Genomic DNA, 69,795 nt, shown 5'->3' with positions numbered 1-69,795 from the left:
TTCGATCGCTAAGGAAACATGCTGTTCATTGTCGACTTCATTTTTCAAAAATTGCATCAAACTTTTGTGTCGATTTTCTATGGTGGAAATACCGGCACTATTAATAGACGTTTGTGACCCAACATCTTCCGGAAATCTTTGCCATATCCTTAGTAAATCCGCGGGTAGACACGATTCGACCAAAGGAAATAACATAGCCGCGTATTTATCCGATGTAATACCTATAGTGTCTCCAAAGCCCTTAACTGAGTCTCTAACCTATCATATAATAAAGAAATGTCTAATTTATTGCCAGACGAAGTATTATTTATTAACAATTTAAGCAATTCCCGAACATATACCTCGATCTGCAAATCGTCGCGGCCAAAACGCGAAATTAGACAGTCTATAATCTTAGTGTAATTATCTCCAGTCGCGGGAAAACTATCAACTAGTTGCCTTGCTCTACTGTCCGGTCCAGTTAGTAGCTTGAACTAAATACTCAACTTTATCGCTTAAGTCTATGTCTGAATCATGATGTATCTTTTGAAACTGTGACCAAAAGGGCAACTAGCTTTTAATATTCCCATCGTACTTCTTAAATTCTAGCATAGGTAATTTGAATTTAAGCTTACCTTGTAGGCTCCCTGTGCTCTTACCAGTTGTCCCAGAGGCTACCTCATCCTCCACAGACGCAGCTATCCTTGGTTGAACCCGTTCCTCGAACTGTATACTCAGGTCCGAAAACTTTCTGATGTAGCTGTCACTGTCTTCCATTTCCTTCAACAGGTCTTGTTCACTGGCATCCTCGTTTAACAGGAGATCATAAATTTCGTCGCCTATTCTCCTTAGATCTTTCATTTTCTGTCGTAATAGATCTAAGGATATTTTGATCTGTCGTACCTCACCTTCTTGGTCTTTTAATAGGTCTTCTATCTCTGTTGCTGCTTTGCTGAAAGTGGTACGAAGCACTTTGCGATGTTTTCCTTGTTATCCATTTTTCACTGCAAACTAAACACACACGTTTACCGAAAAAACTAGAAGCGAAACGTGATAAAGTCTGACCAGCCATCCTAGATACACTTTTTCGCCACACCTCGTATGCACACACGATTAACTTTCAACTTTAAATTAAAGCCGTCCTGTAACGGTCGCCACAAAATGTGAGGGCCTCTAAAAATCTACCCGATCTTAAGACAAACCCCCGAGATTCGAAATGAAATAAAAGCCTTTGTACTTTTATCTTCTATAATTAGCTTTAAATTAAAAATAGTTAACAGCTTGCAAAATTATTAAATGACGAAAAATTAACCGTATATCTCTAAAATGGATAGTTCTAACACACCGCGTATAATTAAAATGTTAGTAAATACCATAATCCGGAATGTCAAACGTGCATTACAGTATTTCTTATCGAACTTGTTATTACCACTCGCGGTATCTTAAAAAGTTACCTATTTACCGGCGGTGCAAAAAACCACGCACATCTAACCGATATCCGTGATATTCTCTTGAATACTTCTCGAATACTCAAATCTTTTACGACGCTCCGATTCTGAAAATCTCGTCACACATTTCAAGGGTAAAACTCCTTCCATCACATAAGCGAAGGTTTTTGTATATTCAACTGACGCAATTATTATCAAAACAGAACGTATTTGTCTGAGCAGAAGAATGTGTCCATTCAGCATTTTTGAAACTCCTAATATTATAACGATTTTTGAATACAGGGGGTGCTTTAAACCTGAGAACAACTAATCAAATATTTAAATGGCTCGAACATAAACCTTAAGGTTGCAATAAAACCGCTTTCAGCACAAAAGGGCCCACTCTGAAAGAGGCCAATAAAAAAAAATAAAAACCTTCTTAAAACTTTGTTTTCTTAAGCAACTGATTTTAAAGCTGCTGTGAAGGTGCTTTTAAAACCATGTTAAAAGACACTTTAAGTGCACGCAGTTTTATAGCAAACTTAAAAAGGTTTCTTAAATGGAGACTTTTAAAGACAATTTACCGTATTAAATGATTCTTAACATATACAGTCAAACCCGCTTATTAGAATACCTCTTAAAGGAATATCCCGCTTTAAGGAATAGAAATTTGAGATCCCGAAACGTTTCTACTAGCGACCAATGATCGTTTATTAGAATATCCCGGTTATAGGAATACTTTTGATTAGCACGAAGGCTATTCCAATAAGCGGGTTCGACTGTACTCCATATAGGCCAACAAATGTTTACATGTGTTAATAGGTAGACGTATTTGTAACCATAAAATAATAAAAAGTACTAGGTTATTCTGGACTGTCGAGGTAGAAAAACACTTGCGCGCCCAACTTTATTGATAATGTTAACAAAAATAGGTCTAAATAACTCACGCGTCCTAAAATTTCTGACTTTTGACGATTAAAAAATAAAAATAATAAAAAAATTTAAATCCGAAAAATATTAATTTAAAAGAAAAATAATTTTATCTACAATTTTAACGTTTTAATGTTAAAATAAATCGAATTTATGTTTCTAAGTCGCTTATTTATAATTTTTATGTAAGCCTTGATTGATTTTCATAAATATCTACAATTTTATTAATGCCAAAAGTATCTTCTGGTTCTGTTTCGTTGGTTGATGGTTGATATTTATTAATTAGATGATGGGTCGAGTTAGTTATATCTTTGTTTGCTAAAAGCGTTGAAATACAAACTGAAATGACGTGACCATATTTTTTACAACCTTTGCACCGAAGTCGTTCAGGATCGATTTTACAGTTTTTAACAAGATGTTGTTTACCACATCGTAGGCATCGTTTGTATATACCCAATTCTTGAAAATTGATTCTTGACCTAGATTGAGAACGCTTCCTAATATGAAACGTTGAATTTGATCTCTGTTTAGATTGACTGATTTGGTTGATATTTAAAGAATTGTTACTTGACGAAAATTCTTTAGTGTCGATAATTGAAGATTCTAAGATTAAAGCCTTTTCTCCAATTTTTCAAATGATTTTTCATTGGATTCCAGAAGACGTTCTCTAATTAAATTATCTTTGATGCCTCGAATAAACTGAGCTCGTAAAAAATGTTCAGAAATGTTTGCCTGACATTCGCATGTAGAGATAATTTCACATTCAAGAGTAGCTTGTTTTAGAGCAGTAGTATATTCGGAAATTGACTCATTTTCTTGTTGATATAAGGAAAGAAATTTATGCTGCAACACAAGAATATTTTTTTTGGATTCAGGCGATTATCAAGTTTCTTTACAATGGTGTTGTAATCAAAATCTCTAATTTTGTGAGGTGCAACTAAGGATGAAAGCATTGAAAAAGTTGCAGAGCCAATAGAATCCAATAGTAAGTCTAAAGCAAATTTCTTGTCATCGAAAACGTATTTGATTTTAAGGTATTTTTCGAAACGTTCTATGTAAATTTTGAAGTTTTCTTTTTGTTTATTAAAATTTTCGAATAGAGGTATAAAATGATTAGTATTATTTGAATTTGAAGTAGTTGCCAAACTTTTATGCACTTGATCTAAAATTTCCTGGTTTACCATCATAAATTGTTTAAATTGATCTGGATCCATGTTTGATATGTAATTTAAAAATCTGGTTATTCAATGATTTACCTCGTCGCCAATTTATTTTATATCTTCAGATTGAATAAGTAGAACATTTCGATAAATATATTTTGACAACTAATAAAAAATGAACTGACATAACTATATATAACATTACATAACAACTACTATAAATACAGGAGGATACTATACACGCCAAATTTATTCTCGGCCTGGTATGGCTATGTAGTCCATTCTTTCACGGTTTTTGCTCTAAATTTTAGAGAACCGCTTGGATTGACATGAAATTTGGTATGCGTATAGCTTACATGTCAAAGAAAAAAAGTGATATTGTGCCGATGTGTGCTTTTGCCTTGGGGGTGACTTTCACCCCCTTTTGGGGGTGAAAAAATATATGTCCAAAATAAGTCCGGAAATGGGTAAACTGACTAATTTTAAGTAACTTTTGTTCTATAGAGCTTTTTCGCCAAGTCAACACTTTTCGAGTTATTTGCGAGTGAATATGTTCATTTTTCAACAAAATAACCACATTTTTAGACGATTTTTCGCAAATAACTCAAAAAGTAAGTATTTTGTCGAAAAAAACGTTCTTAAAAAAATATAGCTTATAAAAAAGTAAAAAAATGGTGTACGCGTTAGGTCTCTGGATCTCGTAGAACCAGAGTTATAGCCAATGAAAAATAGATTCATATTCACCAAATTTCAAATAGAATATTTCGACGTGAAATATCCAAAAAATTAAGCACTTTTTGGGAAAAATATATTATAACTTTTTTAAATTGTTTAAAAAAAGGTTTATTTCTGTTTTTACAAAAAGTTTCTAGCATTAAATTTAAGCAAGTTACGCTCAAAATAAAGTTGGTCCCTTTTGTTTTTCCAAAAAAAAAAATCGGGAAGACCAACCCCTAATTAGCAACTTAAATGAAATTAATCGTTACCGCTCCACAAATTATTTTACTTATGTTGTGTTTATATGATCTGCAAGTTGCATCGATTCAAAGTGCTTATTTTTGAAAAAATTTGGTTTCAAAGTAAAATTTTTAAAAATTTAAATTTTGAAAAATATGCTTTTTTTTCAAAATAACTTAAAAATTGTTAGATACCAAAAATCTCGAAAAACAAAAAAGTCAGATTTGCTTTTCTAAATACCATGTATTTTTTTGTTTTTCTGTTAAACAAAAATTGATTAAGATTTGGTGGTTCTAAATTTGCATACATTCGTGATCAGTGACTCGTTCAACCCCTTTTAACTACAGCCCTTTCAATAATAAGGACTTTGAACCGATGAAACTTACAGATCATATAAACAATATATACACGAGTCAAGAAACTTGTGAAGTCGTAACGATTAAGTTCATTTAAGATACTAATTAGGGGGTGATTTTCCCGATTTTTTTACCAAAACCAAAAGGGACTAACTTTATTTTGAGCGTAACTTGTTTAATTTTGATGCTAGAAATTTTTTATAAAACAAAAATGAAGCTTTTTTTAAACACTTTAAACAATTTGTAATGAGTTTTCCCCGAAAATTGCTTCATTTTTGGTTATTTCACGTTAAAGTATTCCGTTTGGAATTTGACGAATATGAACCTATTTTTCATTAGCTATATCTCTGCTTCTACTAGGTGTAGAGACGTGATGTATACACCATTTTTTTTAAATTTTTTATAGGTTATATTTTTGCTAAGAATGTTTTTTCGACAAAATACTTAGTATTTGAGTTATTTGCGAAAAACCGTCTAAAAGCGTGGTTATTTTGTTGAAAAAATGAACATATTCACTGCCAAATAACTCGAAAAGTATTGACTTAGTGAAAAAACTCTATAGAACAAAAGTTACTTAAAATTAGCCAGTTTATCCATTTCCTGACTTTCTTTGGACGAATATTTTTTCACCCCCAAGAAGGCTTTTGCCCTTTTGCCGATATCACAGCTTTTGCCGAAGGCACAATATCACTTTTTTTCTTTGACGTGTTAGCTATGTGTATGCCAAATTTCATGTCAATCCAAGCGGTTCTTTAAAATTTAGAGGTTTTGCAATATTTTACCGTTAAAGAACGGACTAATGGATATTGAATCATATATAAGAGCATGTAAGAGTTGCGAAAAATTTGCTAGAAAAAACCCAAAACAAACCCTATTGTCATATCCACTACCTAAAAGGCCATGGGAAAGGGTAGGGTCCGATATTTTTACATATACAGGAAAAAGCTACGTAGTTTTATTTGACGCATATTCTAACTGGTTAGAGGTATTACCCATTAGACACAAAAGTGCTGAAGCAGTAATTGATGAAATTAAGACAGTTTTTGCACGATTTGGATCACCTGATTTTCTTGTAACTGACAACATACCTTATAATAGTGAAAAATTTAGAAAGTTTAGCAGAAATTGAAACTTTACCTTGATCTTTATCGTAGTCCTAACTACCCACGTTCAAATGGATTAGCAGAAAAAGCAGTCTCAATTGCAAAAAACATGTTAGGGAAAACTATATAGATGAAAGAAAGCATGCAGACCTTCAGTCAGCATTAATAAATTATAGAAATTATCCATTAAAAGTCATGGGATACTCCCCATCACAACTTCTTAGTAGTAGGAGATGTAAGACAAAGGTTCCAATTTCAGTTGAATTGTTACATCCATGTTTGCGTGAAAATGTTGAAATAAAAATGAAAGCTAAAAAAGAATTAAATGAGACAACTTTTAATAAAAATGCAACAATATTGAAGCCTTTGGACAGAGATATGGATGTAACAGTCCTTGATCACCGTAATAACACCTGGAAGTCTGCAAAAATCTTGAATCAACATGAATCACCTAGATCATACATCCTGGAAGATGACACTGGAAACTCTATCAGAAGGAACAGATGTCACATAAGATCATCAGCAAATAAACATGTTGTAGACCTTGGAGATGATCAAATAAAGAGTAACCACCATCATTTGGGTGGTGATGTTAGTGTGGGTCATGAATTGCCAGACAATGAGGGTATTGAAAGTAGGGACCCTCAATCAAGAGAAATATTAATCCCTGACAAGCATACACCTGAAATGTCAAATCCTACTACCCACATAACAATTTCATGTTCTTAGTAGATTCATAGAACATACTTTTCAGAAAAAGTATATACTGAGAATGTGCGTAATTACCATTGCGAATATGCAGAGCAGATACTGAGTATATACTACATTACAGTACTTAAACGTTCTATGTATATACTTAGAATGTACTACCGCACTTCTTTTCAGTATATACCAAGAATGTTCTTTTTAGAACATTCCAAGGACGTGCTATAAACCTTCTATTGTATACTTAGAACATACTACCGCACATCTTTTTAGTTTATACCAAGAAGGTACTTTTTAGAATATTCCAAGGAAGTGCTATAAACCTTCTATTTATATACTAAGAACGTACTACCGCACATCTTTGTATGGGAAGAATATTATATTTTTAAGAATATTCTAAGAAAGTGCTATCAAGTGCTATATTGCTTAGAAGTATGTTTTCAGCATCACCTAATCTCATCTTAGGTTCTACTGGTTCTACCAAATATCTATTTACATATTTTAATTGCAAATGAGAATGTACTTAGTACCTACATTCTACAATATTACTTAAAAAGTAAGTAGATATTTATAAATTTTAGTTATTTATATAAATCATTATATAATATTTAGCTAAACTAAACTATGCATAATAAGTAACTAAAATTTATATAATACTTATATGTACTTACCTATTTAAGTAATATTGAGTTATCAAAATAGATTATATGTATTTTGAAGCACCGCAAACAAAATAAACAGATTATGTATGTTCTTTAGTCCTAGTCCTACTACTACATCATTCGCCTTCATCCTTAACACTGCATAGATCGAGATCCATAGATGATACAAATAATGAAATAATGCCTGTTTTCTTTTTCATATTTTACGGTTTTTTCCTATCCCTGATCCATATTCAGGTAAGAATAGAAATGGTCAGAATATGATGGGGGAGGGGGGGGGTTATGAATGTATTGTGGAATAACAAAATCGGTGTTGCCAAACGGAGAGAAATTTCCCTTTTTGCGGGAATTTTCAACATAAAAGGTGATAAAGGGAAAAAGTTAACTCAAAAGGGAATTATTGTTCCAGTCCAAATTGTAAAATATTAAGAAAAAATCAAAATATTTGAAAATAATTCAACATATCTTCTCAGATTTTGTAAACAGGAGGGAAGTTTTTTTTTATAAAAGTGGGAATTTTTAAGGTAAGTTGACGGAAAAAGCTTACTCGACGGTTGGCAACGCCAAAGCCTTTGGTTGCTTTGGTTGTGCAGTTTGGCACGTTTTGGTTCTGCGAAATGGCCTATTGAATTGAATGTACCTAAATTCAAATTCCAAGGATGTAAAAATACTAATGATTCATGATAAACTCGAAATGGTAAAGTCATTTCAATTATGAAAACGAATTTTTAATAGTATCTATGTAAACGTTAATACAATTAATGTTTAAACTTTTTTACCCTACAACAATTTTGAAATGAAATTCGTCCAATACTACCTACATACATAAATTTTATTAATTATGTATTCTAAAAAATAACGAAGTTGATAATCTATAAGGCTAATATTATACTTCCTATACATACAAATTATTTTTAAGATATTTTAAAAGTATCTACTTATAAGTATGTGTTAAGAATGTACTTATAAGTATGTGTTAAGAATATTCGATAAAGGTATATTCTAAGAATAAACTTTTACGAATATTCCGAGATCCTACGTACACGAATATACTTAGTATATTCGGTACGAGAATATACTCTGAAGTATATGCAAAGAACATGAAATTTAGAATGTTTGTTAAGGTAGATGCTATGCTTGTACTACACATATACTAAAAAGAATATACTCCGACGAATGTTGGTAGTATATGCTTAGAACATGATGCGAACATCATTGTTATGTGGGTAATACTTACTGTACAAGGTCAGGGAGACAAATTAAAAAACCTTGTAAGCCCAACCTATAAAGAAAAAGAAAAGAGGATGTATGCATAGAAAAAAGTATTGTGTGATTTGGTAGAATGCGATCTTACCCTTCAAAAAATATGTCACGTATTTCAGCACCTGTTTAATTGGAAGGATACTACAAATCTGGCCTCCACATAAGTGGTCTGTAGCTTCTACATGATAGGTGTGAAATTTTAAACATTCTTGCTGTTGATTGGATAGGAAGAGTGGCATAATCTAGCCTCCATGCTAGGTACATCATAGCCTCCATACGGTACTTCCAATATTTAATATTTTATTTATTCAAGTGGACAATAAAGGTAAAACACAAACAACTTTTGTTTCTTACTTGTTTATTTAACAATAATGTGACATTTTACATAGAAATATGAGTAATTTGGATTAAATAAAGGTTTACTTGTCGAATTTTTCCACCGTCTGCACACAACAGCTGAACGGAGCCATTAGACCTAACAACAAAACGTGAAATAAAATGTGTATTTTAAAACTGTTGGATAAACAGTACCTACAATCAGAAAAACTTAACTTTAAAAAGGTACTCGATTATGAAATAACAAAAATATCAAGAAACACGACTGAATATCAGCTTTTTATGGTGACACAAACACATCACATAACCGACCATATAAAATAAGTGAACGACAACGAACGAACGAACACGAACACAGATTACAGATTCACAGATAGCGCAGGATTTGTCAAAAGTCGTGTTCCACCAATCACAAGGCCGACATCAGCGCCTCTGACTAAATGGAAGGAAAATAAATACGATTACATGTTTTTTATTAGAGTGAGCGGGGCATGGATGTATGATACAGAGTTAAGTGACATTCATATTATTCATGTTGGTAACAAGATGACATGACAGCGAGGTGACGGTGGCAGGAGTCAGGTGCAGGGTTGTTTGGTTAGCGTTACCGGCATGGAAATGTGAACTAATTATATTTGTTACTCATACAATAATTATTATCTAATATTGTATTGTAGTTGTTTTATTTATTACACCTTCCATCAGGCTTATACATCCAGTGTTGTATTGTTGCATTTCAACGTTAATCTTTTTGTCTAGCAGTGTCGCCTGCAAAGCTCCATTTAAGTTTGGCACTTTTTGTTGTTATGTCCTCGACTTTTGTTTTTGATCTTACCCAGTGAACGACAGTCATATACCTAACATTGCTCTTTCTGTTGTGGCTGTGGCTAGTTTATTCATATTGGCCTTCCATAATTCTAGGGCACCATAAACATTTGAGTTACTTCCTGTTGTTTCCCAAAATGAAACTCAGTAAGACCATAAATTCTATTTAATATCATTGACGTCTTGAGTAAGTGCTGTCTTTTTGGGTTTGCGGAATGAAAAGAAATTGTTCAATGTGAAAAACTTGCCCTGAACAGTGCTCAACAGTTACATTAACTTTGAAATATGTAAAATATGAACCCATTCAACATTTGAAATATGTAGTTTACATTTTGAGGAGCAGGCATTTTGCCTGAAAAAATAAACAAAAAATGTCTTGTGAGATTAAACATTCCAGTTAAAGGTGTGTTCTTTCTTACACTTGAATGATAATTTTGTAAATGTAAGCATATCTGTTGAGAAGTTACAACCAGTTGCAAAGTGCCTCAAGGGAATCTATCACATAAAATATGAGTATATGTTTCAAATTAATTGTTGGATGATTCTGAGAAAGTGTCAATTTTGGTCATGAATTTGGTAGATAACTGTATTCATCTAAACTGTATAAACCGTTGACATCTGTTTTGGCTAAAAGAGCATTTATCAAATTAGTTTTCATACATCCTCTTACGTTCTTAAGGCCATATATGTACTATTTCTGCGACTATACTATAGCACTTCCGGTTAGAACTTTTTAAGCGGAAATGATATAAAAACCAAAAGTATACATTTGTTCTCATCTTTCTGTATTTCTGTTTAAACTACTTGCCCGGGAAAATGGCTTTAAACAATCTTCGCGTTTGTGAGGTTTCGTTTGTGAGGTTTTTCTCCAGTGTGAATTATCCAATGAATTTTCAATTTACTTTCTTCACTAAACTGCTTAAAACAAATTTCACACTTATAAAGTTTTTCTGCAGTGTGCACTCTTAAGTGAACTTTTAAATTAAATGCTACACTAAACTGCTTAAAACAAATTTCACACTTATAAGGTTTTTCTGCAGTGTGCACTCTTAAATGAATTTTTAAATTAAATGGTACAATAAACTGCTTATGTGTTCTCCACTGCAGTTTGTTGCCATCATGTTTAAAAATATTCTCAGCCATTTCTCTATTAGGAAAGATGTCTTAATTTTTTTATTTTAACATATTGTAACGATATCCCTCTCGCTCTGCATTCAACAGCTCGTCAGTAGACAAGCGTACGCGTTTCGAGACCGGGACAACCCCACTACATGCCACTTTTTTCCGACGGAACCACGGAGTGATGGCTACCGAGAGTGTACTTAAAAAGAGAAAGGAGAATCATGAAATCAGTTCCATTCGGTGTACTGAACCGGGAAAGAACTCAAACGGCAGTTATGCAATGGAGTGAGTTGAAACTCTGCCGTGGCAAAGGTACTTTGGACTGAAAATATGCTTTGCCGGAACTGCGACCGCAGTGAGCGGTAGCTGCCATTTCCGACCCGGATTTGTAGGATGGGTAGCTGTATGTCGATGTTTGATTGTGATAAGACTGGATTGAAGTGTGATGGACTACGAGTGTGTGTGTAATAGGGCTTTTCATCGATTGTCATTTGTTTCGAGCTTCTGTCATATGTTGTATACTCTGTGTATAATATTAATATACACGGATTATACGACATATGACAGAAGCTCGAAACAAATGACTGTGAATGAAAAGCCCTATTGTGTAGATATATTGATTCCGTGTAGCGTGATTGCTATTGTATATACTGTGCTGTGTATTGTATTATTCTAATATTGTTATTATGTTTTTGATGATAGTAATAAATATAATTTTATTTTTATTTTGCAGACGTCCGCCTAGGGAGCTTTCTCCGGAACGGGGCGAAGATAAAATTATATTTTATTTTGTTATTTTTAATTCTAAACTGTGTATACCTAAATATGCTCATTACATTTATTTTATTTTAGCCTGCGTTTTACTGAGTCTGTTGTCCTGAAAGAACTACCTGTCGCAAGAAGATATATTTCCAGAATATCTACTATCAATTCCTTCATTTTTTACTTTGATTAATTTTCAAGTACATATTCCGTTAAATGCAGACATTCCATTTCTAACTCTTTCTCGTTTACGTCTCCATGATAGAAGTCAGCAACTTATTGGAAACTTTGTCTCAATTCTTCGGAATTCAGACTTTTCAAGCTAAAAAATAATCCAACGCGTTGATAGTCCAGGAACCGAAGCTTTTCACCTCGCAATTTTTACAGAATAGATCGATTTGCTTGAAAATTTGAGAATACGTAGTGGATAGTCTATGGATCAAAATCTATATGATGCCGAAAGGCGCTTTTACCATGGGGGGTGGTTGCCACCCCATCTCGGAGGTGGAAATTTTTTATTATATTTTGACTACAAAAGTTGATAAAAACATTCATTTTAAGCAAAAAATGGTCTATACATTTTTTTGATAAAATTAATACTTTTCGATTTATTCGCTATCGAAAGTGTTAGTTTTATATCGAAAAAATTGTTTTTCGATATACATACATATACTCATTTACCATTCACTCAATTTTTGCCGTAGAAAAAATTTTTTGAAACTAAGTTCTTGGGAATTAAATAACCTACAGTTTCATATTAAAACATGTTTTCGTAAATCTGATTTTTTCATATCTCTGATGCTAATCTTTCTATTCTGAAGAAAATGGCATTTTTTACCAAACTACAAAAAGCCGTTATTCGCTTTTAACTCCAATTTTTTTTAACTAATCGTTCTAAGCCAGTGAAACTTCTAGAATATATTAATACATAATACATAAATAAAGAAGAATGAATACGGCCAATGACTAAAAACACCGCTAACTCACTTTCTCCTTTTTTTTTTTCAAAAAAATATATTGATTTTTCAACCGTAACCTTTTTAATTTTTATCACAGAAAGTTTGGTGAAAAAGAATTTTGTAGGTTTTTACAAGGTCTATAAGGCTATTAATATTAAATCCTTTTAAAATCCTCATTCGTAAAAAGTGGTGACTTTGAATGGGTTGGTAAAGGTGGTTTTTGAATGTTATTACCAGTTTTAATTTTCAATACCTCACTCAATTTTTATCCTAGAAAAAATTTTTGCAAAACAAGTTCTTGAGAATTAAATAAGCTACAATTTCATATTTAAACATTTTTTCGTATCTCTGATGCTAATCTTTCTATTCTGAAGAAAAGGGAATTTTTTACCAAACTCCAAAAATTTGTTATTCGCTTTTGCCTTCATTTTTTAAAAACTAATTACTCTAAGGCGGTTAAACTTCTAGAACCTATTAATAATACATAATTAAAGAAGACCAAATAAGGTGAATGACTAATTTTAATTAGGGTGGTGATTAGGGGTTTGCTTCCGATCACTTTTTCGCTGAAAAAAATAGGGACTGACATTCTTTTCATTATAAGCCACTTAATTTTTGAGCTAATGACTTGTTTTTTATTTCTGTAGATAGATATTTTTAAATACTTCAAATTAGTTTAAACATTTTATCCTTGAAAAATGCATAGTTTTTCCGTCTTTTGACTCTGATACTACAATATTGAGCATTTGACGAAGAAGAGCTAACATAATAAAGTATAGCTCGATTACTATTGGTCTTAAGAAAATTTACAAAAACGGTTTTGTTGATATTTTCACAAGGTACATTTTTGTTAAGCAAAGTTGTTTTGATAAAACGAAAACTGTTTGAGTTATTTGCAGAAAACTGATTAAAACATTGATTTTTTCGATATAAAACTAACACTTTCGATAGCAAATAAATCGAAAACTATCAATTTTATCAAAAAAATGTATAGAACGTTTTTTGCTTAGAATGAATGATTTTACCAACTTTTGCGGTCAAAATATAATAAAAAATGTCCACCCCCGACATGGGGTGGCAACCACCCCCATGGTAAAAGCGCCTTTCGGCATCACATAGATTTTGATCTTTGGACTATCCACTACTTATTCTCAAATCAAGCAAATCGATGCATTCTGTAAAAATTGCGAGGTTTTGTCCTATTTTAAGCTTCATTACTTCGACTATGACTATTGTTCTTATACAAACTCAATCGTTATTTTAGATAAACGCCCAGGGTATCAATAATTATGGGTATAAATGTTTCCACTCTGAATATTACTTTTTCTTTCAGTTGGACTGATTGTACAGTCATCAAAAAGTTTACCGTGAGCTTCTATGTCTTATTTTTCGTAATTTCGTATTTTGTCGTAATTAAATAAGTTGTTGGTTGGGATCATGTGCCTTTTTGGTCCAAATCAAATAAAAGTCTATTTCTGTTCAAATACATATATTTTCAGTTCACCATATCGATGGGTAAATCATAACAACTTGTTTACAATAATATCGCAGCCTACCCTAAACGTTAGTACTTACTATGCTTTTTCTCATGAGGATCTTTCAGTGCGTCACAGTTTTTCGATTTCTTTCTAACGCATTAAATTGCATGTGACAGAAAAAAACGCACGTCGGTGATTACATTTCGTCAGTGACATTTATAACATTTATTCTAGTTGTCAATAGATGGCGCCATAATCGAAAAAAATATTTACGAATTATATAATATATCTACGAATATAATCTGTACAATTTATAAGACAATACAAATCAAAGAAAATACCATTTTATAAATGCAATAAACACAATTGATTTGATTTTATGTCAAATTGCAAATAAAATGTGACAACTGTCAGATTTAACTAAAATGTCATGTCACTAAAATGTATATTATCACGGACTTACCTTTTTTTCTATCATTTGTGACGCACTGAAAAATGCTCATGAAAAGAAATCTAACTAGGTACAATAATAAATACAGATTCGCTGCCTTTGAACTACACCCATACCTCGCTTTACGGCCTAGATACGTTCCACGAAACATGGCCGCAAAGCGAAATGCCGTATAACGAATCAATTATTCTAATACAAATTCATAAAAATTTAATGGGATCGGTTCCAAATTTGTTAAATATATTAAATGGTTTGTCGTTAAAAATGCATTCTAACTGTTTATTTTATTTAAATCAAAAATACATACAAAAAAGCACATGCACTGGTATACTTATAAAATAATAATAGATTCCAAAAACCAAAAATAATCTACAAACTTGTAGATTATTGTATTATATTCTTGTTGTATCTCCATATAAAGGGTAAATGATTTTTATTTAGTCCTCTAATAGGCCTTGGATTTTTGGACAAATTAGAAGTGGTTTTAGCTTAACATCACCAGTGGCATTTGCACCAAGTAGCAAAGTTAATCGTTCTTTAGAATATTTATAACCAGGCGCAGATTTTTCGGGTTTTGAAATGTACGTGCGATTAGGCATTTGCTTCCAAGTCCTGTTTTGTCTACGTTAAACACTTGTTCAGGTTTATAACCACCTTTTTCTATAATTAACTTTAAAATGTTAAGATATTCCTTGGATGCGCCCTCATCTCATTTTATTTTCAAATTATGCATAAACAAGTGGAAATAGAAAAGAGTGTGCATCGAGTAAATCGAAACTGTGCCGTAATTGAACAGGGCCGTTATAGCGAAATGCCGTATACAGAGCGGCCGTATAGCGAGGTATGGGTGTATTCTATATTTATACCCATCAACTTGTAACAAGAACACGTCGAGTTCAATGTCATGTTTACTTATTGTTCGTAGTCTTTTAAGGGTATTTATACGAGTAAAAACATTAATACAATTATACAAAACTAAGCGTAAAACATATTTTATTACAAAGTGTTATAATATCACTATACATTTGGTGGACGATTCGAAGTAATCAAATTTATCCCTCTCCAGCCCATAACTGCATACTAGTGACTAAAATATATATCGTTTAGTAATCGAGTAGGAACTAGGGTACCCCAATCGACAACGGGGCCCTGGGCACGTGCTCAGTCACAGTATAGAGGTTCCACAGTAAAACCACTTCTGTCGGCGCTTTGATCTAAGGAAGTAAACCGGCAAAGTACGAAATTGGTAATTCACCAGTGGTGGATGCGGGCGGAGGCCGAACGATCCTTTGGTTAAGCTTACAGAGCCGTACTAAAACTTTCTGGGCCTACTACTATTATTTATTAAAATAAAAAATGCGGCTTCCCATATATCTGTCCAGATGTTCTTACTAAATGTTAATATTACAAAACTCAAGGGTTTAATAAATGAAAAACAATATTACAAGTCAACGTTTACCTATATTTCAACGGTATTTAAAATATCAACGGTATTGCGTAAGTTTTAAATCTCAATGGCTTTTAATATATTGTACACGTCATATAAACGTCAAATAAAAAGGAGGTTAATCTCGAAGCTCTCACGGCACTACTATACTCTGTTTTTAAACCAGGAGGAGTAATTTAAATTTACCGCGTCGTAACGCTTGTTTGTAATTCGTCCAACGGCAGGCAAGTTTACTCCACTGTTATAAAATTTTAACACTATTGACATTTATGAAATTTTGTCACTATTGGCATTTCATAGGTTAATTTGATTATATCGGCGATTTTTTGTGTTTTCTGCATTATTCGTTTAGTTTCAGTTGTAGTCTGCAAAAAATTAATTAAATTTTGCAATAGTCCTACTTTTCATCAAATCAATCGCGTAATGTGCAAGAGTATATCAATTAAAATTCAAACTGCTAAAAAGTTAACCATTTATTCTATATATTATGTAAAAGTTTTACATGGTTTTACAGTAAAACCAAATAAAATCACAGTAAATGAACGGAAAAAGTTTTTTAATAGTCTCGAGGAGAATTTTATAATTTATGGTGATTTTTAGCCACAAATTTAAATAAAAAAAAATTCTCTTCGTCTTTCTTATTTTTAACAATTTCAACAATTTTTTAATAAATTAAACGAATATTAACTATTCTAAATGGGAAATAAGCCACAATTTAACTTAAAAAAATAATTTTATTAACGTTTCGACTTCCAATTCAGACGTCGTTGTCAAAATACAAAAATAAATTAATATTTTGTATTTTGACAACGACGTCCGAATTGGAAGTCGAAACGTTAATAAAATTATTTTTGGAAGTTAAATTGTGGCCCAGTAAAGGACCTGAGGAGTCAGATCAACAAAGCATCTGCATTGTCAGGATGTCTGCGGGACATAGTCTAGTCAAATCCATTGTAAACCACAAGTAAATCCAGTGACCAAAGGAGAATGAGTTGATGCGTTTTTAAGAAAATTATGTCCAGTGTTATCCACTACACAATATTATCCACTTTCAGTGTCATTTAGTTTGTATGAATTAGAAATAAGTCTTAAGAATAAGAAAAATACTTCGCCAGGAATAGGAATATACCTTATATTATGTTGGCAAATTTATATCAAAATAGAAAAAAAAACACTATTAAAATTTTTTATTCGAATATGGCTATCAGAAAATATTTCAGATAGTTGGAGAGAGTACCGGGTGATTCCTATTCTCCCCCTAAAAAAATGAGGAACTTGAACAATATATAGCAAAATAGCTCCTGAATTAAGTATAGAGCTGCAGAAAAATTTATTATATAATATTATAGAAGAAGTAATTACCAAAAAAATACATTATAATACTAAATTATGAATTACTTAACTAAATAAATTATCAAACAAATATAAAAAATATTATTTATTAGAAATTACTTCCGTCCGGCACCCTTCAGATTTGTTTAAAGGGGACATTTTTAAATATGAATCCGCAGAGAAACCGAATTAGAAATGTTTTTCAGACGGGTGGATCAGTTGAGAAGAAAGGCTTGAAAAGCAGCACTACGGAGCAGTGGACGCCCACCAATCAGATGGACTGACGACCTGAAGCGTGTTATTAGTAACTGGATGCAAGCCGCACAAAACAGAGACAGATGGTAAGAGCTGAGGAAGACCTGTGTTCAGCAGTGGACGCGTACAGGTTAATGATGATGATCTCGTGTGCATTTTCATATGTTGTTTTAAACTACTTGCCCGAGGAAATGGCTTAAAACAAATTTCACACTTATGAGGTTTTTCTCCAGTGTGAATTCTCGAATGAATTTTCAATTTACTTGCTCTACTAAACCGCCTAAAACAAATTTCACACTTATAAGGTTTTTCTCCAGTATGCACTCTTGAATGAATTTTTAAACTAGCTGCTGCACTAAACTGCTTGAAACAAATTTCGCACTTATAAGGTTTTTCCCCTGTGTGAATTTTTACGTGTTCTTTTAAAAATATTTTCTGAGAAAACAGCTTCAAACAAGTTTCGCATTTAAAAGGCTTTTCTCCAGTATGAACTCTCATATGTACTTTCAAATTACATGACTGGGAAAACAGTTTAAAACAAATTTTGCATTTGTGAGTACTTGATCCCGTGTGCAGTTTCATATGTTGTTTTAAACTACTTTCCCGAGAAAACTGCTTAGAGCAGACATTAGATATGCTACGACCTTCACCAGAGTGAATTTTCATATGTGTTCTCAAACTACTTGCCTGAGAAAACTGCTTAGAACAAATTTCACACTTAGTAGGTTTTTCTCCAGTGTGAACTTTCATGTGATCATTTAAAGCACATTTGTGAATAAACTGCTTAAAACAAATTTCGCACTCGTGAGGTTTTTCTCCAGTATGAATTATCCAATGAATTTTCAATTTACTTTCTTCACTGAACTGCTTAAAACAAATTTCACACTTATAAGGTTTTTCTGCAGTGTGCACTCTTAAGTGAACTTTTAAATTAAATGCTACACTAAACTGCTTAAAACAAATTTCGCACTTGTAAGGTTTTTCCCCTGTGTGAATTTTTATGTGTTCTTTTAGAAATATTTTCTGAGCAAACTGCTTAAAACAAGTGTCACACTTAAAAGGCTTTTCTCCAGTATGAACTCTCATATGAACTTTCAAATTACATGCCTGGGAAAACTGCTTAAAACAAACTTCGCACTTGTAAGGATTTTCCCCTGTATGAATTTTTATATGACGATTTAAATAATGTTTGCTAACAAACTGCTTAAGACAAATTTCACAATTGTAAGGTTTTTCCCCAATGTGAATTTTCACATGACGATTTAAATATTCTTTTCTAGAAAACTGCTTAGCACAAATTCCACATTTAAATGTTTTTTCTTCAGCAGGTTGACTCATAGGTTGTCCTTTATTAGATGAATGTCCATCTACTATTTTCTCAATTTTCGAAGTGTCCACATATTCGGGAAAGTCTAAAATAAAAACCAAAATATATAAAAACAGGTTAATAATCCAGTCTGGAAATGAAAAATTATCAATTTCACGAAAGTTGAAATTACCTCTTTGGAGGTACCCACTGTCAGATCGACCTACCTTTCAGGGTTGTTTCGTTTTAAACATTTTGTTTTAAACAACTGTTTTAAACATGTATATGCAGAGCCGTGCGGTACATATTTTCAATATGATATGCAAGTCTTTGAAATGCCGCCCCTTATAGAGGGTGTTTTTAAATAAGTATAGCAAACTTTAATGAGTAATTCTACATGAAAAAATAATGACAGTTTTCTCGATAAACATAATATGTACGCAAATGTTTCGTTTCCGAGATACGGGATGTTGAAATTTTGATTACAAGCTGACGATTTATTTATTGCTCTAAAACCGGTTGAGATATGCAGATTAAATTTGGTTGGTTATAAGAGGTAGTTATTGTGCATTTTGTGACATACAATTAAGAATTTTTTACGCACCATTGGCGCGCATATTGGTAAGGGCCTGAGATATTTCAAATTAAAAATAATTTCTGAATTTCTTTTTTAATATGTGACAAAAATATATCTTCCGTTTTTTTCATACGACGCACCGTTTTTATGCAAAAAATATCTTAACGCTTACAAAGTTATAGAAGGGAAAATCGATCAATCAAAGAATTAAGAGCATAGGCGCAAATTTGCTTGCAATGCTTTTTAAATGCATTAATTTTTTTCGAATCCTAAAAAAATATTAAATATCCTATTAAATATTTTTAAAAAATTTAAACGCATATAGGATGACTGAAAGAAAGAAACCGAGGGCCGAAAGTTCCTTAGAATAAACTAGTGTTTCTTTTGAATAAGATATTTGAAATTAAAAAGTAGACTCAATTGAAGACGTAAGTGGATAAAGGTCATATGTCACAAACTAATGTTTTTGAGTAATGAGCACTTTAGTGTCTTTTGTTGCAAGTTAATTATTTGTTTTATAAATTTGCATTGCTATACTTTTTTAAACAGGTATCTGAAGGTACTATTTTACGCTTTAAATTAAATTTAAAAAAAGTTACCTTAAGCCAAATATTTCAAATTTTGTGGACATATTACCTTTATCCAAATAGTAAGTAGTAGAAAATTCTCCATATTTACACATTTGAAGTGGATAAAGGTATGATGTCCAAACGCAATTTTGGACATAATACCTTTATCGACCGAAATTCGAAAATTATAGTGTGACATATTGCTTCAGTACCTTTCTGTTATTTTTATTTTGCTAAAAATAGGTAATTTTAAAATTTTAACGGATTAAACAGCAAATTAGAAGAACAAAAAGCTAATAAAATAACAATTTTCTCAAAAAATGTGACATATGACCTTTATCCACTTATCTCTTCAATTTTCTCTTTTTTTTCACCCCTGTAACTTATTCAAATAAACATTATAGAGGTTTTCATGGACTTTCGGTCCTCGGTAATAATATAGTCTTTCATTCTGCGTTTAAATTTTTCAAAAATACTAATTAGTTTTCTCAGGATTCGAAAAAAATGAATGCATTTAAATAGCATTACAAGCAAATTTTGCGCCTAGTCACTTCACGGCAATGTCTAAAGCCGGCCACTCCCGATACTGCGGCGTCGTTCAATTTTGTCGAATTCGACGTAATCGGCAAACATTTTGATCGTGTGTGACCGTGCATCCAATTATATCTACAATTTTACCGCAGACAGACGCCTATCTGCTGCAGTAGTGCAGAATTTATATCATCGACGATTTTGTCGAACGACACCGCAGTACCGTGAGTGGCCGGAATAAAATATAGATGAACAAATTAATTTTAAATTTAGCTCCATCTGTTAAGAGCTCGTCCACAGATTTTTCGTAATCAAATAAACGCTTTTCCTCCTAGCTCGAATTTTCTTTATCAGCTGGAAATTCGGAACATATCAAGATTTTCTGCAATTTTATTAAATTTTCATTTATTCATTAGCCATATTGTCTCTAACTTTTCAGTTTTATATAGCTTCTGACAACATTTTTACACAATCCGACACTTTAATTTTTGATTGTACTGATTATGCCGCCCCCTTGTAATGCCGCCTGATGCGACTGCCTCGCCGCATCATAGCACGGTACAGCCCTGTATATATGTTTAAAACAGTTTTTGTTAAAACAGTTTAAAACACGTTTAAAACGTTTAAATTAAACAAGCGTTTTTTTTAAATTGTCTTTATTAACCCGTGAGCAGTCGCGCTCATTTCTGAGCGAATACCGCTTGGATTGACATAAAATTTGGCATACACATAGCTAACAAGTCAAAGAAAAAAAAGTGATATTGTGTCGGCGTGTGCTTTTGCCCTAGGGGTGAGTTTCATATGTTCGATATAAGTCCGGAAATGGATAAAATTATTAATTCTAAGCAACTTTTGTTCTATAAAGTTTTTTTACCAAGTTAATACTTTTCAAGTTATTTGCGAGTGAATATGTTAATTTTTCTACAAAATAACCACGTTTTCAGACAGATTTTTGCAAATAACTCAAAGAGTAGGTATTTGGTCGAAAAAAAATTCTTATCAAAAGTATAGCACGTAAAAAAGTGAAAACCATGTTGTATATATTAGGTCACTATACCTAGTAAAAGCAGAGTTATAGCTAATAAAAAATAGGTTCATGTTCGTCAAATTCCAAATCGAATATTTTAACGTGCCATAACCAAAAAACGAAGCACTTTTTTGGGGAAAACTCATTTTAACTTTTTTAAAGTGTTTAAAAAATGCTTATTTTTGTTTTTTAAAAAAAATTTTTAGCATCAAAAGTAAACAAGTTACGCTCAAAATAAAGTTGGTCCCTTTTTTTGGTAAGAAATCGGGAAAATCACCCCCTAATTAGCATTTAAAATGAACTTAATTGTTACCACTTCACAAGTTTTTTACTCGCGTATGTATTGATCATATGATCTGTAAGTTTCATCGGTTCAAAGTCTTTATTTTTGAAAGAGCTGTAGTTAAAAGGGCTTGAACGAGTCATACTTATCACGAGTATATCACGAGAAAATCCAACGGAACATGGGCCAGAACAAACAATGAAAAGGCAGAAACTTTCGGCGAATACCTAGAAGTTTTCAAACCTATACCAGCTGCGGCAATAAATAACGATCAAGAAATTTACAATTTCCTACAGAATCAAACCCCGACAGGAGAAAACTCACTACACGTTTCACCCAAAGAAGTTCAAAACATAATCAACATAATCAATAAAAAAGAAAGCACCTGGCTATGATTTAATCACAGGTGAGGTAATTAAAAATCTACCTACCAAAGCAATTAAAATGCTAACTCAATTGTCTAATGCGGTACTAAGGCTAAAACACTTCCCAATCCAATGGAAAATTGCGGAAATTATCCTTATACAAAAATTAGGAAAACCTCCAAATGAGCCCACTTCATATCGACCAATTAGTTTAATGCCAGTAATGTCTAAGATCATGGAAAAAATAATAGAAAAAAGACTTCTACAAATACTAACAGACAGAAATATGATACTCGACCACCAATTTGGCTTTAGGAAAGAGCATGGTACCGTCGAACAAGTTCACAGAGTGGTCAACGTTATAAATAAAACATTTGAAGAAAAAAGTTACTGTTCAGCAGCATTCCTCGATGTTAGCCAGGCTTTTGATAAAGTTTGGCATCAAGGACTGTTGTATAAACTGAAAAAGAACTTACCAGAGGAACTATATACACTCCTTAAGTCGTATTTATCAGAAAGATACTTTCGAGTGAAGTTTGAGTCAGCCTTTACAAAACTATATCCCATCAGATCAGGGGTACCGCAAGGAAGCGTTCTGGGACCACAACTGTATCTGATTTACACAGCAGACCTACCCGCAAATCGTGATACAACGACCACCACCTTTGCAGACGATACTGCAATCCTAGCAGTACACAAAAATCAAGTCGAAGCTGCTGCAAAACTCCAGAGAGTATTAAATCAAATAAATACATGGGCACAAAATTGGAGAATTAAATTGAATGAACAAAAATCAAACCATATTGTTTTTACAAAATGTCACGGTGAATCACCTACAGTAACAATAAATAATAAGGTAATTCCCTCAGTTACCTCTGTAAAATATCTGGGCATGCACTTGGACAGGGGATTAACCTGGAGAACCCATATATGGAACAAACGGAAACAACTGGGCATAACATTTAGTAAGCATTATTGGCTTCTAAGGCGTAAGTCTAAGCTCACGACAAGAAATAAACTGCTAGTCTACAACACAATATTCAAATCAGTCTGGGCATATGGTCTGCAGCTCTGGGGAACAGCATCCAAGTCGAATGTATCCATAATTGAGAGATTCCAGTCCAAGGTGTTACGTTCAATAATCGATGCTCCGTGGTTTGTTACTAACAGGGATATTTACAATGATCTGGAAACGAAAACCGTCAGTGAAGTGATAGTGGAGTTAAGTGCAAAATACATCGTACGTCTTGAAAGCCACGCGAATGTGCTTGCAATTAATTTGTTAGACAACAGTCAGGAAACAAAACGGTTAAAGAGACAGACACCATTAGATTTACCGCACAGACATTAATATTGTCACAGTAGCTAAGTTAATATATGTAATACAGTAATTTAATTGTGGCGCTGGTCACAATCTCTTCATGTCATTATTTCTCAGATAAAATGTGCCTATTGTTATATGTTATAACAGATTGCCTAATAAACAAAAAAAAATAAAAAAAAATTACTACAATCTTTCTCGAGACACTTACGAGTGGAAAATTATGTTGCAAGCAAAATTTTTCATCGAGTTATCACGGAAAATAATAAAATGTTAGATTTTTTCTAACGGCGCGACTGCTCCCGGGTTAAAATAATAAATAAATATGAAAAAAATTCTCAAATACATTATACAAACTTTTTAACATACATAATATTTATTTATTAATAACCGAAACTTAACAAAAATTAAAAAACTTAAAACATTTTGCATACAAGAGTTATAGTACGTTCTTTAAAGGTAAAATATTGCAAAACCTCTACATTTTAAAGAACCGCTTGGATTGACATGAAATTTGGCATACACATAGCTAACAAGTCAAAGAAAAAAAGTGATATTGTGTCGGCGTGTGCTTTTGCCCTAGGGGTGAGTTTCATATGTTCGATATAAGTCCGGAAATGGATAAAATTATTAATTCTAAGCAACTTTTGTTCTATAAAGTTTTTTTACCAAGTTAATACTTTTCAAGTTATTTGCGAGTGAATATGTTAATTTTTCTACAAAATAACCACGTTTTCAGACAGACTTTCGCAAATAACTCAAAAAGTAGGTATTTGGTCGAAAAAAAATTCTTATCAAAAGTATAGCACGTAAAAAAGTGAAAACCATGTTGTATATATTAGGTCACTATACCTAGTAAAAGCAGAGTTATAGCTAATAAAAAATAGGTTCATATTCGTCAAATTCCAAATCGAATATTTTAACGTGCCATAACCAAAAAACGAAGCACTTTTTTGGGGAAAACTCATTTTAACTTTTTTAAAGTGTTTAAAAAATGCTTATTTTTGTTTTTTAAAAAATTTTTTTAGCATCAAAAGTAAACAAGTTACGCTCAAAATAAAGTTGGTCCCTTTTTTTGGTAAGAAATCGGGAAAATCACCCCCTAATTAGCATTTCAAATGAACTTAATTGTTACCACTTCACAAGTTTTTTACTCGCGTATGTATTGATCATATGATCTGTAAGTTTCATCGGTTCAAAGTCTTTATTTTTGAAAGAGCTGTAGTTAAAAGGGCTTGAACGAGTCACTTATCACGAGTGTATGCAAATTTAGAAACACCGAATTTTAACCAATTTTTTAGTCTTACAGAAAAACAAAAAGATACAAAATATTCAGAAAAGTAAAGCCTACTTTTTTATTGTTTAAGATTTTTGGTGTCTCTAACAATTTTTAAGTTATTTTGAAAAAAACATTTTTTTCAAAATTAAATTTTTTAAAAATTTTACTTTAAAACCAAATTTTTTCAAAAATAAGCACTTTGAATTGATGAAACTTACAGATCGTATAAACACAACATAAGTAAAGTAACTTGTGAAGCGGCAACGATTAATTTCATTTAAGTTGCTAATTGAGGGGTGATCTTCCTGATTTTTTTTGCCAAAACAGAAGGGACCATCTTTATTTTGAGCGTAACTTGCTTACATTTGATGCTAGAATTTTTTTTTATAAAACAGAAATAAAGCTTTTTTCAAACACTTTAAAAAAGTTGTAATGTGTTTTCCCTAAGAAGCCTTCATTGTTTGGATATTTGACATTAAATTATTCTATTTGGGATTTTTCGAATATGAACCTATTTTTCATTAGCTATAACTCTACTTTTGCTAGGTATAGAGACCTAATATATACACCGTTTTATTCACTTTTTTAATAGTTTTGCTAAAAATATTTTTTTCGACAAAATGCTTACGTTTTGAGTTATTTGCGAAAAACCGTCCAAAAACGTGGTTATTTTGTTGAAAAATGAACATATTCACTTGCAAATAACTCGAAAAGTATTGATTTGGTGAAAAATTTTTATAGAAGAAAAGTTGCTTAAAATTAGTCATTTTATCCATTTCGGGACTTATCTTCGACATATATTTTTTCACCCCCGAGATGGGGTGAAACTCACCCAGGACAAAAGCACATATCGGCACCATATCACTTTTTTTCTTTGACATGTTAGCTATGCGTATGCCAAATTTTATGTCAATCCAAGCGGTTCTTTAAAATTTACAGCAAAAACCGTGAAAGAATGTACTATTAATAAATTTCTCAAAACTGTTCCAGTCTCATAGTAATCTTGTAATTTAAAACTATCAATCTGATATCACGTCATCACTAATGCAATTACACTGCTCAAACATTTTTTCTTCCAGACCCTGAAAATCTAAATGAGTACTTTGTTAATGTGAGTGAAAATATTACATAAACTATTTTGCCACAACAAGATCCCATTTCTTATCTCCCTAATTCAAGAAAGGTCTCGAATTCATTCTTTATAAAACCAGTCGATAAATCTGAACTGACCCAAACAATCAATAGTATCAAGCAAATCTTTCTATAGTACTGATGGTACAATCAAAAACATTAATAAAAATTTGTTCAAATCTCCCAGAAAATGTGTTAGAAGTCCTCATCTCATTAATTAATGATTCTTTCGAGAAAGGTAAATTTCCAGACAGTGGCGGATCCAGAAATGTTGTTTGGGGGGGGGTCATGGGTCTTGAGGGTGATTTAATTACCTATCTTTTATGCAAGGTCACTTAGTCTTACCAACCCTAGGATACGTGAGTTTACAATTATGGGGGGGGGGGGGGTCATGACCCCCGTGACACCCCCTGGATCCGCCAGTGTTTCCAGAGTGCCTAAAGACAGCCATCATAATTCCTCTTCATAAGGGTGATGAAACATCTAATACCTGCAATTATAGACCTATTGCATCACTACCTGTACTCTCCAAAATTATAGAGCTATAAAATATATAAAAGCTCGACTTATGTCCTTTCTCGTCGAAAACAACATTTTATCACAAAATCAGTTCGGCTTTTTAAATAATAAATGCACCACTAATGCCATGCTTTCTGTACTACATGAGGTTTATCAAGCACTGAACAATAATCTTCACACTGCCACCGTTTTTTGTGAGTACGGTAAAGCTTTTGATTGTGTAAATCACATTTTGATAAAAAAACTAAGTTTCTAGGGAATTCGAGGTATTTCTTTAAATTGGTTCCAATCTTACTTGGATGATAGGAAACAACTGTTTAGAGCAAATTATACAGACTCTAGTCTCAAAAACATTGTATATGGAGTATTTCAATGTTCAGTATTGGGTCCTCTACTTTTCCTTATCTTTATTAATGACATAACTAGTTTAAAAATCGATGGAAAAATCTTTTTTTGTTGATGATACCAGTATCACTTTAGGCAACTCAATTATTGCAAATGATGAAAGGGTTGCCAATGTGAGTCCATTATACTATTGGATATAGAAATTGAGTCAATACTAGCAGTCTTAAAGTTTGTATTTTATAATAGTTGTTACACAATCATGGGCCAATCTCACATCAATACAAATCATATAATTTCTGCCTCATCGTCAGGCCCAGTACATAAAGTCTTCACAATTACAAACTATAAGCTAAAAATCAAAAAAAGACAAAAATGTACATATATAATAATATATAAAAACTACTATGTCTTGATTTAAATTAAAATAGGTACATACAATAAAGCAAAACAACTGCAGAATACTGAACTTAGTAGCCTATAGAGTGTATACTGAGACATTTTGCCAATGGGAGTGACCAATCTAATAAGAATTGAAGTTGTTTTGATTTATTGTATGTATTTTAATTTAAATCAAGACATAGTTGTTTATATATATATATATATATATATATATATATATATATATATATATAGTGATTTTTTGAATAACGGCAATTCGGTCAGATGAAATAAAACTCTATTTGTTCTAGGTCTCAATATTTCGTAATATTGAGACCTAGAACAAATAGAGTTTTATTTCATCTGACCGAATTGCCGTTATTCAAAAAATCACTATTTAACACAGTACGGTCGAAAATATTTGTACAAATATATATATATATATATATATATATATATATATATATATATATATATATATATATATATATATATAAACAAAAGATGTAGATCTTTGAAACACACTCAGTGATCAAAAGATCCACAGGTACTGGTTTGGACGACCACTCGTACGAAAACAAACAAATGAAATAGAGAATGCGGAAAAATCCCCTTACGAACAATTCACACCCGAAGTAGTGGATGTGTGAATTGTTCGTAAGGGGATTTTTCCGCATTCTCTATTTCATTTGTTTGTTTATATATATATATATATATATATATATATATATATATATATATATATATATATATATATATGTATATATATATATATATATAAATCCTACTATCAATTTGGCATCGATACATTATGCATTTACCATCAATTTGGCATCGTCTTGCAAAGTGGCATCTGTATATCGATGCCACTTTACACTACCTTAATAACTTTTTTCCTGTACTTGTTAGCAGAAGTCTAATCAACTCTGTAGTTAGAGATTTGATTCCTTGATGTTACTTTAATATATCAGCTTTCTTTGTTTATTCCTTACTGACTTATATAAGTTTATTCCATAAAATGTTTGAGTTCAAAATGATGGCACAGTGAAAATATTATATACATTTAGTTCAGTGTTTTACCGTTTTGTCGCTGCCGCTATATACATGAAAACGTATATCCCACTTTCATTATCAATCATTTTGGCATCAGAAATTTGGCATCACTGTTGAATACAATATTATCCACAACGAAAAATAGGCAATTTGAGAATGTATATATTATTTTCATCAACAAATCATTCTGGCATCAAGTTGTTTTCACCCAATTTTGAAAAAATGTGAAAGCTTATAATCCAAGGATGGTACTAAAGGTGAGAAATTTGACCTAAACTATCTGTCCGTCGGTCTGTCCGACCGCGAATATAACTCTTACGTCATTATACCAGGTAGAATGACAAATGAGGTGTCAAATGAAAGCGTATAATCCAAGGATGGTACTAAAGGTGAGATATTTGACTTAAACTTTCTGTCCTTCGGTCTGTCCGACCGCAAATATAACTCCTCCGTCATTATACCAGGTAGAATGACAAATGAGGTGTCAAATGAAAGCTTATAATCCAAGGATGGTACTAAAGGTGAGAAATTTGACTTAGGCTGTCTGTCCGTCGGTCCGACCGACCGCGAATATAGCTCCTCCGTCATTATACCAGGTAGAATGACAAATGAGGTGTCAAATAGAAGCTTATAATCCAAGGATGGTACTAAAGGTGAGACATTTGACTTAGGCTGTCGGTCCGTCCGACCGCGAATATAACTCCTCCGTCATTATACCAGGTAGAATGACAAATGAGGTGTCAAATGAAAGCTTATAACCAAAGATGGTACTAAAGGTGAGAAATTTGACTTAGGCTGTCTGTCCGTCGCGTCGGTCAGTCCGACCCCGAATATAGCTCCTCCGTCATTATACCAGGTAGAATGACAAATGAGATGTCAAATGAAAGCTTATAATCGAAGTATGGTACTAAAGGTGAGACGTCGGTCCGTCCGACCGCGAATATAACTCCTCCGTCATTATACCAGGTAGAATGAAAAATGAGGTGTCAAAAGAAAGCTTATAATCCAAGGATGGTACTAAAAGTGAGAAATTTGACTTAGGCTGTCTGTCCGTCGGTCCGTCCGACCGCGAATATAGCTCCTCCGTCATTATACCAGGTAGAAGGACAAATGAGATGTCAAATGAAAGCTTATAATCCAAGGATGGTATTAAAGGTGAGAAATTTAACTTGGGCTGTCTGTCCGTCGGTCCGTCCGACCGCGAATATAACTCCTCTACTATACCAGGTAGAATGACAAAAGAGGTGTCAAATGAAAGCTTATAATCCAAGGATGGTACTAAAGGTGAGAAATTTGACTTACGCTGTCTGACCGTCGGTCCGTCCGACCGCGAATATAGCTCCTCCGTCAATATACCAGGTAGAATGACAAATGAGGTGTCAAATGAAAGCTTATAATCCAAAGATGGTACTAAAGGTGAGAAATTTGACTTAGGCTGTCTGTCCGTCGCGTCGGTCAGTCCGACCCCGAATATAGCTCCTCCGTCATTATACCAGGTAGAATGACAAATGAGATGTCAAATGAAAGCTTATAATCGAAGTATGGTACTAAAGGTGAGACGTCGGTCCGTCCGACCGCGAATATAACTCCTCCGTCATTATACCAGGTAGAATGAAAAATGAGGTGTCAAAAGAAAGCTTATAATCCAAGGATGGTACTAAAAGTGAGAAATTTGACTTAGGCTGTCTGTCCGTTTGTCCGTCCGACCGCGAATATAGCTCCTCCGTCATTATACCAGGTAGAATGACAAATGAGATGTCAAATGAAAGCTTATAATCCAAGGATGGTATTAAAGGTGAGAAATTTGACTTGGGCTGTCTGTCCGTCGGTCCGTCCGACCGCGAATATAACTCCTCTACTATACCAGGTAGAATGACAAAAGAGGTGTCAAATGAAAGCTTATAATCCAAGGATGGTACTAAAGGTGAGAAATTTGACTTACGCTGTCTGACCGTCGGTCCGTCCGACCGCGAATATAGCTCCTCCGTCAATATACCAGGTAGAATGACAAATGAGGTGTCAAATGAAAGCTTATAATCCAAGGATGATACTAAAGGTGAAAAATTTGACCTAGGCTGTCTGTCCGTCGATCCCTCCGACCGCGAGTATAAATCCTCCGTCATTATACCAGGTATAATGGCAAATGAGGTGCCAAATGATAGCTTATAGTTCAAGCATGGTATTAAAGATGAAAAATTTTACCTAGGCTGTCTGTCCGTATGTCTGTCCATCCGCGAATACAACTCCTCCGTTATTAATACAGATAGAATGACAAATCGGGTGTCGAATGAAAGCTTTTAACTTAAGGATGGTATTATTAAAGATGAGAAATTTGACGTCGGAGTTCCGGTTTTAGAGTTGCAACCGTAAGTATTTACTATTTTAAAGTTGCCGAAAGAGAATAAGTGATATATTATTCAACGTGGCTTAGCAAGATGAGAACAAATGTAAAATTTTGGTTTTTACGTAATTTCCGCTTAAAAAGTTATAACCGGAAATGCCATTATTCGCGGTGTGCAAGTACTTGGAACGGATACGAGAAACGATCGTGCGCGAATAGCGGAGAAATATTGCAACTTTCTTAAATAATTCATATTGTCCATTGAAATTGTCAAATTGACGTACATTTCATACCTACTGTCATTGAAGAAGAAAAATTATATGTTGCTCTGCAATATTGATATTATATGCAATTATTATATGAAGGCAAATTAAATTAATTGTATTTTGCTTGCAGTACTGCATTTTAATAACTAATTTTATTTACTACATACAATTGTTTACGTTTTAATAACATAACCTGAATCTTATTTTTTCTTCTTATTATTTTTTTGGATTATGGCCTTGACAATTATCCAGTAACCAGGACTAATATAATTGGCCAATATAATTAAAAGTGCGAATAAAGTTGCAGAGCGTAGAAACCAGGTGTCGTTTTGCCGAACTTGCACGGTCCCAATAGACTCAGAAATAGTATACGAACACATAAATCGAAGCGTATTGAAAGGTTTGAATATTTAGAGTTATTTCTGTGTAAACAGTTTAGTAAAAATGACTCAAAATTAGTAAATTTGTATATCAATCCACGCAAAGTTACACGAAGAATTCAAATATCGACTTCCAATTCTACTTTCGATTACTTTGGGTGAAAACCTAGGACTTACGAAGTCCAATTACTTGTTTTCTTTAAAAATAAGACATGTCATAAATATGCCTTAGGCATCATAGAAGACAATGACACAGAAAAATCAAACAAGCAGCAGGTCAAAAGGGCCTTAGTTATGTATCTTCGGTCCTATTGGTTCAATCGTGACGTACAGCGCCTGAAACGATGGGATTTAACTGGCAGAATACGATGGTGTAGACAAATGAAAATGACGGCATGTAATAACACTTTAAAATTGTAGAAATAAAATGGATTAACGCACATGGTATGACATATTATGTGAGAGTATTTAACAAATAGAATACGATTACATCCGTCCAGTTTTTGACAAGCGACTTCTCTACATATGATAAACGCGAAAGGGCCCCAACGTTCACTGTTCGACATAGGCCTCCCGTTCACTGCATATACCCACTGCTTTCTGACGCTGTGACTTAAGAGGATAGGATTTAACGAACAAAACGACAAAGAAGACTAAACAAGGCAGATCACGGGAAAAACACAACTGTCCGTTTTATACTCCACAGGGAAGCATCAAATATTCAACGTAAGGATATATTATAGTATAACGGTATGATAAATCTTTTTCTTTTTTTTTTTTTCATTTAGTGCATTCCGTACGTTTTTTAAACATAATCAGGAGAAGTTGTTGAATTTCTGAAGTCTATAAAAGAATTTCTTAACAAACCTTTTTTTAATTGTGTTATGGATTATTTTTAAGAATGTGTTTAAAAGGTAGCTCACAGGCTTATTGTTCAATGGTCTTATCACTTTTAAACGCCTGTCTTTTTTGTAGGACTATTAATTGTGATTTCAAACATTCTAGCGGGACAATGCCTTTTGTGTAACTGAAATAAATATTGTTATCCATTTAATTTTTTTCCTCAATTAATTGAATGCCTCCTACTGGTGTTTGGTCTAAGCTTACCGCTTTTCCCCATTTAAGCTAAACTGCTCGTCAAAAGTTAGGGATATAGAAAATTATGCTCATTTTCATAGCTAATTTTTTCGAGAACAGATTAACGGATTCCACTAATTTTTTTTAATATTTTAGATTTTTCGTTAGTATTTACACAGTTGTGCAAAAGTTTACCCAAACTTTTTTTTGTACTTTTACCGAGTGGTATAAGTACAAAAAAGAAGTTTGAGTAAACCTCTTGTTAGGTATTAGTTACGTATCTTCACTCCCATTGGTCCAAACGTGTCGTACGGCGGCTCAAATGATAGGAATCAGTCAACAGAATACAATGACACAGAAAAATCAATTACAGTAAAATATTGAAAGGGCCTTAGTTACGTATATTCGCTGCTATTTTTCCAATCATGACGTACGGTGGCTAAAATGGTAGGAATTAACCAACAGAATACAATGACACCCAAATCCGGTGTCGGAAAGCTGGTCGAGAACACTTCGTCGACGGAAAATTGGTCGACAACAGTTGGTCGACAAACAGTTGGTCGAATGCACAATTCATCGAATGGACAATTCATCGACGAACATTTGATCGAATGGAATTTTCGTCGACAAACTGTTATTTATCTTTAGGATAAAGGGATTAATGGTGACAAACGACGGGTAACTGGAATATTGTATTATATATTTTTTTTTGGGTTTTGTTAATTTTGTACCTAAATCTTACCGGAGGTATTGCGCCTTTTATAAATGTGTAGTTGTGAATTAAGTTTTTGATAATAAAATCAAGAGGGTAAGAATCGCTTTACTTTTAAACTCTTCACTTTTGGCGCATCATGGACGGCTCGTTTTTAAAAGAATCGTTTTAATTTTTTTTTGTATAAACATGCTCTTTCATTCGTTTAAATGTTGCTTTTCAAATTTTCTAATATTTATAAACAAAGCCCCGGTGAATTTTTGAAAAAAGTGGCTAACTCGGGTTTTAAGGGTTGTAGGGCATTAAATTTTTGTTTCAGTTTCTATAAGAATACCAACATGTCGAATAAAAAAAATTAACTTCCTACGTGTTGTTGTTCTGAAGCTATTTTCTTGTGGCATTTTTGGAATTAACTAGTTTTGATGGGAAATAAGCCACAATTTTACTAAAAAAACTGATTTTATTAACGTTTCGACGCTCAAATCGGGTGTCGTTGTCAAAATAAAACCATTTTTTTTAGTAAAATTGTGGCTTATTTCCCATCAAAATTAGTTAATTCCCACATGTTAATGCGGTTGTTATTTTAATTGTTTATTCGCGAACTCAATCGACTATAGGTGGCAGTGCAGTTGCATGAAAATGGCCGATGTAATTGGGATAATGCATTTTGATATAATTAATATTTTTATTGATGTAATTAATTAATATAAATAAATCATTCATTAAATGAACACACCAGACAAGCATTCAATCGACATTGATATATAGGTTAACGGATGTTTTGTTTAAATCTTCATCCCAATTCCTCTAGTTCAAAATAAGCGGCAGCACCCTCGCTTGAGTTCGCGAATAAGCTTAAAATAACACTACTTTTTCAAAATTATTTTATAATTATTTATAATATTTATTATAAACTTTTTATTCAAGACTTGATCTAATTTGATAAATTGAACCTTTCTCTTTGGTTTGATGTCTTTAGAATTTATGTTGACCTAATAGTTTATGCATAATACCGCTGTAGATAGAAGCTTTTTGGGATAAACAATTTCAATTTTGCAATAACTATTAGGTAAAACTTCTTGAAATTTTAACGGCTGAATACTTCTAATATTGTTCCTTTACTTACGCGAAAATAAAGCTTTTAGTGTATTTTTAGAAAAGTTATTAATTATTTTCAAAAAATCGACTTTTGAAGCTATTTTCCCAATAACTAAGCAACAAATTAACAAAAAGAACTTTCCAAACACTCATTTTAAAGAATTTTCTATGCTCTTCAGTAAAATTGTATCACCTTTCCATACAGCATACCGGTCTCCACCTTTAATATTTACAATCAAATAGCGATCTTTAATTGTTTATATATTGTTTATAAGTTAAAAAGTACGTTTGATTTTTTGCATAATTTTTATATTGGATACTGTTGTAACTAAATTTACCCTAATGCCATAAGCAGTTCTTAGATACCTGTATCAACGGATGTCACGAAAGAGGCCATTTATTTGCTAATTTCTCTGGTCTATCACACCCTTTCTTATCTGTGTTTACAATCCAAATCATTAAGCCACATAAAGAGGTAGGGCAATAAACTCACTATAGCTATAGAAATGCTTTTACTACAAAATTTTAAAAGATAAGAGTTATAACGGAACAAGTATGCATACCTGCATTTTAAGACCCAGGTAGATTTTTGGGGATGACACAATGACACTAAAATATGGCTTTGCCGATGATTGCATTCAATTGAGATGGTAAGTAGGTATGAATCACCTCTAGTTATATTTTAATGGCTTTGTAATTTAACTTCATGGGGTACGAAAGAATTAAGAAACTTTTAAGAATTTGAAAAAACATAGTTTTTGGGGGGTTTAGGTGTTTTACACAATTTTTGAATATCCCTAAAAACTCAGTTATTTCAAATTATATATACGTAACCTATAAAAAACCTTGAGTTAGTCTATTTTGAAGTATATAAAATGGAGAAAATCCCAAAAAACTACCGAAAAAACCAGTTTTCCGGATTTTTGAAGATGGCGCACCTTACGAATAAATCTGAAAAAAGTCAGAAATACAGATTTTGATAAAATTCACAAAACGCAAAAAAATTAGACATGCAGCCATCGCCAAAAAAAGTTATACGTACCTATTAAAAAAACAAAAAACATTGAGGTTATGTACACTCGACCTTCGGGTCCATAAAAATATATGTTTTGTAAAAGCCTCAGCTGTGCGTGTGAATTTTTTGTAATTTATAATTTAATTACAAACCAACTTAAAAAAAAATAAAATCGAAAAATTGACATTTTTTGATGTGGGGAAAGGGGAAGGGGGTGGTGGGCTAAAATTGCGGTGATTCTTAATTTTTTTAATCACATAGAACGTAAAAAAATAAAAAAAAATATTCAGGCTGTATCGACTTCAAAATAATACAGCATCATGCCAAAAGGGCCTTAGTTATGTATGTTCGGCCCTATTGATCCAATCGTGACGTACGTCGGCTGAAATGATAGGAACTAACCAATAGCATACAATGACATAGAGAAATCAAATACAGCCTCATGTCAAAAAGAATAGAATAAACAAAAATTTCTTTTGAATTAAATATTTGAAATAAAAAATCACACTAAATTTTCTTTTTTTTCACCCATTCACTTATCAATATAAACATAAAAGTTTTTAGAGAGTTTCGCCCTCGGTTATAATGTAATCTTTCATTCTGCGTTTAAATTTTTCCAAAATTCTTATTAGTTTTCTCAGGATTCGAATAAACTGAATGCATTTAAATAGCATTGGTCATAATTTTGCGCCTACTCCCTCAAGGCTTAAAAAATGTAACATTTCAAAGGAATGGAGATATTTCAAAGATTCGCTGAGACTATAATTTTTATCTAATATACATATATCTGTAGTCCATCCACTCACGGTAAATATTGCAAAACCTCCGAATTTTAAACAACCGCTTGGATTGACATGAAATTGGGTATGCACATAGCTGACAGGTCAAAGAAAAAGTGATATTGTGCCGACGTGTGCTTTTGCCTTGGGAGTTAGTACAACCACTTTTATAATGTGAAAAGACATACATTCAAAATAAGTCCTAAAGTGGATAAACTGAGTAATTCTAAGCTAGTTTTTGTTCTATAGATTTTTTCTTAACATACTGTTTGAGTTATTTGCAAGTGAATATATGATGTTCGTTTTTCAACAAAAAAGTCACGTTTTTAGACGGTTTTAGAAAAAAACTCAAAAAGTATTTTAACGAAAAATATTCTTAGCAAAAATATAGCGTATAAAAAAGTGAAAACAATGGTGTATGTATGAAGTCTGTAGACCCTGTAAAAGTAGAGTTGTAGTTAAGAGGAAACAGTAGCGATCAACAGGTAGCGAAAACGCGTTCCAAGATTGCGGCTGTAATTTTGAATATTTTTTCGAGATATTTGGCACACGTATTCGTAATATAATAAAGAATGGCGGTACAGAGCCCAATTTGAAAAATATATGAATACGTGGAAATTACTCTGTAATTAAATACAATATTTAAAAAACGAGCCTGTAACGCCATTAAGAAGAACAAAAAAATACACTTTCTTCAAATGAACTTTTTTATCCGATGCCTAGATTTTGTGTCATTTTGGAACTACTAAAATTTTGTATTTCATTAGTAGTTCCAAAATGACACAAAATCTAGGCATCGGATAAAAAGTTTATTTGAAGAAAGTGTATTTTTTTGTTCTTCTTAATGGCGGTACAGGCTCGTTTTTTTAATATTATATTTAATTACAGAGTAATTTCCACATATTAATATATTTTTCAAATTCGGCTCTGTACCGCCATTCTTTATTATATTACGAATACGTGTGCCAAATATCTCGAAAAAATATTCAAAATTACAGCCGCAATCTTGGAACGCGTTTTGGCTACCTGTTGATCGCTACTGTATCACCTTAATGAAAAGCAGGTTCTACTTCGTCAAAATACAAATCGAATATTTTAACATGAAATAACCATAAAACGAAGCACTTTTCGGGAAAAACTCATGACTTACAACTGTTATAAAATGTCTAAAAAGTTTTATTTGTATTTTTATAAACGTTTCTAGCATCAAAAGTTAGTTAGCATCAAAATGAAGTCTCTTTTTTGTTAAAAAAATGTAAAAATCACCGCCTAATTTACTTATGTATTGTTTATGTGATATGTACATTTTTTACTCTTTGAGATATTTAGTATCACTAATGTTTAAGTTATTTTAAACCAAGGCATTTTTTTTCAAAATTAAAATTTTTTTATTTTAAAACCAATTTTTTTTAATAAGCATTTCTTGCCAATAAATCTTATAGATCATATAAACAGTATAATATAAGTAAATTAACTAGGGCGGTAACTATTAATTTCATATGGAATGCTAATTAGGTGGTGATTTTCACGATTTCTTTTAGCAAAAAAAGGGACATATTTTATTTAAAGCGTAACTTACTTTTGATGCTGATGGTGATAGAATAGATACTTTTTAAATAACAAAAATAAAACTTTTTTAAACACTTTAAAAAATTTGTGGCGAGTTTTCCCCGAAAAGTGCGTTATTTTTTGGATTTTTTACGTTGAACTAGTCGATTTGGAATTCGACGAATAAGAACCAACTGTTGTTCAGCTCCAACTCTGTTTTTATTGTGTGCCCAGACTTCATACATACATAATTTTTTTTACTGTTTTATAAGCTTTATATTTGCTAAGAATAGTTTTTTCGATCAAATACTTACTTTTTGATTTATTTACGAAAAACCATCTAAAAACAAAAAATACAAGGAATTTAATTAGTTTATCCACTTACGGACATATTTTTACCTATATTTTTTCACACTCGAGAAGGGGGTGGTACTCATCCCCAGAAAAAAGCACACACTGGCACAATATCACTTTTTTCTTTGACATGTTAGCTATGCTTATGTCAAATTTCATGCCAATCCAAGCGATTTTGTAAAATCCAAAAACAGTGAGTAAATTGTCCAATGATATCTTTAAAAAAGACTAGTGCATTTTACAAAAACTTAGGTCAATAAATAATATGAAAACAGCGGAATATCAACCAATGTTGAATGTTTTTACAAAGTATTGTTTATTTTTCGCTACTCGAAGGGGACAACTATTAAACTGGTTTCTTCCACTTCCAGACAATTTTTTAACCGCATATGACATCAAAACCAGAATTAAAAAAATTCGGTTTCGACCTCTTAATACACGTAAATTGATCAAGTATATTTTTCTGTGACTATGTGTGTCACTTCCGGGTACACCATTTTAACCGGAAGTGGTGTAAAACTAAAAAAAGTATTTCTTTGTTCTCATTTTTCTAATGCGCGTCAAATTTCTAATCGCTAGTACCATCTATGGGTTATAATCTTTCATTCAACCTCTGTGATTATATCTGACAGACGGACGGACAGACAGGCATAAAACCGGACAGGCATAAATATTTGTTCTCGTCTTTCTAAGGCGCGTCGAGTAATACATAGTTTGTACTATTTCTGCGAATTTAGAACAATACTTCGGGTTGCAACTCTTTATCCTGAAGTCGGAGGCCAAATTTCTCACCTTTAGTACCATCTTTGGGTTATAAGCTTTCATTCCACATCTAATTTGTCATGTTTTAACCCGGCATCCGACAGGTGAACTTTTTTGCCACTAACAGACAGGTGGGATGTGACAAACCCCAGCATTGAAAGAGTTAAAGAATCTCAAAAAATATCTCTACGTTTAGATTAGTTAACAGAAACAGTAAAGATGCAGTAGAAATAAACAAACCAAGACACGTTAAATGATACTAGGAGCACTCCCGAATCATAATTTACAATGTGTAAACTTTGGAAATCATGACTTGGAATTTACAATGTATATACTGATGTGATCTTGATTATTGATATGAGATAATATTCTTATATGTCACTTAATTTAATCAATGTATTAATACTAATCTAATTAATTAACCAGATCACATATCAATATGTTTTCAATCTCAGGGCGAATTATAAATTAATTACTTACTTTCGTGGCTTCTGAATATTTCTTAATGGTTCCTAATCGGGATAGAAAAGAAAAGAGTAAAAAAAAATACAAATATGGGTTACAATTATAATCAAAATATTTTTTATTTTATTCAAAAGGCAATCAATGCTTAATATTTGCTATTTCTTATTATTCTTAAACATAACATTTACAACTGGGAATTTTATTTCCTTTTGGTTTTCTATTGAAAGTTTTTATTAACATTTAACTATTAGGAGTTATTAGGGACAACTCTATTTAAGTTTGATGAAGCTTTTCTGATATTATTGATTATGTTATTCAATTTTTTATGTGGAATTTAATACGAAAAACCCATACATTCATGTCCAAACAAATGAGACTGACCTTTTCCTGGTGAACTGAAAATGTCCTCACACAAAACCCTTTCCTGCTATCCTTGGCTGCGATCAAACCTCGTCCTGGCTTCCAGTGATGTTCTCCTTTGAAAAACTAGCTCGAATAGCTCTCGTTCCTGCTTTTGTCGTGATGCTGTGTTCTACCTTTTTCGAAACTGCTATCAGCTACCGGGACACTCTGGGCTCAAGGAGGTTCTTTTACTCTCGACCTGGCCTACTTCTCGTTCCACGATAGATACTCCACACTCACGGAACTACCGGCTTTCTCACTCCTCGAACACTACCGTCTACTACTCGACTTCACTTCTCGACAGCTCAAAACATTCTGATCCCACTTTGTCATTCATTCACCTACTTTCTCAATATCCCTTCCAGATTCACAAATCAACCTTCCACCACCAACTCTCATTCTCAGTATTCCTCAAAAACCAATTTTTAATCTTTCTAAATATGCTTAATGGATTTCAAAAGAAAATATTTAATTCCCATTCTAAAATCACTTTCTACTATTTACAAATTTTAATGACCTATTCTCTCTTTCAAATGAGTCTTATTTAGCATAGGCTAATGATCGAAACCTTCCGCGAAAAACGATAATGAACTATCATCTATTTCACTGAGTTTTATTTAGCATAGGCTAATGATCGACCTTCCGAGAAGAACGATAATGGTACGCGTCATTCACTTTGTTTATTTTAAGCGCACTGTCCCGAGTTCCGTCTAATCACTTCTTAAAATTAAATATAACAATTTGTTGTATACAGGGTGTTCTAAATTTATATGCCCGTGGTTGAGAAAATTGAAAATATTTTATATTAAATTGAATCCTGTTTACAACCATCAAAATTTAATTTTCATATCAAATAGAAATATAACAATACATTGTAAATAATTATGATTCGGGAGTGCTCCTAGTAGCATTTAACGTGTCTTGGTTTGTTTATTTCTACTGAATCTGGATTTTAAATTTAGTATAAATTTCTACGTATTATGACTGTTTCTTGTTGAGAATAAAGAAAAAACTTCACCAATTATGGTTTCATTTCGAAAACAACGCACACATCTAATGGAAAATATAATGTCACTCAAATTCAATAAAATTTATACGAATAGATCCGTTTTAATTTACCGATCAAATCTTATCATTGCGCCAACTCTCTATTTTCAAAAATAAGAGCAGAAATTGATACAAATAAATCTGAAATCAAATGGGTAGGTACATAAGTTAGAGAGAGAAAAAATATTTTAAACTACCCAGATTTTCGGTACTCCATAAATCAGCGGATTAGTTTCACTAATCCGCTTAGGCCCAGCGGGATTTAAGCTCTTATGAATAGCACTCGGAGCAATAATGATTGTAACTTTAACACTTTTAACACTTTATGGACTCCAAAAATGTGATTTCGATAAACTTTAATTGCAATTTGCGCCGTAATTAATCATAATTAAGAGTTGGCGCAATGATAAGATTTGATCGGTAAATTAAAACGGATCTATTCGTATAAATTTTATTGAATTTGAGTGACATTATATTTTCCATAAGATGTGTGCGTTGTCCGTATTATGACTGTTTCTTGTTGAGAATAAAGAAAAAACTTTACCAATTATGGTTTCATTTCGAAAACAACATAAGTCCACAAACTTTAAAACATAATATCAAAAAAATAAGCAACATTTAAACTTTTTTGGTCTTTCAGATATAATAGATGCATTTATAACCCATAATACTTATATAAAATATAGTATTACTATCAGAATCTCTAACTACTAATGGAAAGATTTTTACGTTTCCTGAAAAATTTACACATTGTAACATACAGTGCTTCCATAAAGTAACGCATAATTTCATTATTTCGTAAACCGGCGACTTTAAGGAAAATTTTCGAAACAGGTCGATTTTTATTTTTAAATTACAATTTTTTGGCATATTACATATCATACTAGTGATGTCATCCATCTGGGCTTGATAACGTAATCGATGAATTTTTTAAATGAGAATAGGGGTCATGTGATAGCTCATTTGAAAGGGTATTTAATTCTCTATTTACTAATACAAACAATAACATAATTATATATACAGGGTGTCCAAAAAGAATTCTTTAATTAAATTAATTGAGACAAAAAGAAAAATGTATGTAACTTATTTAATTCAAAATTCGTTTTACTTTTGTCAGAAAATTAAATGTTAGAGCTGTCATCCACCTGCCTCTTGGAAGTTTAAGATTACGCTTAAGCGAAAATCAATATTTAGGTTTTAAATAAAACATTTTTATGTTTGCTGGCACCAATAAAATATATTTAGAATTAAACAAATTACATACATTCATCTTTTTATACCAATTAATTTAATTTAAATAACATTTTTTGGACACCCTGTATAAATAATTATATTAACAATTATATTATTGAATAGAGAATTACATACCCTTTCAAATGAGCTATTACATGCCCTTTATTCTTATTTAAAAAAATCAACGATTACGTCATCACGCCCAGATGGATGACGTCACTAGTATGATATGTATGCCAATAAATTGTAATTTAAAAATAAAAATCGACCTGTTTCGGTATTTTTCCTGAAAGTGTCCGGTTTGTGAAATAATGAATTTATGCGTTACTTTATGGACGCACTGTATATTGTTTCGCAATGACCCATTAAATTATTATAAATGCAATTAACCATTGACCATGTCATGAAAATGGCAATATAAAATTAATTTTTCAAATGTCAAACATTAAAATTTGTTTTTGTTAACAAAAAAATAATTTAAATATCTATTATGAAATTCGTTACAAACAAAATCTGATATTTCAACTAAACGAAACAAAATACACAATAAAAGTGAATTATTAAACTCATTCAGGGACCCGTTCAGACAAAAGAGCCTACAACTGGTTTTTACCTGAGTGCGAGTGGAAGACTTGTAACGTGAAGCGATCGATATTATGTATCTAACTAGGTACTGTCTTTTCCGTAAAAATGTATATCTTGGCAACATCCTGTTGTTGCCAAAGTGATGTTTAAGCAATGTTTTTGACCTACGGGGGTCAAATTGTCGTTATAGTGTAAGGAATAAAATATATAAATAAATCGGATTACTGAAAATCCGACAACGGTGCCAAGCTTAAAGAAGTGTACTAAGCGAACATTCACGGATTATACCTAGAAAATGATAGCATTTCTAGGTGATGCCAAATGACTGCAACGTGAAAAGATGCCAATTTAATAGCGGGATGTATATATATATATATATATATATATATATATATATATATATATATATATATATATATATATATATGTACATTTTTGTCTTTTTGTGATTTTTAGCTTGTAGTTTGTAATTGTGAAGACTTTATGTACTGGGCCTGATGATGAGGCAGAAATTGTAAGCCTCAAAACCGTTTGCCCCATGATTGTGTAACAACTATTATAAAAAAAAACAGTAAATCCTTTATAAAAGGTATATTTAAAATCCCTAAAAAGGGCTACATCACAATCAGAACTAGTTTTCGACTGGTTTACCAGTCATCATCAGTGCTTACGTGAAGTTTACATGCTAACCACCAAGATATAATTTTACAAAAATATGTGGGTCAAAGCCCTACATACGTGGTCCGTTGAGGAAACATCGGTTAAAGATGCCAATTAAAACATGGATGTTAGAAATATTTTACCATTATGCCTTAGGTAACGTATATAATAAGGTTTTCCCTTAACGGACCACGTATATAGGGCTTTGACCCACATATATTTGTAAAATTATACCTTGGTGGTTAGCATGTAAACTTCACGTAAGCACTGATGATGACTGGTAAAATCAGTCGAAAACTAGTTCTGATTGTGATGTAGCCCTTTTTAGGGATTTTAAATATACCTTTTATAAAGGATTTGCTGTTTTTTGTATTACATGGTATACAGCCAACTACAGGAAAACTTTTTCCTTGTGGAACTATTATAAAATACAAACTTAAGATTGCGAGTATTGACTCAATTTCTATATCCAATAGTCAAATATTGCAACTCTTCATGCTACTATAACTTCTGATCTACTTATAATAAAAATCTGGTCTAACTTTAATTTATTCTCGATTAACGTAGATAAAACATTAGCATTAGGGGAGACTGGGTAACAGTGAGACATGGGTAACAGTGAGACACTTGAAATATTTTCCCTCCTTTTCGCCACGTGGAGATATTATTACTTATGCATGCCTGCTGTATTTACTGGTTACTGATTACTGATATGTTCGGCGGCCGTGCAGTTTCAGTTTAGGATTTATCGTGATAAAGTGTGTTTGGTGGGCACTAAGTAAAATAATACAGGGAATTTGAGAATTTTTTATAAAAGCATGTTAATTATTAAGATTTTTCTAGTATTACTATGACATTGTGTGTAGATTAGTAAACATGATGCCACAGTTTAGCAATGCAAACTAAGTTTTATAATAACAAAAATAATATTTTTTAAATTTTATGGCAAATGGGTAACAGTGAGACGGGGTACATTGAGACATGTCTCACTGTTACGCAGATGTTATAAAAAATTACATTTTGTATTTTTTTTTCTAAAATTTGTAGTAAAAGGCATTAAGATGATATTGCCAAGGCCAGTTTGTTAACGTCATACTAAACGGCAAATTTTTTTTTCATTAGAGACAAATTTCAGTTTAATAAATGTACGTTATTTCCGATCCCTATTTTTTTAATAAATAAGTACTTTTTAACTTGAATTTGTTTTTTTATTTGTTTTATTTTTCATATAAATAAATATTATGTAATTTAAATGTTTTTTTATGTTTTCTTTCCTATAAATATTATAATGTCTCACTGTTACCCATGCATGGGTAACACTGAGACAAATGACAACTTGACCTTATGTGTCGAATACAAACTAAATAAACCGAACTATTTTCAAATTTGACTTTTTCTTGTGTAATGAACACATGTGAGAATACAATGCTGAAGAAATTTTGTTTATACATGTCACAGTAGTGGACTTATGGTTAAATGAAAAAAAAGTGTCTCACTGTTACCCAGTCTCCCCTATCTTATAAAGGAGCTCTTCAACCCTTACCTCTTAATAACATCCAGATCAGTACCGCTGATTCTGTAAAATTTCTTGGTATTTTTTTAGACAGCAACTTTAATATCCCTTCATATCGATTTGTAAAGAAACTATCTTCAACTTGCTATGCTATAAGATCTGTTTCGAATAAACTCAATTTAGCATCTTCTAAAATAACATATTTTTCTTTATTCGAGTCGCATCTTCGATATGGTCTTCCTTTTGACGTTCTGGTACAGCTGCCCAATTCGATATTATTTTCAAATTACAAAAAAGAGCAATAAGATATCTGTTTGGCCTCAGAAGAACAACACATTGCAGAAGTTACTTCAAAGATCACGGAATTTTAACCCTTCTTTGTATATTTTAGAAACTGTTTGCTTAATTCGTAAACATCTACATGTCTTTCCACCAAGACCTAATCATGACTACTTCACGAGAAATTCTACCTTTGCCGACTATTTACTAACCCCGTCCTCTGAGTTAGTAAAGAAATCTATATTATATTCCGCAAAAAACTTTACAACCATCTCCCTCTACAACTTAACACTGCAGCATCTTTCCCCAAATTCCGTAAAATGACAAAAGCCTACACCTACCTATGAATAATACGCGTATTATTCAGTAGATGATTATTATTATTTTATTTTATTTACAGCAGCTCGAAAGCATCCTTTGCACAAGTAGTATTTTTATTATTTTTGTTATCTATATTAAATTTGAGTGTCATATGCATCAGCTTAACTTTTAAACTTATTAGTTACTAGGTAGGCTATGCAATTTGCAATTTATTTAAATTTTGCCATTGATTGTTTCTGTTTTACTTTATCCAGATTTAGCCATATGGCTCACACTCCCTCTAAGGGGAAAATTGACTCATCCCAGATACCTACGGTATCAAAAGGATTGAGCTCTGGTGGGACTCTTTATTAACTACAATAAAAATCTAGCTGCCCTTCGGTGCAACGGCTCTAGACGCTTCAGTCACAACGGCTTCTTACCAAGCATTACACAACAATCACTGCTCAGCTTACAGAGTTGCCAGATGTGATTTTACTTAGAAACTACTTAGAAAGGCTCGACTTGAGAAACTGAAATTCCCCCAAATTGGAGATCAAATCCACAAAATTTAAATTTTTGCAGCATTTTAATAAATCAGTAGTCAAATGTAGAGAACAGTAAACCAAATATACTATTTATGAACAGAGGACGCTGGAAGAAATAATTCATAGTTCATAGGTCCTATCGTCTTCGATTATATGAGAATAGAATATACAGTTCTATGTATATTCGCAAATTTAATTTACCATGACCCCCTAAAAATCCCCCAGCCATTTTCCTTATAAAAATTCCAGACGCTTGCAAATTATTCCAAAATTGTGGGAATATACCCCAATCTGGCAACCCTGTTCAGCGACAATCTTTCAGCGATGAACGAACCAGCCGCTACAGTAAAAACGTACCTTGACTTACTTAATTAAATTTGACCCCCTATTTATATAAATAATTATATATAAAATTTAAAAATCAAATTTGCAAAAAATTATTATATGCGTTTTAAGTGAGCACTGTAAATTATTTTATTTTATAGGGGAAGTTGCGTTATGTTACCAGTAATAAGCAAAAAAAATTGGTTGAAAAATAATTAATAATTTATGAAATGTTTAATTTGTTTATTAAATGTATATTTTTCAATTGGAAAAACGCGGTGTTTGTCAAAAGAATATAAATCTGTAATCTGTATAAAATGTCATCACTTTTATCTTTATGTATATTTTCGATAAATGTATTGATAAATTCAAATTTCAATTAAACTTCCCTCTAAAATTGCATTTGAAAATTGTTCTAATTTGTTTATAATTTGTTCTTTTAATAACGTCGAGGGGATTAAACATTTTGAAATGCCGTTTCGATAATCGGGTTCCTGGGAATTTTTCACTAATTAACAAATTTTTGTTGTCGTTTTTTCTTCTTCTTTTTTTTCTTTGAAGTTATATTACTATGGGCCCTTTAAGGCTTCTTCGCTGATACGCCATTTTACAATATATTTTCCTATACTTAATATTCTCTATCGAACTTTTATCCTACTTAATTTATTTAAGAATTGACCACTGGTCAGTGGGGAGAATACATTAGAAAAAATAGTTTTGCTTATACAGGGTGTTTCATTAAGAATGTCCAATCTCTGAGTTGTAGATTATATACCTCAAAATATTAAGATTTAACCAAAATTACATAAATAAAATATGGCTCCTTATTGAGTTGCAGGGTGTTTTATTTAAAATTTAAAAACTATTTTTGCTCAGTATGTATTTTAAAACTATTCGGCATATTCTTTTCATACTTGGTAGAAGTACTATACCCACACCATATGACATTATGTTAAATACACGTTTCGTGCTATTACCAGAGGCGTACGACAGAGGACAGTAAATGGTTGACCCTTCCCAAATTCTACGGCACTTGCAAAATTGCCATTTTAGCGCAATTTTTAGATTCTCTAATACTCCCTATGTAAGTAACATACTTTCCACTCGTAACGATAAAGTCATTTGTTGAGATATTTGAAGTTAAACATGTAACGGCACAGTTATTTTGATTAATGTATTGTGCCGCTTAATTTTTAATTTCAAATATCTCGAAAAATAATGATTTTATCGTTAAGACTGAAGAGTATATTATTCATTCTTAACATAACATCATTAGATTTCAAAATATTTGAAACTAAAAATTAAGCGGCACTATACATTAATCACAATTACTGTGCCGTACCCAGGCAACCAAGTGACGTCATATCACGTTGAGGAAACGTCAGTTTTTGGTTGAATATAACACGTGTTTGAACATTACGTCATATAGACGTCTTTTGTAGGTGATTTTAAATACGTAAGATTAATGACGTTAAAATTACGTTTAAAAAACGTTTTAATTTCAGACAGCCTAAGTCTGACGTCACAAAATTGGGAGGAGCTTGCTTGTTTGTATTGACTCCAAACAATTTCGTTTAGCTATAGATAACGCTAAATGTTCATAAGAAATTTCTCATTTATTGTTTACGTGGTTTGTGCCTTGTGTGATAAAATAAAACTTTTCATTTAGATATTTAGTTGAGGAAACGTGTAAATTAAGCGATTTTTATGTGTTTTTGCTCAGTGAGTTAGTTTAATGCAGTAATTCTTCTTGACAACTATTTGAGGTTATGTTTATTTGTTTTTAATTAAGCGTTAAATGAAGATATTAAGACAGCGTTAAATTAAGATATTAGTATGCTGGATAACTTGTTAATAAATTATTTATTAGTTTCATATATATGTTGTTTCAGTTTTGACACAGTAAATAGGTATATATAACTCGTGAAAATTCTAAAATGTGAGGGCTGGTACAATCATGCAGAGTCAATGATGCTTCTAGCCTAGCGCACAAGCGATCTTAAACAAGTGGTAGTACTTATATCTTCGACACATGGGACGTAGGCCTATAGGTTTCATGTTATGTACCTATTTTTTACACTATTTTGGAACATCTGAAAGAGGTCACTTTTTGCAAGTATTAAAAACGTGATTTTACCGACGTGAAAAAAACGTAGATACGATTACGTTTTAAAATCGTCACAATTATGACGTCAAATCGATGAGACAAATACACGTGATTTTCAACGTCAGTACTACGTCATAGAAACACGTGAATTGGTTATTTTTATGACGTGTTATCTACGTTATAAAAACGTCGTTTGGTTGCCTGGGGTTACATCGAATTACTTCAAATATCTCGAAAACTAACGACTTTATCGTTACGAGTAAAGAGGATGTTATTTACATAGAGAGTATTGGAGAATCTAAAAATTGTGCTAAATGGCAATTTCACCAGTAACGTAGGGAAGAGTTAGATAAAACGGGATAGTCGGATAAAACAGGATTCCTGGTCTAGAGACCCATCTAGTGCTGCTATCAATCGGACAACGACGAAAACTTGTTCTCAGTCGTCGTTTAAACATTCTCAGTTCGTTTTACCTCGATGCCACTATTTTATGAAAAGTTGTTGTGTTTAGAATTGTTTGACTCTATTTTTTTTTATACTTTGTACTTTTAAGTGCGTTGTTTTCTACATTATATTGCCTACATATCTACACGAAATCTGGTGACTATTATATTTAATTAAGCACTCATTAACGAATATTCTCATGTGTAGTCTATCTAATTTTACTTTCACGTTTAGGCAGGGGCCATTTTTTGTTTTGAAAAATATCTGAGTTGGACAAAACGGGATACTTATAAGTTGGATAAAATGGGATACAGTTTTTTATGTCACGTTTTATCTACCTAATTACTTGTTGGCCTATAATTTTTTTAAATAGCGATAAAGCGTGTTCTCATACTGCAGAATAGAACAACATATTTTTATGTGACTTTTGTTTTGATATACGTACCTAGTCCTAAATAAAAGGTCTTATTTCTCATTTTGCAATAAAACATAAAAAAGACCTATTTTTAAGTTTCTGACTACTAAAGATATTGTTTTTTCAAAGGTAAATTTTGCTTTGCAGCCTTATATCTACTTAAATATACTTTTTAGATAATTTTATGCAAAAAATTAAATATTGTGAACCTATCCCGTTTTATCCAACCCTAAAACGGGATGTGCAGGACTTTAATAAATATTTTTTTACTATTTTTCAGTTATTAAAAATAGCTAAAAATATGTTTTTTGTGTGCTTCAATAAATGTTATACCTATAAAAAATAATAATATGATAATTTCTTTAACATTTTTTCCGTAATAAAAATAAACAAGAATGGTATCCCGTTTTGTCCAACTCTCCCCTAGAATTTGGGAAGGGTCAACCATTTACTGTCCCCTATCGGGCGCCTCTGGTAATAGCCGGAAACGCGTATTTAACATAAGCAAAACTATGTTTTTTCCTAATATAGTCTCCCCACTAACTAGTGGTAAATTCCTAAATAAATTAAGTAGGATAAAAGTACACTAGGGAATATCAAGTATAGGAAAATATATTTTAAAATGGTGTATCGCCGAATGAGGCTTAAAGGGCCCGTAGTAATATAACTCCAAGGAAAAAAGAAGAACAAAAAAGCGACAAAAAAAAATTGTTAATAAGTGAAAAATTCATAGGAACTCGTTTATCGAAACGGCATTTCAAAATGTTTAATTCCCGCGACGTTATAAAAAACAAATTATAAACAAATTAGAACAATTTTCAAATGCCATTTTTAGAGGGGACTTTAATTGAAATTTCAATTTGTCAATACATTTATCGAAAATATACATAAAAATAAAAGTAATAAGACCTTACACAGATTTATATTCTTTTGACAACAACCACTTTTTGCAATTGAAAATATAGTAACATTTAATAAACAAATTAAATATCTCATAAATTATTAAATATGTTTCAACCAATTTTTTTTGCTTAATACTAGTAAAATAGCGATTTCTCTTATAAAATCAAATCATTTAGAGTGCTTCCATAAAAGGCAAATAAAATTTTTTGCAAATTTGATTTTTAAATTTTATATATAAAATTTTAAATAAATAGGGGGTAAAAATTAATTTAGTAAGTCTTAGGTTAAAGATTTATCCTTCAACTTAGCAGAAAAAAATCCTAATGACCTTCATTAAAATGTAAATTACCTCATCAGTTAAAAAGTAAATATTGTGCAAAAATGACCCCTTTTTAATTATTTAAACGATGATCCCCTTATATGATTTTTATACTTTTTTGAAAATATATTTTGTATTCAACTAAACTTTGATATAAAATTTGTTCCAACCTGTACGGAATTACATTTTGTTTTTTTATATTTTAATTAGGCTATTTATATTATATGGAAAGAAGAATGATGGGAGGAAAGTACCAATTTAATTGTAGGTATGTACATACATGAATTTTTAGTTACTCACCCTTTTTATTTGTTTGTTTTTCTCCAAAGAGCATAAGTTGATTTTCATCTTCTATTGAAGTCTTTAAGGAGAATTCCTTTATATCCACATAATTAAATGGCTTATGTGTACTTTCTCCATTAAGTTCTTCTTTAATTTCACTTTTACAGCTATCTAAAAGAGTACCAAAATACAAGATAATAATATTACAGTCAAACCCGCTTATTATAATACTTCTTAAAGGAATATCCCGGTTTAAGGAATAGAAATTTGAGGTCCTGAAACATTTATAGTAGCAACCAATGATCGGTTATTAGAAATCCCGGTTAGTTATTAGAAATTAGATATCCCGGTTATAGTAACAATTTTGCTTTGCACAAAGGCTATTCCAATAAGCGGGTTGGTCTGTACCAAATTTTTTTTTATTTGTTTCCTTTACGTATGCCTGTTCAAAAATGGCCTATAAATAAATCAGAAGGGTGCAGGGTGAAATTTATTTTTGGGCAGAAATTGTTTAAACATTTTTTTAAACAGATTCAAAAGATCGCCTTTATTTCGCCTCCGGAAAATATATTTTAGGTTTTTTGTATCATCTAAGTAATTGGGCAATAATTAACTGAATAAATACATGTAAATAAATTTGAATAAATATCAAGTATTTGTTAAAAATTTTTGCATACGTACGTATAATATGTAAAGTGCGACAGAGACGCACTGTATAGTACGACGCGCGGCGACGCGGGTGAGTAAAGGTCGAGTGGACGCGCATAATTAACAATTAAAAAACAACGGTCTATATTAAAATAAGCTCAAATTTTTCGTCACAAACTTGAAACTGAATGTTTAAACTTCAATTCAGGTACTTGGCAATCTCAAATATAATAATTTACATATGAATTTTTTAAGCCTCGAAAATGCGTATTTCCGATGTCCAGATTTTAAATCGCTTATAACTCAAAAACTATCAACTTTTGAGAAAAATAACAGGAGAACTTTTTGTTTAGAGTTAGAATGACCAAAAAAATATTAGAAAGAATTTTCTGAACAGAAAAGTAATCTTTTGAATTTGTTTAAAAAATATTGCTTAAACTTCTGCTCAAAAATTTCGCCCGGTGCCCTTCTGGATTGTTTAAAAGAGAGATTTTTGAAGAGTAATCCGCAAAGATTCCGAATCAGAAAATTTTCATTTCCTCATAACATAAGAGTAAAAATGTTATGTTTATATTAATTGGAACGATAAATGAAGGGAAGTAGGTACCAACTTAATTGTAGATATGTAGGTAGGTACCTACAAAAATGTTTATTTACTCACCCTTTTCATTTGTTTGTTTTTCTTCAAATATCATAAGTTTATTTTCATCTTCTTCTATTAAAGTTTTTAAGGAGAATTCATTTAAATCCACATAATTAAATGGATTGCGTGTACTTTCTTCATTAGGCTCCTCTTTAATATCAGTTTTGTTGCTATCTAAAAGAGCACCATACACCTTATTAGAAAATATTTCCACTTTACAGGTGTCCTCAGTAAATTCTTGTTTTACTTCCATTTCATTCCAAATTATAGTATTAAAAAAAAAACGAAATTACTAATATAACAATTTTTTTTTTATATTATACAAGCCAAAGCAGATCTGAACACTGGTTTTGGAGCAGTAAAGACAGGAATAAATCAATAAATTCAGCAAATCAGCACATGGCAATATATGTACAGTAGGACAAGTTATACAGTGTCGTGTGCCAGTGCGCATCTAGGATCTAGGGGATGATGGCGCTATTAAATCGATATCAGCTACTACTACGATGCCAGCTCATCCGATTCGGCAATGTATATACCGAAAATATCTAATTGCCTACCGATTTTTATTCTCGATTACATCAAGATAAGTGCTTAATTATAAAATCAGATAAGAGGTTAATTATAAATCAGTTTTTGTCAACTGATTTGTATTTTCAACTTTCTTATAATTGGGTTTATGTGGATTAGCCGGTAAATGCTGGGCAGGTCCAAATGTAAAGGGAAAGACAGATTTATGAATAGGAGATTGTTTGATAGGAGAGTTTGTTTTCCTTTTCTCTCCTATTATCGATGCATGTAAATTATTACATATTTAATAATTGAGAAGATAATAGGGAGCACGGTTTATAGGTCTGTGGGCCTAGCTGAGTGGAGAACGAATTTTTATTAATTTTTGGAAGCAAAGGAAATTCTTGTTCATTATTTTCAAGTAAAGAAAAATAATTTTGATTCATAACACTAGAAAATGATTGTTCGCATAAATGTTTTGCTTTTAAAAAAGCAGTCTTTTGTTCGATCATTATACTTATTTTAATCTTGTTTGTTTTTTATAAAAGGACACTTTTTTGATATTGTAACATGATTATTACTTTTACAACGTAGGTATACAATATACAGGGTGTCCAGAAACTCTACCGACAAACGAAGACAGGAGACTCTTCAGATAATTTTAAGACAATTTAACCAAATTGACCCAGTCCGAAAATGCTTTCTAAGCGAGCTAGAGCTCTTTGAATATGGCGTCTTGTTAGTTTTTCTTAAATACGCCCAGAATGCTTCTCTATTAAAAAAAAAAACGAAAAATTGGTACGCGCATTTATCTTCCAGAGTTAAAACGATTCCATCCATTGCGAATTTCTAGTACCGGTCATAGGCGTCCGTTTTGGGTAGGGTAACGGTTATTTTATCACATAACTTTTTGTCTTTAATTTTTAAGCATTTTTTACGCTGGATTATTAAATTGTGAGGTATTGTAGTACTAAAAGGTACCTACTCTTGCTTTAAGTCGATAGGATACACTGTTTTCTAGAAAAATCGATTTGAAAATTTAAAAAAAAACTATTTAGAAAAACGAATCCTGGTACGTTTATTTATATTCCAGAAATAAATCGATTCTATCCATAGCGAATTTCTAGTACCGGGCACATGCGTTTGTTTTGGGTAGGTCAACCGTTATTTTATCGCATAACTTTTTTGTCTTTAATCATTTTTACGCATTTTTAATATAAGATTATTAAATTATAAAGTAATCTAGTACTAAAAATTACAAATTACTCTTACTTTAAGTTGGTAAACTACACCTTAAAAACTAAAAGTAAACTTTCTATGACCAATAATACCCAAGTTATACTTTTTTTTTGAAAAATCATATCTGTATTGTTTATAAATATTAATAGTCGAAATTTGCACAGAATCATAATAGACATCTATATTTTACATTGCAATTAATAACTACAGTAGATCATCTATTTAAAATGAGTAATAACCCTTTAAAATAAAGGTACTCAAGCTGACTTAACTGGGACCATGTGGTGGGGGAAGGATCTCTGAGTCCGCTTTCGCGCGTCGAGATTTTGATATTGAAAGTTCAAATTGGAGCGCTTGAAAAATTTTACAATAACTCCGCTTCCAGAGAACCTAGAGCCTTCATTATTTTTTAAATTGGGGTAACTCGACGAAATATTAACGACTAGCTAATTTTCATTCACCGGAAAAATCGGGAAATTCTGGAAAATGAACTTTTTTATTCAACTTTCATTTACAACGTTAACACTAATATATTTCAATAAATATTTTCATAATATATTATCAATTTGTAAATAAATAACAGAATGCACAATATATGTATATATAGGGTGGTTCATCGTATTTGCCTCGGTCTCTGTACGGAAAACGACTTGATATTTAAAAATTCTTCCAGCCATTTACAGGGCCATTAACACTACAATCTAAAACTAATGATAATTATACAGGGTGCTTCAAAAAAGAGGGGTATATTAAAGTTATATTTTCTCTTATGGAACACCCTACACGTGAGCCATTTTTGAATTTTCCTTAAAAATAAGCTATATTTTTATAAGAGTTTTCTACATCTAAATACAGGGTGTTTTGATTTATTTCGATTTTTATAAGAATGTAAGGTTTTAGAAAAAAAATTAATATCTACGAATCTAAGAATCGGTGACAAATTTTTTCTTGGATCTTTATAATAGACTATTCAGCATATTGGAACAGATATTTACTGTAATAAAATTTATAATTATTTATTCGTACATTTTTAGATTTAAAAATTTATTAAAAACAAAAACATTCAACAAAACTGAAAACATAAATAAAAACATACCTCATTATAGGGCCAAAACTAGTTTTAATGTGTATCTACAAAAACACATAATATGTGATTTTGTGTTTTGTGTTTCTTCACAATACACCAGCGTAGAAAAATAAATATGAGCGATTTCAGGGTAAAAATCAATACAGGTATTTGAAGGTGCTAAATCGTAGGGGGATACAGTTTATTAATAATACATACAGAGGTACTCGTAAATTCTTAGATTCGTAAATACCTATTTTTTTTTCTAAAACTTTACATTTTTTTTAAATTGAAATAAATCAAAACACCCTGTACTTAAGTATAGTCTAGCTTATTGTTTAAGAGCAATTCAAAAATTTCATCAGGTGTAGGGTGTTCCATAAAAAATATATTTTTGATATACCACTCTTTTTGAAGCACCCTGTATAATTAATATTATTTTTAGATTGTAGTGTTAATGCCTTTGTATATTTCTAAGAAATTTTTTTTTAATTCAAGTCGTTTTCCTTACAGACACAGGCGAATAAAATGAACAACCCTGTATATAAATAAATATATACATACATAATTATATTTTAATATTTATTCATAAATTTATAATATTTTATGAAAATATTTATCAAAATATATTAGTGCTAACGTTGTAAATGAATGTTGAATAAAAAAATCCATTTTCCAGAATTTTCCGATTTTTCCGGTCAATGAAAGTTAGCTAGTTGTTATTCTTTCGTCGAGTTACCCCAATTTAAAAAAAATGAAGGCTCTAGGTTCTCTGGAAGCTAAGATATAAAATTTTTCAAGCGCTCCAAATTGAACTTTCTATAGCAAAATCTCGACTAGAGAAACTGGACAACGACATTCTTCCATATCACACGGTCCCAGCTCAGTCAGCGTGAGTAACTTGACTTTAAAGGGTTATCAGGGCTGGATTTACATAAGGGCTGAATGGGCTATAGCCCAGGGCGGCAAAATTAGATAAAAATAAAAAAAAAATTATTCAAAAAGTTAAAAATATGTGAAAAAATACTTGTAATAATTTGTAAAATAACAATTTGTAAATTAGAATTAAAAAAAATCATTCACTTAATATATTCTATTTATTTTGTAGTTCTAACGTAACGTTAATGAAATATAGTATGTTCCTTGACGCAACAGTATTCGCGCGCCGCGCGCAACTAGTCAGCCGACGGGCTCTGAGGCTTTGAGGTTTGGAGGTATCGTTTGAAGTAGCCGAGCCCGCCGCCGCCCGTCGGCGCCGTCAGGCTAGGTCGCCGCTCCCCTCCCTTACTATCACTGCCCCCCCCCCTACAGTGGTTGGCAACCACCGTACGCCACGCGCCGCCGCTCCGCGCTTCCGATATCAGTCAGTTCAGTTGTTCAGTTTGTGTTGGTGGTTTACTCTGACTTTATAGGTTATGTGTGACAGTTTATGAGTGTATTGTTTTCTGAAATACTTTTAATTGAAGATAAGACAGGTAAGTCAAAGAGTTTAGTATACAATCATTTTATTTCATTTTTGATTTAAACACCAAAAAGCGCTATCCCGTTATTCTGATTAGCTTATAAGGGAAATTTATCAAGTCGTCCTAACTGCTTAACTTCTAACCCTAACCACATATTTTCAGGCCACTTGTATAAATATTTTTTTGTAAAGTCTTTTATTTATACAGTAATTTATTTATATGAAAAGATTTTTTTGCTCATATATTACAGTTCGCCCAAAGTATCTGTGCACATGACTAGCCATTCAAAAAACATTCAAAATATTTCCATACAACAACACAGAACTGTGTAAGCCAAATAATAATGGAAATAAACAGTTTTTTCTCTCTATCGTCCTCAGTAGACATGTTTTTCATCGGCTGCCTAAAACTTTAAGGTCGTGTTGTGATGACAGCAGAAGGAACCAATAACTAATGTTTTTAGAAAAGAGCCCACTCTCCATTTAACTAATGTTATTACAGCTGTTACAGTCAAGTGCACAGATACTTTGGGCGAACTGTACGTGATCCAGTAACAACCGTGCTCGTATTAAACCTTTATAAAACCCAGGCAGTAGGCCTACAGTAGAGTCCCGCTCTTGGATAATTAATAGACCTTGTAAAACATACGTTACTACATAGTGCTTAAAGTAGTCCTTCAGAATAGTTTCCATTTTTTCTTTACATTTGTTTTTAACAGTTAAAATTGAAGTTCTTAGTTTTGTGTTATGTAATTAATCAATTATTTTTGTAGACATAACATCCTAAACTATTTATACTTTTTCTACTACAGAAATACTTTATACTACAGAAATATTTTATTTTCAGAAAATATTAACGATGAGTGATGGGCGGAAACGATTGAGTGGTTCTGGCTACCGAAAAGAAGCTCAGAAAAAACTGGAAAAACAAAGAGAAGTAGTAGAAAAAACCGCAAAGATATCAAATTTTTTTAAGAAAAGCAACTCTCAAGATGAAAACTTAAAATGTACTCCTATAGTATTTTTACTACAAAAACGTTATTACGTAGGTCAAAATTTTTGACGTAAGAGAACTGTCAAAACATTAGAATGTGACTTTCATTATTGTCATGTTTATTATAAACATGGCAATAATGAAAAGTCACATTCTAATGTTTTGACAGTTCTCTTACGTCAAAAATTGTGACCTACGTAATAACGTTTTTGTAGTAAAAATACTATACCGACGACAATGTCACTCCGTGCGGTAGTGGTAGGCCTAATTATGGTCAGACTCACGTAAAAGAAGGTGATGATGCTCTTAATGACGCTGAAGCATCGATTAAGGAACCAGAGCGTCCATCCTCATCACGGTCTTCAAATGAAGATAAGGTGATACCGTATCCTTTGGATGTTAAAATTGTGGATGGCCCAGCTTTGTGGGGATAAATGACCGTACTCGTGAATATGTGGTTACGAGAGGAATCAACCAAAACATAGATGAAATGGATTTATCACGGTCAAAAAGATTAATTGGAGGGCAAAATCGATATTTATCTAAGTCCCTTCTGAAAACAAAGCTGATAAACGGCAAAGAGATGAAAAGATCCTACTTGATGTATTCCGAGAGCAGTGGCAAATTGTATTGTGTTCCCTGCCAATTATTTGGTGGCACAACAAAACTTGCGAAAGAAGGTTGTGATGACTGGAAGCATGGCAATGACATTTTGAAATCGCATGAAAATTCCTCTGACCACAAAACATGTGTATTGGCAATGAAAACCAGGATGTCATCAAAGGGAATACAATCACTGCTCACCAGTCAAATTGAAGACGAGCAAAACTACTGGCGCAATGTACTGAAGAGAGTGGTTGCAGTAGTTAAATCCCTAGCAGCTGCAGGTCTTCCTTTAAGAGGGCACGATGAGAAATTCGGGTCATTGTCAAACAGTGGCAATTTCATCTTGTGTCTAGAATTGATTGCCGAATTTGACCCATTCATAGCTGAGCACATCGCCTAAATATGGAAATCCCGGACAGGGTCATACTTCATATTTATCCTCGACTACTTATGAAGAGTTTGTAAAACTAATGGCCCATAAAGTCGTGAAAGAAATAATAGAAGAAGTTAAAGTAGCGAAATATTTTTCTATTATTGTAGATTCTAGCCCAGATATTACGCATACAGACCAACTCGCAATAGTCCTTCGGTATGTGTTACCTAACGGAAAGTCCGTTGAAAGATTTCTTTGTTTTCTTCCATCAGTTGGCCACAGATCAGAAGCTCTGTTTGATGCAGTTATTAAAGTTCTGGCCGAAAATGAAATTGATATTGAAAACTGTAGGGGTCAGTCATTCGATAATGCATCGAATATGTCCGGTATGTATACTGGCTTACAAGCCAGGATTCGTGAGGTTAGCCCTTCTGCCATGTATACTCCATGCTCTGCACACTCTCTTAATTTAGTTGGAGACAACGCTGCCAGCTGTTGTACAGAAAGTACTAATTTCTTCTTACTTCTTCAAAACCTTTACGTTTTTTTCACAAGCTCTACCAAGCGATGGGAAATATTGAAAGAATTATTGGTGAAAAAAGAGAATGTTAGTTTAAAGAAATTATCAGACACTCGTTGGTCCGCACGTGATGATGCTTGTCAAAGCCTTAACAGAGACTGGAATGAGTAATTGAGGCACTCGCCGTCATATCAAATGATGAGAATGAGAAACCTAAAACAAGATGTGAAGCTTCTGGATACCTTCAGCAAATACAACGGCTAGAAACAGCGATTCTCTCTATTTTGTGGGGAGACTTGTTATCTAGGTTCAACCTGACAAGTAAAAAGCTACAGTCAACATACGTCGACCTATCAACTGTCGCAAAACTCTATGAGTCATTAATAGAATATGTTAACAGTATTCGAGATGAGTTTGAAATCTATGAAAATGGAGCCCTTGAGAAGGCTGGTATTGCTGAGTACGAAGACGAGACCAGAAGAAAAAAGAAACGAAAGCTTTTAGCGGGCGAAACCAGAGATAATGAAACTGAGCTCAGTGGTGGAATTGCATTTAAAACCAACACTTATCTCGTCATCGTTGACAGGCTCATATCCGAATTGACCAGAAGAAACGAAGTGTACAGTTTGCTTAGCGCAAGATTTGATTTTTTAATCAGTGGAGCAACTATGAACAGTAATGACATAAAAGATAATGCAGCGAGGTTGAGCAAAGAATATCCTAATGATTTGCCAGATGCGGAAGAATTCGGCAATGAATGTCTACATTTCTTTGGATTCATTAAAACCATCGACAAAGAAGATCGCCCAAAGACACTCCCCACTTTTTGCGAGCTCCTTTATGATAACGATCTGCAAGATTTGTATCCATACGTTGACACTGCCCTGAGGATATTTTCTACAATGCCAGCATCTAACTGCTCGGCTGAAAGATCTTTTTCCGTACTCCGTAGGATAAAGAACTACTTGAGGTCAACAATGTCACATGATCGTTTGAATTGGTCGGCAGTTTTGTCAATCGAATCCGATATGACAAAAAAAAATAAATTATGATGACATCATCGATTTGTTTGCAGCTAATCAGTCAAGAAGGAAAAAGTTTTGAAGTAAATTGTTTCATGTGAACTTCGTCCATGCAACGTTGTGCAAAATAAGGAGTTACTTTTATAATGTGATGTTTAGGGGAAATTGTTACAGTAATCGGTTAGGTCGTATCTGGTAGGAATATATGTATCTCTTTTGTATACTATTTGAAATGAATATTTGTTTTTTTGATACGATTTAATGCTTAGCAAATAGGCAACTTTCTGAATGACGTATTTGGTAGGAAAATTTGGAAAACACGTCTCTTTTATTTGTTAGGCTGACTTTTTGATGTATGACCTTATAATGAATGTGAGTTTTATTTAATACACTATAAGAATTACAACTCAATTAATTATCGTCCAGAATTTCATTTTCTCCCGTTTCCTTTTTAGTATTTTAATTTTTAATTTAATACGTGCAAATTACAAAATAATAAATTTTAGATGACCTTAATTCTAAATCTAAGTACGCCTACAGTATTATTAAAATCCTAGGCAAGTAATTGTATTGAAATTCCTAAATATATCTTCTTAAATCTATTGATTAAATCCAACAGGAATTTTTCGATTAATTCATGATCTTTTTAATAATTTGCCTGTTGATAAAAATGTTGGAACATAAGTTATCATACTTTATGGTAAAAACAATAACTGCAACTATAAGAAGCGTAACTTCAATGTTGACAGTTAAACCTATGTTATTTGAGCTTATTACAAGCTTAGCGTGGCCGCCTCGCCGCCGCCGACGCAACGTAGATTTGTAGATAGGGGGGCGGCAATTTGTAGATAGCCCAGGGGCGGCAAATCTTCAAATCCGCCTCTGAGGGTTATTACTCGTTTTAAATAGAAGATATTTCGTACTTATCAATTGTCTTATAAAATATAGATATTATATAATATTTATAAACAATAGAGATGTGATTTTTCAAAAAAAAGTAAAACTATTATTGGTCCTAGAAAGTTTTTTTTTCATTTTATCTGCATTTTTTACCAGCTTTTTGACACAACCAATTATAATTATTTATCAGAAAAAATGACAAAGATATTCTAATTGTTTATAAGGAAAAAACTTACCATTTTTTTTATCGAGTTGTTTAACAACATTTAAAAAACAAATATATAAAACATTGCACTTTGGCAAAAAGCTCTGAAGACACTCCTTGGGCAGCAATGATTGTTTAAACATTTGATGTCTGGGATAAACATTTAACATAACTTGTAAACTAACAAACAGATCTTCTTGAGATTTTGTAAACTAATAAAGGCACTTAATTACCTCATGATCAAGGTATATTAAGTTCCTTACGGCCTATTTGGTAAAAGTTATTAACGTTTCCAAAATAGTGCAAAGACGTGGTTTTTTGCAATTATCTCGGTTAATTCTTTATGGATTTTAACTTGTAAAAATTCGAATTAATCGTTTTTTTGTGATACACAACTTTCATAACACAACTTTTGCTGTAAATATGATACTAAAAATGCTATAGTCAAAAAACAATATTTTCTGACTTTGGCATTTTTTATAAAAAAATGAGGTCGATTTACGAGTACCTCTGTATGTATTTTTAATTAAGTATATCCTCCCTACGATTTAGCACCTTCAAATACCTGTATTGATTTTTTTCCCGTTTTTATTTTTCTACCCTGGTCTAATTGTACATATATGCGAAATGCATATGGCACAATTAAAAGTACAGCTGTTTCGCTACAATATGCAACTAACATCGAAAATCTCTGCCAGTTTAAAATACATATACACCTATGTTTTAACATACTTTAGACCTAAGGTGCCGCGCAGAATGAAATTTCCCACCGTTGGGCCTAGTATTTTCCATTTTTGTTAGTAAAGAAAAAATCCGGACATTTCTCATATCCGGACGCCAATTCGGACATGTCTTTCAAATCCGGACGTATGGTAACCCTATGTATACCATGCCAACGACGGCAAAGGGTTAGACAAATTTCACACTTGTAAGGCTTTTCTCCAGTGTGCACTCTCAAATGTACCTTTAAATTTCCTCCTGTACTAAATCGTTTAAAACACATTTCACACTTGTAAATTTTTTCTCCAGCGTGTATTCTCATATGTGATTTTAAATTACCTGCTTTAAACTGTTTAAAACAAATTTCACACTTGTAAGGCTCTTCGCCAGTGGGTATTCTCAAATGACCTTTTAAAGTCTTTGCTTAAGTAAATCGCTTAAAACAAACTTCGCACTCGTAAGTTTTTTCTAGTTTGTGTCTTCTCATATGTTGTTTCATATTATATTCTCCAGCAAACTGCTTAAAACAAATTTCAAACTTGGAAATTTTATCTCCAACGTGAAACTTAATATGTTGTTTAAAATTACTTTAATGAGAAAACTGTTTAAAACAAACTTCACATTTGTACGGCTTGTCTTCAGTGTGTAGTCTTGAAAATGAACCTTTACACTTACTGCTGTACTCAATTGCTTAAAACAGATTTCCCACTGGTCAGTTTTTTCTCCTGTATGTATTTTCATATCGAATTCTCGAGAAAACTGCTTAGGGCTTAAGCAAATTTCTTCTTCTTCTTCTTGTAGTGCCTATCCGTTTGGGATGTTATCGACCATCATGGCAATCTGTACTTTGCACACTGCTGCTCTAAAAAGATTTGTAGTTGTTGAACCACGTACGTAGATTTTTCAGCCAGGAAATCCTTCGCCTTCCTAGTCCTTCTACTGTTCCTTGCAAGATTAGTTGCAGCAGTCCATATCTTTCACTGTTCCTCATGATGTGACCAATTATGTTGACCAAGGTATTCGATTTTGGCTGTTTTTATTGTGATTAACAGCTCTTTTTCTTTTTGCATTCTCAGCAAAACTCCCTGATTGATTAGTAATGTGGTCCGTATAAGATATCTTCAGGATTCGATGATAAAGCCACATTTCAAAAGCCTCAATTTTCTTGCAGGTGGGGTCTGTGAGAGTCCACGACTCAACTCCGTACAACAGTATAGGAATGATATAACATCGTAGTAACCTGATTTTTAAGGATAGCGACAAATCATGACATTTGAATAACTTTTGAAATGCAGATCTTGCTTTCTCTATCCTATATTTGATTTCTATGGAATGGTCCCAATAATTTTCATCGAGGTTCGTACCAAGGTAGGTGTATGTTTTTCTTCTTCTTCTAAAAGTGCCTATCTTCTGGAGATGTTGGCGACCACATTGACCCATCTTATTCTCTTTACCGCAGCTCGAAATAGATCAGTTGACGTTAGACCAGTCCACTTCCTAAGATTGGCCAGCCAGGATATACGTCTACGTCCAGGGCCTCTCCTGCCCTCAATTTTGCCTTGTAGGATCAACTGTAGCAGTCGGTATTTTTCATTACGCATAATGTGGCCGAAGTAAGCCAATTTTCTGTTCTTTACGGTGTTAATTATTTCTTTCCCTTTTCTTAGCCTCTGGAGAATAGTTATATTCTATGTATGTTGTTATATATATCGGGTGTTCTACAGCATTCGCCGTTTCCCGCATCCTATTCGCCATGCTTTTCGGTCACGAATATCTTCCTCGTTGAGTTGTCTACTGTTCATTGCTTTCTCTACATCTTGTAACCATGTTCTCTTCGGTCTGCCTCTTTTTCTTCTCTCGGGTGGTGCATACTGGATCATTTTCTTGGGCCATCTTGTTGGTCCCATTCTCTGGACGTGCCCGTACCATATCAATTTTTTTTGTTCTATTCTGTCTATAATATCATTTTCTACTTCCATTCTTTCTTTTATTTCTTCGTTTGGGATATGCTGCAGTTTAGATATTCTGCAGCTTCTTCTAAGCGCGTCCATTTCTAAAGCTTGTAGTCGTTTATTTTGTCGGTCTTTTACTTCCCACACTTCCGAGTTGTACAGGACAATTCCTTCCACGATAGTTTGGTAGATTTTTTTCTTTGTCTGATTTTGCAATCCTGTACTCCACCAAATGCCATTCAGCTGTTTTATAGCTTTTCTTCCTTGACTTATTCGATATTCTATATCTTGATCGCATGTGGAGTTTTTGTCAAAAATAGAACCTAGATATTTAAATTCATCACATCCTTTTATGTATTCCCCTTCTAATTCTAAGTCTTCAGTATCACCTCCGACTACAAGGTATTCAGTTTTCTCCATGCTCATTTCCAAGCCCCATTTTCGGTACTCCTCTTTCAATTTTCTAATCATGTAACTGGCGTCATCTTTATCAGCAGCAATCACAACTTGGTCGTCAGCAAATAGCAACGTATACAAATAAGAATCGCCTACTGGTATTCCCATTGTTTGGCATTTCCTAGTCCAATATTTTAACACATGTGTAAGGTAAATTTTAAATAAAGTGGGCGACAGACAGCATCCCTGCTAAAGGCCTTTCGAAGTTTCAAAGGTATTTGAAAGTTTCGTTCCAATTTTAATTGCTGTTGTTGCATTTGCATAGAGATCTTTTATTGTTTGGATGTATTTTCTATTTAAAGTGGTTTGTTGTAATACCTCAAACATTTTTTCTCTGGGAACGGTATCGTATGCTTTTTTTAAGTCTACAAATACCATGTGAGTTTCTAGATTTCTAGCAGAACGTTTTTCTAGTAATTGCCTTATGCAGAAAATGTTATCTGTGCATGATCTACCTGCCCTAAATCCACTTTGTTCTTCGGAATCTTGCCACTCCTTTTCTATCCGTTTCTTTATTATTCGTCCGTACAGTCTTCCAACTGAGCTGGTCACACTAATGCCTCTGTAATTATTACAATTGTTTCTACCACCCTTTTTGTATATAGGGGTAGTTATGGAGTTTTTCCACTCAGAGGGCACGCCACTATTGCCTGAAAGGCATCCGTTGAATATTTCAACTAAAATTTCTTTTGCCTGTGTCGTGCTGTGCTTAATGAGTTCAATTGGAATACCTCCAGGACCAGGAGCTTTATTGTTTTTCATTTCTCTTAACGTTAGTTCTAGTTCTTGAATAGTTATATCTTCTAGTTGTTCCAGGTTGTTTGGGGCGATGATGGTTTGCCTTACATATTCCTGTCTATTCTCTTGCAATAGGTTTTTAAAGTATGTTTCCCACTCGTTTATACTTATAAGGGATATCTGGCATCTTTCTTGTACGTTTTGTCTTGTATTTGATATTGTTCTCCAAGCTTCTCTGCTTTTTGTTCCTCCCATAAGAGTGTCTATTTCTTCACATTTCTTCAGCCACATATTTTCTTTGGTTTTAATCACTTCTTTTTTTGTTTCCATTCTTATTCTTGCGTAGGTTTTTCGGTCTTCTGAGCAATTGGTACTGAGCCATTTTTGATATGCTTCTTTTTTTTCCCTCGTCTTTTCTTTTAAAGAATCTGTAAACCAAGGGTGATGAGTGTTATTTGAGGATTTTTCCCCTAACGCTTCGAATGCAGCTTCATGTAAGCACGTTTTTAGCCGATCATATTTTTCATCTGCTGTTCTTGTATTAAACTGTGTATTGGTTATCTTTTGGCTCAGCCTTAATTTAAAAAGAAAGGAGATTGAATTATCTTTCAGTGCATCGATGTTGTATTTGTACTGAGGCGGGTGTTATTCTGTAATCTCTTCCTGGGTTTCTTCAATTTTGTTGTTCAAGATATATGGAAAGTATAGATCTGCTCTGAGTAAAAAGTGGTCAGTTCCACATTCTGCACCTCTATAGACTCGTATATCTTTCGTCACAATTGATGATTTCTGCTTCATGATGACGTAATCTATAACACAGGCCTACAGTGTTTTTGGTGCCGAAGTATTTAAAGCTGATTTTGGGTATATTTGGGGTGCTGATTCCGAATATGGCCTTAGTTTTGCTGTATCAGCTCTAGTTTTCAAGATAACGTAGATCATGCCAGCTTGTATGCATTAAAATTCGAATATGCTGATATGAATATACTAAATTAAAATAAAAACCAAACAATTAAAAAATACGTATATTTTAAGCCATTTCATCATCATCATCATCCTCCTCCAGCCCTTTGCGTCCACTTCTGGACATAGGCCTCCCTCATTTTTGTCCATTGTGCTCCATTTTGAGCACTTTGCATCCAATTTCTTGAGATCGTCAGTCCAACGAGTAGGGGGTCTTCCTCTACTTCTTTTGTCTAATTTCAGCCTCCACTAAAGTAATCTCTTCGTCTACCTCCAATCACTGATTCGGGCGACGTGCCCGGCCCAGTTCCATTTCAGGGTGGCAATTCGAGAAATTACATCGGTAACTCATGTTCTTAGTCTAAGTCTTAATTTCCAACTCGGTCACGAAGCGATATACTCAGCATTGACCTTTCCAGTTACCTCTGAGCTATTGGCAGCATTTTAGAAGTTGTAGCTATCAATGTCAAAGTTTCGGCACCATAAGTCACCACAGCTTGCTTCAGCTACATACTACCTAAATGAAAATGAATACACGAACCCTGTACCATTAAACAGGGGAGTCAAACAGGGAGACACTATCACCCAAACTGTTCAACTTAGTTTTGGAGGACGTTTTTAAAAATCTAAATTGGAAATATAAGGGAATAAACATCAATGGCCGCTATCTCAGTAATCTATGATTTGCGGATGACATAATCCTGATAGCTACTGACCTGCAAGAACTGCAAACCATGCTTTCAGAACTACACACAGAATCTTCTAAAATAGGACTGAAAATGAATTTAAACAAAACAAAAGTCATGCACTCCGAAGAAACGATGACAATAATAAACAACAAAGTTATAGAAAAAGTTGAAGAATATATATACTTAGGACAAAAAATAATACTAAATAGGGAAATTCAAACGGAAGAAATAAAAAGAAGAAGAAAGTTAGCATGGGCAGCATTCGGCAAACTGAACTATATACTCAGAAATCAGCAAATTCAACTACATCTTAGATCTAAAGTTTTTGATGCATGCATTATTCCGATATTAACATATGGGGCACAAACATGGACAATCACAAAAAAGAATATGAACATACTCAGAGTCACTCAACACGCGATGGAAAGAGCAATGCTTGGCATATCACTTAAGGACAGAAAAAGAAACACATGGATAAGACAGAAAACCAAAGTCACCGACATGTAGCTAGGGGCGATCTTAACAAATGGCAGAGAAGAATTCTAACCTGGAGACCATACAAACACAAAAGACCCAGAGGCAGACCTCCTATGAGATGGACAGATGATCTGAAACGAACTGCCGGGAAAAATTGGCTACAAGTAGCGTACAACAAAAAACAATGGAAAGGAAGACTTGAAGAGGCTTATGTTCAGATGTGGACGTGAATGGCTAGACGAAGAAGAAGAAGAAGAAAGTCACCGCAGGCAACACACATTGGTCACATGTTTACGTTTTAAAGAAATTGGTATATCGCTTTTGAAGATGTCTTTGAGTTTTCCATAGGCTGCCCATGCCCCGTCTTCCTTGGTAGCGGTCCTCAATGGTTTTTATCTCTTGGTGAAGTCTCTCACCTTGCTCATTACTTGTGTCATCTAAGTTTTCAGCAAAACGGTACAGGTGGCTGTGAAGATAGTTGACTTTGATGCTCATATTCCATCCAAGTGATTGGAAGTCATTCAGCAAACGGTTTACCAGCTCAGCATAGTTTTCACTTTTGTGATTTCCCAGAAAATTTTTCATAATATCCACAAATGAAAGCCGAGCTTTTTTCTCTACTTCATTCATTGACCCCACAAAAGCCGGATCCTCTGTAAGAAGTCTGATCTGTGGTCCATCAAAGATTCCAGCTTTAAGTTTTTCCACACTTATCTGGGGAAGCTTTCTTCCTATGTAGGCGAAGCATGGTCCATGGGCTATGAGCCATTATTAGATGGAGGCTGAATGGGTTTACAAGTGGTAAATCTATCATTTTAAAAGTTTAAAAATACTCTCCAAGCTGTTTTATTTCCTTATAAAATAGTAATGTAACGATAATAAAGTATTATTTCTTGCCTAAATAAGGCATAATAGAGTGAGGACAACAAATATATACTGAGGAATAAGTTTAATTAACAATGTTCATTCCTTTGAATAGCACATTCTTCATTATCTCAAATATTAAAGCTCTAATTTCGGATTTTGCCATATCCATAAAACTAGAGCTGATACAAAAAAACGAAATCCATATTTCGATTTATCACCCCTAATATAGTAAAAATCAGCTTAAGGATTCACGGCACCAAAACAAATTTTTTTTTTGTAGGCCTGTGTAATCGATTTCAATTGTCTATGTATGTTGTTACTCTTTCTATTTGTTGACCGTTCATATTCGTCCAAATTGCTGTTCCTTCTTAGAGATCATCATACATTTTGTGTTTACTTAGTGTTTAGTGAAAGTCCGTATCTCTGTCTGACTTCTGCGATTCTGTTCATTAACTCTTGGAGGGCGTCAGAACTGCCCACGAATACCACCGTGTCGTCTGCGTATCTTCTGTTATTGATACATTCTCCGTTAAATTCGAATTCCGGCTTCAACACCATCCACTGCTTACCTCAAGCAGTGGTGCATACTGCATATACATCCCTGGACCCCACGTTTGATTTTGATATCGTCGGATTCTCCTAATTCTGTCCGGGTAGATGATGTTTGATTCCAGTACAGATGTTTATTCCAATATTACCTTTAAATTTCCTGCGGTACTAAATTGCTTAAAACACATTTCACAGTGGTAAGATTTTTCTCCAGTGTGTCCAAACAAACTTCGCACTCGTAATTTTTTTTCTAGTTTGTGTCTTCTCGTATGTTGTTTCTTATTATATTCTCGAGAAAACTGCTTAAGACAAATTTCACACTTGGAAGGTTTATCTTCATCGTGAAATTTAATAGGTTGTTTCAAATTATTTGCATGAGGAAACTGTTTAAAACAAATTTCACATTGGTACGGCTTGTCTTCAGCGTGTAGTGTTAAATAAACCTTTACAGTTCTCTAGGTCTAGTCTGAGTCACTCTACTCAATATTGCATAATATAAAGTGTTGTCCAACGTATTGTACAGAAGACTCCTCTCCTACGCCGATCAAATAGTGGGAGGATATCAGTTCGGTTTCCGTCCTAATAAATCAACAACAGACCAGATATTTACAGTGATTCAGATCCTTGAAAAAACCCTAGAATTAATAGAGGTCAACTTCTACTTGCTATGGTAGAATTACAAATATTGCTTCATTTTGTCCAATTAACTGAACTTACACTCACAAGAGCAGAGAGCATGGTAAAAATCCAAAACGATTTTCTCAAGACCCTTCCATTGCAAAAATGGACTAAGACAGAGTGATGGACTATCGTGTCTCTTATTTAACCTGGCATTAGAAAAAATAATTCGAGAGTACCAGATTAATAAGAATGGTTCCATCTTTAACGAATCAGTACAAATTATCGGATACGCAGATGACATAGACGTCATAGGTAGGTCCACAGAATCTCTGACTGAAGTATTTCGGTCGTTAAGAGCATCTGCACAGATAATGGGACCAAATATAAATGTTTAAAAGACTAAATATATGTGTGGCACTAGGTAATGGGATGGTGAAGAAGAACAAACAGTTGGAAGAACTGTATATGAAATCAAAAATCACCGCAATAATAAAAGCGCATAGAATTAGATGACTGAACTGCTTAAAACAAATTTCCCACTTGGAAGGTTTATCTTCATCGTGAAATTTAATATGTTGTTTCAAATTATTTGCATGAGGAAACTGTTTAAAACAAATTTCACATTTGTACGGCTTATCTTCAGCGTGTAGTCTTAAATAACCCTTTAAACTTACTGCTGTACTCAATTGCTTAAAACAGATTTTACACTGGTATGAATTTTTCTCCTGTAAGTATGTAGGTATTTTCATATGTTGTTTCCAGTGCTATAATAAACTCCGCAGCCTATAATAAACTTCGTTCTGTTTATCGAGCGATATTGAATATTGTAGGAAAGGAAATTTACAATTTACGATGGCGAAGTCTCATTGTTCAACATCGATACCTAATAAACTACGTAAGTGGCATCAAAACATTTCAATATTATTGTTGTATGATATAACGAGATCCGCCTATAACGAGGTAATTAGTCGTCCATTTCAGTTCTCGTTATAGAGGGAGTCTACTGTAATATAAATATAGTACTGGTATATTTTAGGATCTACAAAAATAAAATACTTTACAAGTTCTGTACGAACAGGTTCAGTAAGCTGCAAAAAACAATTACACAACACTACATTGGTAAGAGTTTTCCTTATCACTCTCATCACTTCTTTTTGATGAGGAAATAGTCTAAAACAACAAAGATGGAAGATTTTTCCGAGATTTTAAATTTCTTGATCAGAA

General features: G+C 32.8%; 1 protein-coding gene across 1 annotated transcript; it reads right to left on the bottom strand.

Moving 5' to 3' along the window:
* Nucleotides 1–14,018: 14,018 nt before the first annotated feature.
* On the bottom strand, nucleotides 14,019–53,910 carry LOC114340000 (zinc finger protein ZFP2-like). The gene is made up of 3 exons (XM_050653457.1): nucleotides 51,661–53,910; nucleotides 50,370–50,522; nucleotides 14,019–18,921 (listed from the first exon to the last, which is right to left on the bottom strand). The coding sequence occupies exons 1-3, from the start codon at nucleotides 51,893–51,895 to the stop codon at nucleotides 17,501–17,503; spliced, it is 1,809 nt and encodes a 602-aa protein (XP_050509414.1). The 5' UTR covers nucleotides 51,896–53,910; the 3' UTR covers nucleotides 14,019–17,500.
* Nucleotides 53,911–69,795: the final 15,885 nt, after the last annotated feature.

Source organism: Diabrotica virgifera, chromosome 6, assembly GCF_917563875.1.
Source record: "Diabrotica virgifera virgifera chromosome 6, PGI_DIABVI_V3a".
NCBI classification, from domain to species: Eukaryota; Metazoa; Arthropoda; class Insecta; order Coleoptera; family Chrysomelidae; genus Diabrotica; species Diabrotica virgifera.
This window is presented reverse-complemented; position numbering and strand designations above follow the sequence as displayed.

Excerpts from the sequence above, each read along its gene's own strand:
- LOC114340000 (XM_050653457.1), bottom strand. The coding sequence starts at position 51,895 with ATGGAAGTAAAACAAGAATTTACTGAGGACACCTGTAAAGTGGAAATA. Across the intron at positions 50,523-51,660 it reads AAAACAAACAAATGAAAAGG|ATAGCTGTAAAAGTGAAATT; the intron begins GTGAGTAAATAA and ends GTACTCTTTTAG. Across the intron at positions 18,922-50,369 it reads AAAACAAACAAATAAAAAGG|ACTTTCCCGAATATGTGGAC; the intron begins GTGAGTAACTAA and ends TTTTTATTTTAG.